The sequence below is a fragment of the Rhamphochromis sp. 'chilingali' genome (genome assembly GCF_963969265.1).
Source record: "Rhamphochromis sp. 'chilingali' genome assembly, chromosome: 1".
Taxonomy (NCBI): domain Eukaryota; kingdom Metazoa; phylum Chordata; class Actinopteri; order Cichliformes; family Cichlidae; genus Rhamphochromis; species Rhamphochromis sp. 'chilingali'.
The window spans coordinates 5711012-5783100 of NC_137929.1; the positions used below are offsets into that span (position 1 = coordinate 5711012).

Below are 72089 nucleotides of genomic sequence, written 5' to 3' on the forward strand. Positions count from 1 at the left end.
TCATCAAAATTCGGGCTCCACAGAAACCCAGACGTCACTAAACAAGCGTAACAAGCAAAGTGAAAACTGGTCGTTCAGCTTTATTGACCAAAGATAAGCTCACATGTCACCTCATGACACAGACACTTATTTCCACAGCATGCACGAGGACTGACAATAAGTGTCTATAAAGCCACTTCTATCTGCCACACCTGTGCTTCTGTCATGGTTGCTCTCCTCTCACTCTGTCATTTATCCACAGTCTGCCTCCCTCTGCTCCGTCAGCTGACGTCCTCTCTACACCACCTGCTGTGTTTTATCCTGCAAAAACACATTTACAGTTTTTTCTGAATGCTTAAACCCTAACTGTGATTCCTGTAGCACAATTTCTAAAACTATTCAGACTTATAGCAAAACCACTCACTGAGTGTGCAAAACTAAAAGCACAAAAACTGCTTTGCACTCAGTTTGCAATTTTGTAACACACACTTTGCAAAACGGTAGGCACAATTCACTGCACAACACTCAATTACCAAATTTCCAACACACTCCTAGCAAAAGTATACACATGTATGGCTATCATTAACACTAATTTGCCAACTGTCTGGCACACTTTCACATGTGAAAACTTTTTTAGATAATTAGTTCACTTTGCAATCAGCCTAAGCACTATAATACAGGTAAGCTGTGTGTGCGGAGTACAATGGAGGGAGCAGGAAGAGTGAGAAGTAGAGGAGGCCGAGGAAGAGGACGTGGAGGTGAAGAAGTAGGACGAAGAGGACGACAAGGACAAGGAGGAGCAAGAGGAGGACGAGGAGGGGGGAGAGGAAGATGAGGAGGGGGGAGAGGAAGGGTAGGAAGAGTAAGAAATAGAATTGCTGATGACATCAGAGCTACAATAGTGGACCATGTAATCAACCGTGGAATGACCCTGAGGGTAGCTGGCCAACGGGTCCAGCCTAACTCGAGCCGCTACACTGTAGCAAGTACCATAAGGACATCTTGAAATGAGAATCGGTTAGTACAGTCACTTCGCACAAAGATTTGTAGCACTGCCATATGCCAATGAGAAACACACCAATACCATTGATGTAAAAATACGGAAATTGTTACTTTACAGAATTGCTAGATGACCAGATGCTGGGGCAGAGGAAGCATGTTCACTGCAGACCAAGTAACCCATATAGTCATTATGGCGATTGCAAATAATCCTATACTTGGAAATAAACACTTGTGTTTGTTTTGATGTGTTTGAATAAACAGCAGTACTTGAAGTTTGGATCCCTCCATGCTTATGGATCTATGACAGAAGTAGCTCAAACTGACATAGCCTACCTTGTGCACAGAGGAAGCAAAAGCCAGATGTGTTTTGTATTCATACCATCAGTGTGCAGTTGGCGCATTGTGTGCTTAGTAGATGATGGCTTGTGTGTACTGTTTGATACGGAAACACCACTTTTACGAAGGTGTGAAGAGTTAATCTAGCTGTGTTTGCTTTTGCAAGAGAACTACAATGTTTTGATGATTGGGTGACAGGTTTTCTTATTTGTGTGAAGAGTTTTGCAAAATTAGCCAATAGTTACAAAAAATGTGCTTAAGCAATCAGAAAAAACTGTAAGAAGCGTTGCACCGAGTAACGGGAGTAACTGCTATAAAATCCATTTAAAGGAGGTGGTGCTGAGTGCTGTGACTGGGGTCCCACCACTGACATCACGGGTGGAGGACATGTTGGAAAACTGCTACAAAGTGCTGTGCAGCCAGCAGAGCTTACAGTCTGTCCTGTGTGTCATACAGGCTCTCACACTTAGTGTTTCTGTGACACATTGAAGAGAAGTTTGTGTTGTTCACAGTTGTGCTTGTACTGAGTGACAGCTGACATGACCTAACAGGAATAATGTGTCTGTGCTGAATGAGAAGTAACACACAATGAAGTCTTGATGCATCTCAATCATCCAGGAAAGTGAGTCTGTTGCTTCTGTTCATCTGGACGCAGCGTTTTGTGGGAGAAACGTGTCGTCATCATCAGGTGACGTCTTCAGTCTCAGCTGCAGGTTTCAGTCTTACAAACAGGACATTTGCATAAAGACTGAAAGCAGCTGCAGGAACGATGGGCTGGGAGCTCCGTTCCTTCATCTTAATTATGCAGATTCTCAGGACCATTGATCAACAACCACTGATCCATGTCCATGAGTCCCATTCACAGAGATGTGGGAATGGCTGCAGTCACAGCATGTAAGATGGAAATAAATGAGAAGTATTTAGCTGAAGTGGATTTGATTTATGTTACTTCTTTTTTAACTTGTAGTTCTACATTGGAAGATTATTGTGATATTGAAATATAAAAATACATTTATATTCTATTATTTTCTCAAAATAAGCGTCACACTCGTGGAAGCCGGTGTAGCCGCCGAAACGCCTGCATTTATGGAGACTTTCAGCCCCAGGTAGGCCAGTTATGGATCTTCGGATCCACATTATGTCAGCAGCTGTTCTCCACCGTGAACTGTGTTCAAACAAACACGCTCACGCCTCACAGACGACAGCTTACAGTCCTGTAGAGATAAAGTGACTTCGTACAGCCCCGTCTTCAGTCTTGTGGAGATGATCTCGACGCTTTGGTGGATGTTACTAGCTCCTGTGCAGTATTTTGTAAAGACATGATTATACCCCGTAAGCGTGTTAAAATTTACGCTAACAATAAGCCATGGGTCACTAAAAGTGTCAAATCCTGTTTAAGGAAAAAGAGACAGGCCTTTAAAGAGGGGCTGTTACCGATTTTCAGACAGCTACCAAGGAAATGAAAATCGAGATCTTGAAAGCAAAACAGACAAAAACCTTCTTGAAAGCAAATTTGCTGCAAAAACTTTTGGGTCTGCCTGGACTTGTATGAAAACCATAGCAGGGTTTCAAAATCCCCAGAGCAGCACTCAGGTCATTTTAGATGTTTTAATTCAGACAGAGATTTTCAAATGCTTTAAACATGTTTTATGCTCGTTTTAGTTCTTCTGATTTCAGCGAGGATATTTGGGAACTGAAACAGAAACTGAGAGATACTCAGCACTTTATCATTGAACTCAGCGATGTTAAAAAGGCCTTTCATACAGTCAATGTGAACAAGAGCCAGGTCCTGATAATATTAGTGGCCGCCTAATTAAACCTTGTGCTGATGAACTCAGGCCTATATTTCAGGTTATTTTTAACAAATCCTTGCAAACACAACATGTGCCCTCTCTTTGCAAAGAAGCAGTCGTGGTTCCTGTCCCTAAATCTAAACGACTTCAGGCCTGTTGCCTCACTTCAGTTGTCATGAAAGTCTTTGAAAAAATCCTCAGAAATGTGATTATGAAGAGACTGAAGGTCAGCTGGATCCTATGCAGTTTGCATACAGGCCCAACAGAGGAGTGGAGGACGCACTTTTGACTTTACTAAATCTGATTCTTAAACATGTAGAGAGTAAAGGGACTTTTGCAAGACTTCTTTTCATTGATTTTTCTTCGGCTTTTAATACAACACAGCCCCATATTTTAATTAAAAGACTTTTAGAACAGTTTGAAATCAGGAAAAACCTGCTGGGCTGGATTTTAGATTTTCTAACTGACAGGTCACAAAGAGTGAGAATAAATGGGGTTCTGTCTGACCCAGTGTTCTCCTCCACAGGTTCTCCTCAAGGGTGCGTCCTATCGCCCTTATTATTCACTCTCTATACAAACATGTGTCAGGGCAGACATGAAAACAGGGTCATTATTAAATATGCAGATGACTCTGTTATTGTCAGCTTACTGAAAGAGGGTGAAACTAACCACGGCCCAGTCATTGATGACTTTGTTCAGTGGTGGGAGGAGTCTTATCTCCAGCTGAACATATCTAAAACAAAAGACATGGTTGTTGATTTTAGGAAACAACAAAATGGGCACGGAGTCACTTTAATTAAAGGTCAGAAAATAGAGCAAGTACAATCATATAAATATCTTGGGACCATAATCAATGAAAAACTGAACTTTGATCAAAATTGCAAATCAGTTTGTAAAAAGGGTCACCAGCACCTTTATTGCCTTAGGAAACTTGTTCATTTCCACATTGACCAAAAAATGTTAACTTTGTTTTATCGTTCTTTTATTGAGTCTGTTTTATCCTTTTGTTTGGTGGCATGGTTTGGTCAGACCTCTGTCACAGAGAAAAACTCTCTGAATCAGATAGTGAGATGGTCCAGTCGTCTGATAGGTGAGCCACAGTCTTGTTTAGCCTCCCTGTACTCTGAGCAGGTACAGAGGATGGCTTTATCAATCCTTAAAAATGGTTCCCATCCTCTAAGGGGTGAATTTCAGCTTCTTCCCTCAGGACGGAGGTTTCTATTTCCGAGATGCAGGACAAAGCGTTATAAAAACAGCTTTGTCCCCGTTGCTGTCACTGAATTAAATAAGAACTGTTTTTGATTCGAAATATTAAAGTATGTGTCACAGTGAGCTTTATATATTTACTAGGTATGTGTGTTTTTAAAGGGATGTCAAATGCTGTCATTTTCCTGTAAAGCAAATTTACCTTGCCTTTGGGTATAAATAAAGTTACCTTACCTGCAGACGCTGTGCGCAGAGGTTCAGGAGCAGAAGTCCCGTTGTAAACATATCACGGCAGACCCGACGATGTTTGCATGAACGCGCTTTTTTTAAAAGTCAGGTCAAGGCTCCAAAAGCCCAAAGGCGATATAACAGTTTGTGTTTGCTACATGGATCATTGGAGTTCAGCTTTCCTTTGTTATATTTCTTTAAGAGCTCAAAATGTGTTCATTACATAAATCAAATGTAATTTTCTCTGTAGCACTTCATGGATTTCATAAGCAACACACTGTAGTTATTCACACAAAGCATAAAGGTAAAAACAATATACACAGTGTTATCTTCATTTTAGATGTCACAAAGTATTTGCGGCTCCCAGTGTTTTCCCGAACCCTGACCCTTTGCGTGGAAACCGGGTCCAAAAGGCTCTTTGGGTGTTAAAGGTTGCTGACCCCTGCACTAGGCCCAACTGACACATATATTTGATTCCAAATACAAAAAATAATGTGTAACCTGCTGGAAGAATGTAGGAGGTTGAGACAGGATCTCAACACTTGGTGTCTGCAACAAAAGACAACAATATGTGGGGCGATCGTGGCTCAAGAGTTGGCAGCTCGTCTTGTAATCGGAAGGTTGCCGGTTCGAGCCCCGGCTTGGACATGTTGTGTCCTTGGGCAAAAAAGCACTTTGGGGTCCTTAGGGACGAGTAAAGCGCTCTACAAATACAGGCCATGTAATGGCAGAAACATTCTCTAGTGTAAATCCTGACTAGTTCATTAACTACAGATCAGTTTCAGTGAACATTATTCACAGAGGGATCTGAGTTCCTTATACCAGACTCTACAGAAACTGTAACACTGTACAGCTCTGCGACTCAACAATATGACAACAATGTAACACACACTAGAATCATCAAATAAAGCCCCACTAACCACTAGAACTAGAACTAACTAGCACTGGACACTTGCATATTAGAGATTTCTACCACCATAGGAGGCGAGATATCATCCTTGAACCAGAGCATCCAGCCCTCAATTTCGGACATAAAAAGCGACGTGGCCAGGCATGATAACACTTTGACTGAACTGCAGGACTGTGCCTCGAACCACTCTGACACCATCGCCACTCTCCAGGCCACTGTGGAGCGTTTGTCTGCGGAGGTAAAGAAGTTAGATGAGAGATGTGGAGCTCTTGAGGCACTCCAGGAGGAATAATTTAAGAACTGCAGGAATACCAGAAGGCACAGAGGGACCCAAGATGACTGAGTTGGTTCACACCTGTTGGCGGAGGCGCTATCTCTCGAGGAGAAGCCACTCATCGATCGAGCACATAGAGTGAATCGCCAGCGTCCCAAACAAAGTCATCTTCCTCGGCCCATCATCTTGAGATTGCACTACTACCACATTGGTGAGGAGATTCTGCTGAAAGCTGCAGAGAACAAGAACCTGATGTATAAGGGTTTTTAAAATAAACATCCTCCCAGATTTCCCTCCCTCTGTTGGAAACGCAGAGCCGCATTTGCAAATATGAGAGGAAGACTACGTGGGATGACCGGCGTCAGGTACAGACTGCTATACCCTGCAAAGCTGTTAGTGACCCATGGTGATGTGAGGAAAAGCTTTAGCGATCCCAAAGAGACCGTAGACTACGCGGAGAAGCACCTCTCCCACCCACCTTCAAATGTATTAAAAGCAAGGATATATCTATATGTCTAACGCTGACACAGCACTGTGTTTCTTCTTTTCCCTTTATATTCCATGTAAAGGTGAATATGGAGCGTTTATGGAGCTCGTTTATTGACCAGCTGTCAGTTAGAAGGTAAGAGTTACTAGGTTAACAGAGGTTAGCAGTAACAGTACGGGGAAGTATATTGTGTTGTTCTTTTGTTGTTTTTTATTTTATCGTACTTTACTTTGTTATTTTGATTTTACCTGTTGTGAGTGCTTCCCGTAATTCTCCTTTTTCTTGCGCCGCTGCGGCCAGAGTTCACAACATTACATATTTTTGTATCTATAAACAGGAAGCTGACACTCTCCAGACTTTATCAAAGGTGTGAGCGTCACAGCAGAGGCCTTTGTGTCAACGTAGCTGAAGACAAAACACAGAAACACATGAAGGAGATTTTCCTGGCCTGGATTTTATACAAATATTCTGCAGTACATCAAAAATGAAAGAAAACCATTAGTCAACATATGAACATCACCTCTGAAGTTACAGAGCTTTGATTGGAGACACAGCTGAGCGTTTTGCATTTTGCATAATTAATTACATAATTAATTATGTAACCATAATTAAATGGTTACATCATCTTTAAAGTCCCCAGAGATCAGGAAAAGGGCCTGAGGGTGCTGTGTTTGGAGTCTGCTGGTTACAGTGTGCAGGACCTCACAGGCTGCTGCAGCGTTAGCAGAGGGCGGGACATACACAGCTATCATAATCACGTGTGTAAACTCTCGTGGTAGATAGTACGGTCTCATGCTAACCGCTAGCAGCTCAATGTCCTTACAGCGTAGCGTCTCTTTGATAGAGAAATGCCCAGAGTTACACCATCTATCGTTCACAAACACAGCCAGACCCCCTCCTCCCTTCTTACCACTCTCCGCTGTTCTGTCATAAGAGGCTCAGCAGCTAAAGCAGCACACCTGGGTCTCCCAGCCTATTAAAAGCAGCCCTTTGCTTCACCTGCTTCACTAAACATTATTATTTTAAGCAGAGTGGTGTGATTTATGTAGGCATTGCTGTGTGACAGGATGACTTTTCTTGCACACCCACCAAATGAGGGCGCACATGCTTCCACGCCCACTGGTGACTGCACACATCCTTTCAAGGAAGCATTTCATTCATCCCTAACAAATGGAACAAAACACTGTGCAGCGTGTTCAGGTTTGAACGTGGCCCTGGCCTCTCTCTGCATCCACCTGGCACATGCAACACACATCCACTCCCTGCTGAACTGCTTGTATTTGATGTGTTGAAGTTTTGGTAAAGTTTGAATAAATTCCACTTTATTTATAGGAACATTTCATCTGTGGACTCCTGCTTCCCCTCTCCTTGAGCCAGTTTGTGACGGGAACATGACATAAGAAAAGTAATTTATCCCTTTTTGATTCTGTGTATCTGGCGCTCATCCAGTGAGTTCACACTTGGCAGAAACAGACTGAATTTGTCTGGAGAACTTTGGCTTCAGCCAAGTTAGATAAACACACTGTGTCTCTGTCAAAACAGCAGTGTAGTTGTGGCACCCCTGTGAGGGAATGACCACATTAATATTATTTTGTGTAAAACACTCATGTAACGGGACATTTTTCATTGCTATATGTATTTATTTTCAGTTTCTTTAAGAGGATAGAAAATCCATGTAACAGGGATTCATTTTATGTTAGAAAGCAGTGAGGGCGGAACTTTGGTGCTTGCTCCGGGGTTTCGGGGTGCAGTAAGTGGAGCCCACCTTCCGCTGCTTCCTCAGACACGTTCTGGAGGAAAGCAGAGACGCATCGTGTCTTCCTTACTCTGCTCTTCACCTGCTTTTACAGGTCGGTACACGGTGCTCGCACCGAAAATGTTGTTTATTGTCACCATGGTTACCCACGTTAATGTGAATGGGAGAGTTAAGGCGGTCCGCCAAAGTTATTTATATGTAAACACGGGAGAAAACCAGAGGAGTGTCCCGCGCGACCGCACCGCGAGCCCGCTCGTTAGGTGGAGCGCTCGTGAAGCAGAGTCAGTGCGCTCCTATGCTCTGTGCAAACGTGTTGTAATGCTCCAATCAAATCAGTTCTGTGAGATGTGAATGTTAATAGTTCTGTTAAAGTGACTGAGTAGCTAGTGTAACACAAGCACTCTGAGCAACTCTGTGTAGCTAACAGAGGCATTCATGGGTTGATTCAACAAGCTGTGTTTCATGATGCACTAAATAGTGATTTTGCCAGTAAATTACTGGAGGGAACAAATGTAATGTATTTACCAATGCTGTTATTGAATAGAACTGTTTAGCCAGTAAGACACTGCAGAAGACAATGTGATGTGTTTATTGATATGATAAAAGGATGTAGCTGTTATGGAAAGAAGTGTGAACTTGAGAAACTGAACCAGTTAAAAAGAGTATATTTCACTGATGTTGTGAAATAAGTAAATGTAATTGATGTGAATGAGGAACCAGCTGAACAGTATATTGAAAGCTCATGTTTAGTGTTTTATAGCATTTATTTGTGTGAAATAAATCAGACTCAGACACGTTCTGGAGGAAAGCAGAGACGCATCGTGTCTTCCTTACTCTGCTCTTCACCTGCTTTTACAGGTAACATATTTGTCATCGAGGTCTTCATCCTTGGGACCCGTAACATAGTAACTTCTTCATTGTTATACTTCTATAGTTTTCCCATTTTGTGAGCTGTGGATGTGGAAAGTGTCTCAGTGACACATCCACATGAAAACGGCGTTACCTTCGTTCATTTGCACGTCAAATGAACGAGCTGTTTGGACTTTAACGTCACAGCTGATGCTTCGATACTCGAACTCAAGAGTTCAGCTTCCACTCAGAGGTACAAGTACACACAGCAAAGATAAACGTGTACACAAGGTGGAACCCACAAGTGCACAGCTCCAACCAGAGATGGGCAGTAATCCGATTACTTTTTTCAAGAAACGAGTAAAGTGAGGGATTACTATTGCAAAAAAGGTAATTAGATTACTGTTACTTTCCCGTAAGCACACTGCGTTACTGCGTTACTAAAACCGCAGCTGTGTGCAGATGAACAATGGATAATCTATCGAGTGTGGAGAGAGTGTGAGCGTGCAGCGTTTAAAGCGTGGAAGCACTGACCTTACTTTGAGTTTGACTCTGTAAAAAGTGACAAAAACATTAGCATCCGCTGTTCACTGCGTGGGAAGACAACATGCTCACTCACTATGTGTTAATGGGCATGCTTATTTATAACTTTGATAAAATGTCATAAAAATAATTCCATGCCAGCTCACCATTGGTGATCAGGTAGTTTCTGTTCCAGTTCCAGTCCCATAAATCATGAAGCTTGCTGCCAGAAAAGCTTCAAATCTCCTTTGAAAGCTGTTTGTGGTCTTGATTGTGGGAGCTTCAGTTGTCTGACTCCAGCTGCCACACAGTGCTCACTGATATCATTTGCAAAAACCCCAGTGTGACAATATTTATCAGTGAAGCAGAAATCAGGAAGTGACGACTTTTCTTTGAACATTTGCTAAGGCTAAGCTGTGCTTTCTACCACAGTTGGGAATTTCCTGGTTTACAACAAATTATTGTGTCAACACCGCATAAGATTTCAAACTACAGGAAAATCACTGGAGTTATAAGAGGCAGACAACGACACACACACCACATGCATGCTGTTGCTATTTATTGTGGATTAACCTGTCAAGGGCAAGAACAAAATAATTCTGCCTCAAATACAGGAAATCATAGCTTTCCTGTATTTCCTCCATTGTTGGCATGCTGGTTAGTGCTGTTGCTCCACAGTAAGAAGGTCCTGGGCTAAATTATCCATGAATGTAAACGGCTGTGTGTTTCTATCTGATAGACTGGTGAGCTGTCCAGGGTGTACCCTGCCTGGTAACCTATCACTTCAGGGTTATTTCCCAGCCCTGCTGCAACCAGGATAGAGATAGGAGGATGGTAGTTGTTGTAGACCCATTCAATTTCAATTGAAGGATTAAAATGTTCCAGGAGCTCAACTTACTCCATCTGAACATGTTTCAATCGTGTTTTATGAACACAACATGCAGGTTTACTGAATATGAAAAGGTTGTGTTGATTTAACTCAGTCGTTTAAGTTTCTGCCAAAGCAAAACCTTTGTGTGCAACCAGTGTCCACTATTGAATCAAGTAAATCCAACATGTTTTTGTCAGTGCAAAAGGAGTTACGGTGCCTGTATTCCTGCACAATATTGTCCCGGGAGGGAGGAAAACTTTCTGGTGAAGTTTTGGTTGATTTTTGGGTTTTGCTTGACACTAGGTTGATTTTATCAGTGAGGTTTGGATTGTTTTCTTTCTCTAAGAGAGAGAAAGATGGTTTTATGCTTGGACATGTTTGCAATGGGCCCCAGTATTTGTTACTTTATTAGTATTTTATTGGTTGCGTTTGTTTGTGCTTTTGTTACAGTGCACTGAGATAAGAACATCTGAGAGGTGTGATCCACCGGTGGTGATATTTTGGTATTTTGTGAGTTCCCGATTTAACAAATCAGCTCTTTAATCCAGACCTGAGAGGTTGAACTTTAAAGCGCTATAAAATATTCTTACTGGAAACAGTGGCAAAGTGTTTTTCTCCATGATTATAATGGGCTTGGGAGAAATTCACTTATATGTGACATTGATCACATGAGAAGTCCTGAGCCTAAAAGGATTGCAGCGAGTCAATCCAGTCCAAAAACAAGGAGCTGTTTTCCTTTAAAATGATGATGTCATCTTGCTGGTGATGGAGGCTCGAATAGGCTGCGCGTGAGACTCCATTATCAGCAATATCTGGTATGAATGTGTGTGGATGTATGCATGTGACTGGACTGTGATGGACTGACGACTAAAAGCTTAACTGACTTGATACTGAGACAAAAACGGTGCCGACTTTAGGATTAGTGAATGTCCACAACAATTCACCCAGCCTGTAGAAGAAGGGTGGAGGTTTTGTCTTGTTTTGTTGTTGCAGGAGTAGAAGGATGACAGAGACTAAAGGGGGAGGCTGTAGCTTCACATGAGTGTGAGCTGCAGACTGAACCCTTTGGTTGCTAATGTTGAGTCACTGATGTTTGCATTAAGAAAATTGTGTTTTATTAGCCATGTTTTAATTAAGGTATCACATTATATTGTTGGGAATGTTAAATGCTAAAGTGAAGAAAAGCTTTGATTTCACTCATGACTGAACATGTTATTATTAACCATAGCAGGCCACTGTAAAGAGTCAATTAACTGTTATAGAGGAAAAAAAAGGCCAAAAACTCTGTGAATACCTATGAATAACAGGCAATGATAGACTTGTCACATTCAAAATAGAGATATGTAATAACAAACACGGGTCCGTGTCATTTAGGTTCTCCATTGAAATAGTCAATCATTTAGAAAAGTAGAATATATATATATATGTCTCAACGCTGTTTCTCAATAATATTAAAAACCTAAAAACTATTGTTGTGGAAGATAGAAGTCACTGTGACAGCCCTCTGACTGTGGAGGACGTTTGTAATCCTATTTCTGCACTTAAGGCCAACAAATCTCCCGGCATAGATGGTTTAACTGCAGAGTTTTATGAATCATTTTCTAATCTCCTGGCTCCGTTCTTACTGCAGCTTTTCATAGGAAGTGTAGAGAATAACATCCTCCCTCCTACTCTTACTCAGGGTCTCATAACACTTATTCCAAAGCCAAACAAAGACTTACTTCTTATTGATAATTGGAGACCCATCTGTCTGCTCAATGATGACTATGAGATTATGGCTTTAGTACTTGCTAACAGAATGAAAGAGTTCTTGGACACAATTATCGATGAGACACAATCAGGCTTTATGAGAAACAGACACCTTTCTAAGAACATGAGACTGGTTTTAGATCTACTTGATTACTCTGATTTGGTATCTGACTATAGCTTCATTCTCTTCCTGGATTTTTAAAAGGCTTTTGATACAATTGAACATCAATTTATTTTCCACTCTTTGGAAAAATTTGGCATTTTTCTGTAAAGCTATCAAAACCTTGTACACGAATGGCAATAGCTCAATTAAAATGATTAAGACTCCACCCCGAGATTTGACCTGTTATACAAGGAATCAGCACAGCTGATAAGGAGCTCATCATCAGCCAGCTAGCTGATGACACCACACTCTTCTTGAAGAATGCAAATCAAATCCGTCCAGCCCTTAGTGTTATTAGTGATTTCTCTGAGGCATCTGCTTTATGTCTAAATCTAAAAAAATGTGAATTACTAGCAATTAAAGGCTGCACTGCAAATGCTCTCTGTAACATTTCTGTTAAACAAGAAGTCACATATCCAGGACTGTTAATATCCAAAGACCAAAAGTCAAGATGCTCGTCAAACTTGTCAAACAGTGTTGGGGAATTCTCAATGGTGCTTGGTGCCATACCCTCAGGGACTTTAATGTTATATAAAAACACTGACAGCTCAATATCTGCCTCAGTCACTCTCCCTGATCCAGCTGAGTCAGCAGTGGGAAAAATCTGCTTTTCACAGGAACTTGGTAACAGCAATAAGAGAATACGTAGTTTATTATGGCGGGGAGTCTCTGGCTGGCTGCAGCGGCATCTAATAACCAACTCGCAAAACAAAATAAAAACAACACAACAAACAGATATTATGATACAGACTTATAATCTGCACCGATGTTTTTTCTAAATTATATAAAGTGAGCGCGAGAGCCCTCGGTGCGCCTGCGCGCTGCTGAAGTCAAAGTAAACTTTATTGTCAAAGGAGCTTGCATAGAAAAGCGTCTGGACTTCTTTAAGTTACTTGAAGACGTTTCACCTCTCATCCGAGAAGCTTCTTCTTTTGTCCCTCTGTGGGGGGTCACTCCCACTAGGTTTATATCTGGGACTCTCCACCATTTGACCTTAGAACTGAAGAAGCTTCTCGGATGAGAGGTGAAACGTCTTCAAGTAACTTAAAGAAGTCCAGACGCTTTTCTATGCAAGCTCCTTTGACTACGATGACCTGGATGACTGAGAACCTTCACAGACATAAACTTTATTGTCATCTCCGCTACAGACAGTCCAGCATATCCGGTTGTTCAGTCTGACGTCACTAGCCGTGTCTGGGCCTAAACTCCGCTGCAGGTCCATATATCAAACAATCACTATGGCATTACTGAGAGTTGAAAAACTGTCTAAAGTCTTTCATCTTTAATAAAATGATCAGCGTTCTGCTCTACCAGGTGTAACAATTGAGTTTAACATCCAGGCATCCATGAAAACGGAATTTATGACATTTAACGGAGTTAGAAGTTAGCAGGGAGTTAGCTCGCTAGCTTCTATCTAAATACAATATAGCATGTCCTGACTGCGGGGTTTTGGAAACAAATTCAAACGTACAGCTCTGCTATCACTTCCAGCATAAATGAAGACAGAAAACTAAACAGCAGTGGCGTTTGTAGGGTTACTGAAGTTGGGCTAGCTGGTATATAATGATGTGCTACGTGACCGTTAGCAACACAGCTATGTTAGCATAATATAAACAAGCTAACTTTTTTTCCACTCGATAAAAGTTAACGTGAGTGTTCTCGGTGGTCAGGAACAAATGTAATCGCATGGCAGGATGCTGTAAAAGGGCCAAACTTCAGCCAGGAGAACAACTGAGATAATCTATCCACAATACGAGGTTAGTCATTCATATACTGCTGCATGGGCTGGGCTGTAGTTACATCCTAAGGTTTTAAAAACTGAGCTTAAATAAATAATTAGCGGTAATAAAAGCCGAGGGAGGTCAATAGTGATCGCTGACTGTTTTAGGAGCTTTTTGAGATCAAATAGAAGAAAATACATAACATTAAACATGTTAACAACACAAAGCTATATTAAACGCAGACTACTTTAGGCCCGGAAGTAGGATTCGTCTTGTCATCACTGAACAACTGGATAGAGAGACGAGACGACGAGGCTGCAGTTACAGCGGTGCAAGTAAACAAACAATAAATATAAGAAGAGTAAGAAAATAAATCTACACTTTAGGACTCGGGGTAAAGGATCAATAACAATTTAATTTATAATTTACAGTTTGATGATTTAAAGTCTCACACAACCCGTCAAAAGGGGCGGGGCCGGCTGCTTCCAAGTAGAGCACATTTCATTTATAATGATGTAAATCCAAGCCCATCATGGATTCACGATCTGAATCCTGGGTTGTGTGAAATCCCAGAAATCAACCTTAGACAAAGTGAATCTGTGAACTAAGGTGTAGGTCTGTTAGGTTAATTGTGCTGATCCTCGGGTTGGGGGATTTGTGTTTGTACTGGAGCGCAAAATTCAAACCAATGGAAGATGGACAACAAAAGTTCAAAGCCATCAGGTGCTCAGTTTATGTATTTATTTTTGGCCTACATCAGTAAGAAATGCCAAATTATATACACAAAGTTACAGGAATCACCACTCCTGTTATTCAGTCTTTTCTCTGCAAATGAACATTTTCAGCCAATATAGGTAATACATCAACAATGCTGCCGTGGCTAAGTTAGGAATATTTATAATGTCATTTCCAAAACTTGCATGTGATCTGCAATTTGTAGCAGATCTACTAACTGTCACAGAGCAGCTGGAGCAGTCTCAGATGCAGGTCAGTCCACTGCTGCCCCCTGTGGCCAAGTGCCATAGCTACTGCTGGATGAACTCCTGACACATCTGCACCTGTTTCTATGAACACATTGAGTCTGAGTGGCTGCACTTACACTGGTGCATTCAAACATATTGAAAGATGCCAGCAATGTGGATTGTCAAGACTCAAACCAATCCACATTGCTGGCGTTGCATCTTTCAATGCCAGCAATGGCAGGTATCAGTGCTCAAACCTTTTGTGTTTGTTTCCAACAAGTTGCCCACCTCGGGAAACAAAAATGTGTTCTTTTACTTGTCAGATGAACATATGAGACACTTTGACTCTTCAGTGCAGTGTGGAGCCTAACAAAGATCTGTTTTGTGTCCCAGCTGATCAGCAGGAGGAGGAGAGTCTGACGGAGCAGCAGAGGAACATTTTCAGCTACTTGGACTCAGCTCAGCCACTACAGAGGAAACAATGAGCTCAACACAGAAGGTGACAGACAGAGCAGGACCATATGACCAAAGATATTTATCACCATATACATTTGAACATTTGCCATAACGATGTAGCTGACGATAGAATTGACACCAGACAAAATACTTTACAGCTGCACAACTTTATTAAAAACCCATCAATGTATTTTCACTGAAACAAGCAGCTGTTGTTTATGTGCATTAAAGTTATATAAAAATGTAACAGTGCAAATGCAAATTCCTCGCTGACAGTTTAACCAAAAGGCGTTTCCAGTGGAAACTGGCCGACACATCCTGAGCATAACCATGTATAATATCCACTAAACTTCAGAAGAGGTTATACAGTCGTGGCCAAAAGGTTTGAGAATTGCATAAATATTGGAACCTGGAGAAGTTGCTGCTTAAGTTTTTATAATAGCATTTTGCCTGCACTCCAGAATGTTATGAGGAGTGATCAGATGAACTGCATCGTCCTTCTTTGCCATGAAAACGAACTTAATCCCCAAAAAGCCTTACCGCTGCATTTCATTGCTGTCATCAAAGGACCTGCTGAGACCATTTCAGTGATCGTCTTCTTAACTCAGGTGAGAATGTTGGCGAGCACGAGGCTGGAGATCATCATGGCTGTATCCCGATTCAGGTTCTGCAGCTTTAAAGTCCTCAAGGGCCGCGTACTCAAAGACCGCTAAGGCCGAAGTGCGAGGCTCGTAGGCTCGTGAAATGGGACGTCTAGCCTCCGTCGCGCTGCCCAGGTTGCCTAGCAACCATGATACTAACAGCTGGAAACGTTTCATACAGCTTTGTTTGACAGAAATGATGGAGAACATATTTAGTTCATTTGTTTCTACATGAGCTCTGTGTGATTTGATGAGTATCTGAGGCTGAGACCACAGGACTGTGAAACATGATTGTTGGGCTTCATTTCTGTGCTGAACAGTCGTTTAAGATTAGCTGTAAATAACAATTAGCTGATGTTGTTCATGAGACTAAAGTCAGTGTAAATATGATATGGCCAATATTATAGTTATTATATTAATCACTTCACTCACAGACAAGTATCTGTGACAGTGTGTATACAGATGTATCATATCTATGTATCATGTCTCAGTTATGTGTGCCTTTACTGTATTTAACACACACATAAGGCGCACTGGATCATAGGGCGCATACAAGTACCGTATGCGTATTTAAAAATAAAGCAGGAGCAAACCTGAGTTCGGTACTCACATTTTTATTACCAGTAATCGTCATCATCAACAACACACAAGCATACAAGTGTGCATATTTAAAAATAAAGCAGGAGCAAAACAAAGTTTGGTACTCACATTTTTATCATCAATCAAACCTATCGAAGTCCTCATCCTCTGTGTCTGAATTGAACAGCTGCGCTAAATCTCCATCAAACATGCCAGGTTCACTTTCTTCACTGTCAGAGTCACTTTCCGTGCCGTGCGGCTCCTCGGAAACGATGCCGGCTTTTGCGAAAGCTCGAACAACAGAGCCAGCAGCCATGTTAGCCCAAGCATCTACAATCCATTGGCAAATTGTGGCGTAACTCGCCCGGCGCTGCCTTCCACTCTTGGTGAAACTGTGGTCCCCATCGGTCATCCATCGCTCCCAGGCCGCTCGCAGCCTTACTTTGAACGGGCGGTTCACACCGATGTCCAGTGGTTGGAGTTCCTTCGTCAGGCCTCCCGGAATGACAGCAAGCTCACAGTTCATTTGTTTCACTAGTTTTTTCACATCGGCTGTGAGATGGGCACGCATAGAGTCACAGATCAACAGCGATGGTGATGCGTGGAAAAAAACCACCTGGTCTCCTTACATACACCTCCCTCAGCCAGTCTTTCATCATTTCCTCATCCATCCAGCCCTTTTCATTTGCCTTAATGATGATTCCTGCTGGAAACTTCTCTTTAGGCAAAGTCTTTCGCTTAAAAATCACCATAGGCGGCAGTTTCTGTCCATTAGCATGGCAGCCAAGCACAACAGTAAAAGAAGACTTTTCATACCCCGTTGTGCGTATCGCTACCGTGCTGGTCCCCTGCTTCTCCACAGTGTGACTCACCGGGATGTCAAAAGTGAGCGGGACCTCGTCCATGTTTGTGATGTGGCTGGGCTGGATGTTTTTGTCGCCGATGTGTTTGCTGCAGTAGGAGCAGAAGATGGCCAGCTTTTCCTTATAATCCGCTGGAAGTTGCTGCGCTACCGTAGTCCTGGTCCGGATGGAAAAATGGCACCGTTTCATCAAACGAAAGCACCAAGACGGGCCTCCTTGGAAATGTTCAATGTTCATCTCTTCAGCTAGTGAAACTGCTTTTAGCCGAATGGTGACCGTCGAAACGCTTCTCCCGCTCGTTCTTTGCTCGATGATCCACCGCTCGAGTCTTTCCTCCAACTCGGGCCTCCTCGCCTTATGTCCGCGGAAACTCAGCTGCGTTTTCTTGACCTGCCGGAGCTTGTTTTCTAGCTTCCTCCATTTGCAAACCATCGATTTGTTAATCTTAAATTCTCTCGCCGCTGCTCGATTTCCATGTTCCTCCGCGTAGCTGATGGCCTTCAGTTTAAACTGTGCTTCGCAAGCGTGTCTCTTTGGCATTTTCAGGGTTGTTAAAACAACGATGTTCTGCATAATGCACATACCTGTTCTTTTATACAGGTATAAAAGAACAGGTATAGGGCGCACTGCGCTATAGTAGGGCGCACTGCGCTATAGGGCGCGCCGTACTTTTTGAAGAAAATCTAAGACTTTTAAGTGCGCCTTATGGTCGTGAAAATACGTGTTAAGGTTCGTTCGAGTTAGGGAAGAGAAGAAAGCAAGCCCAAGTCGAAGTAGGTGTCAAAAATAGTGATCTTTATTACACACTTTGTGCACTTAGTGTGGGAAAAGACAATTTGCAATCGAATCCTCTCGTCAACTGAAGCATCAGTCTCCTTATATTGCCTTTATGACATCACAGTTGGATCTTTACTGGAAATGATCTCAAATGATAACAATTCCCCGCCTATCCCAAAGTTTTCCCTTATATAGACATCAACTGCTACTCTTAAGAGAAAAACAAGTGTGTATTACATTGTGCATTTTGTGAAAGTGTATTTATCAGAAAAACTGTCCTCAGATGACCCTCCTATTATTACTAAGTGTGTAGGTGAACGTGCGTGTGTTACATAAGTGCGTGCATGTAAGTAGAGGCCGGCGTACGTGCAGAACTCCACGCAGGCCTGCCAGGGCCCAACAGGACTAGTGGGTCTGTATGGTGTGACTGCTCTGCTCTAACGTGCAACAACTTTATATAAACAGTCAGTGTGCATTAATATTTGCTCAAAGTAACACAGATGTAATTAAAAGATTATACTGTCAACAGATTCAAAAATGGTAAATGATTAATCAATGATAACTGATTGTGAGAATACAAAATAAAATATCTCCTGATCACACTCCTCCTCTTTGGCCTTTTGAAAAAAGGCCAACCTTTAGAGATATTGTGTCACTCCTCCGTCCAGGCGGCTTCTCGCAACGGCATCATATGTTCCGGACCAGCTGAACCAGAAGCTATGGCCCTGCTCACCAGATTACCCAACACCTGCCTCACCAGAGGAATGAGACAACACCCGATCAGCAACAAACCTAGAAAAACTAGAAGAGAAAACATGGCAGACATAAACAATCCCTTATATTGCCCAAAAACAGATGTGAACCAATCTCCCAGCCTTGAGTTCACGCCTGATTGCTCATGCATGGTTCTAGATAACGTTTTCAAATTTTCCAGCGCCCGCGTGACTGTTCCGTCCGGAGCTGTATTGTTGGGAATAAAGGTGCAACATAAATCTCCGAACATCGCGCACACGCCTCCCTTCTCGGCCAATAACATGTCCAGCGCCATGCGATTTTGGATTCCCATTAACGACGTCGGACCTAATTGTTCTGCAAGACCTTCCACCGCGTCCCTAGTGAGATTAGAGAGTCTCAACACATTATAATGAACATAATTAATGCGATCAACATTTTTATTTGGAGTCACCCACAGAAACACACTTTCAAACCCGGCCGCTATCTGATCAACTAACTTATACTCATCTGGAACTCCTCGGGGAACTCCTATTGAGTCTATCCAGGTTGGCGAGTCCCGTCTTGGATCATACTTGTGGATAGCTCCTGTGGCTCTCCTCCGTCTGGCTGTAGACACATCCGCACCTTGCTGTGGAATTGTCTCTAGCCTACTGCCTATGAGCATCAAAGGTGCAGCTAGGCGCACCAGAGCACACGTTCCCACACTCCCCAAGGGAACCTGCACCAAAAGGGTGTACTCCCCACAATAATAATATAGCCCACCTCTCGCCCAGGTGCCTATAATTGTGCTTGGGTCACTTACATCATTGGTAGTCCTACCTGTGATTGTCCTCTGGCACCAGCTTGGATTAATCCTTCCTAGCCTAAATCTCACTCTGTCTGTAGAAAACTCAAAACATGTATAATTATCTCGTTTTGGTGTGAATGAACCTGGTTGTGTGCGTTTATCAATTGGCGGATATAAACCTGACAAAGTGGTGCAGTTACCTGTGTCCACCGCCTCTCTAGTTAATCTCAACATGCAATTATATCCCCACTCATCCTCTGGATACAGAGGAGCGGGTTCAGTAAACAAATGTGGTCGAGCGGTAGCACAAGCAACACAATCAACCACTTTCTGCTCCTTAGCATTTTGAGCCACCCAATCTAACCAAAGATTCCTATCTCCAAAACCTGTGGCACGCTCTATCAACTCCTGAGGTTTTAACCTAGTATAATCAGTGGCAACAAACCATTTTTCTTCTGGATCCTTGTAAGTAACTGTCTCTACGGGATCTGTTTGCACCGTAAGATTCAGTGCCGAGTCATTTCCCAGCGGTTTAGACCTGGGATTAAATAAATTCACCCGAATTAACCCGAATGGATCTGTCCCTACTTTATCTACCCCTACTACTAAATAAAACGCACCTCCATCAAACCCAGGTTCAGGGAGTTCACTCCATGGTCCTAGGGAAAGAGTAATAGGGTTATTTGTAACAGAATAATCTCTCTGAATAGCTATTCCTTCAAGGGCCGGTGGCACCGTTGGCTGCCATCCTACTCCTGTCCACGCGACCACATCCTGCCAAGAACACCACTGATCCGTTACATAGGTGTAGATGTCACTATCCCATGATGGGCCCCACACCGACTTAGGGTAACACATCATTGGATGATAACAAACCCACACATTATATGTTCTCCAACTATTCCCGTCACCCGAGCATTTAATTACCTCACACAAATCGAATGTGAACGCTGTTGTGGATCCATTAACATACCCAAACTCGACTCCGCCACTGGCTTTGAGACACCCATCATCCCCACCTGAACCAACCGCACGCTTGACTTTTTTCGACGATTTGATCGGTTCGGGCTCAGGAGCGGATAGACCTCTGTGTCTGGGCAATTCACCTGTCTGCCAAAAAACAAAGAAACACGTTATAACACTTATTAACCCCAACACCCCCGTTATTTTCCAATTTTCCCACAATTTCATGATGACTGTTCCCAGGCTCGTTTACTTTTACTCTATGCTAAAAAGATAAGGTTACAAAAAGAGTATAAGGTTATGAGTATAAAAATATGCAAGTAACCTACAAAACTATTACGATTCCTTCAAACTATCAAATACTTTAGACTAGAGCCCTAGCCTATTTAAGAGCCTGTAATGGATTCCTCCTTGGCGCGTGACGCTCCTCTTCTTTCTTCGCCTCATTCAGGTTAGACTACTGAGGAGGACCGTAGCACAGGTGGAACGAGTATTATTCTGGCTCTATGTTCCCCCCTGCGTCGATTGGGTGGAGGCTAGCTCCAGCAAACTCTCGTCCGCGACTGCACACTGAGACCAATGGAACCAGGTCTCCCCTTTCCCCTTTAGACGGACAGCACTGGTGGTTCGGGCAGTTACTTCGAAAGGTCCGGTCCACCTCGGGTCTCTCCACTTTCGCTTAATGACCTTCAGCCACACCGCCTTGGCATCGGGGATGGACCTGTCCTCCGCTTTCACCCCTTCTCCAACCTGTTGTGTGAAACTAGACACAAGAGCTTTTAATTCTTTCCAACATTCAATATGTTTTCTATTACTTTTTACACTTTCTTCCGCCGGAACTGTTGTCCAAGGACCTGGAAACTGTCGTCCTGTCAACAGCTCATATGGTGTGAAACCTGTGGATTGATTAACACAACATCTTATTATCATCAATGCAACTGGCAGGGCTGCTACCCAATTTAGCCCCGTGTGAGCTGAAATCTTAGCAATTTTATTCTTCAGATTTAGATTCATTCTTTCTACCTTTCCCTGCGACTGGGGGTGATATACTGTGCCAAATCTATGTTGTAACCCCAGCTTCTGTTCTACCTCTGCCAAATCTTTGTTTTTGAAATGAGTCCCATTGTCGGACCTAATCCGCTTAGGGAAACCATGCCGGGGGATGTAATGATTGATTAAACACTTAATCACACTTTTTGCATCCTCCCTCTTGGTAGGCCATGCCTCAGGCCAACCCGTCAAAGCATCTACACTTACCAGTAGATATCGAACTCCTCCTGGACCTGGATCAATCATGTCAGTGAAGTCAATGACAATCTCTTCACCTGGTCTTTCTGGAATGGGGAACTTACCTGCCTCTGGTTTAATCACTGGCTTCGGATTGTGCCTCCCACAGATCAGACAGGTCCTAGCCTTTTCCTTGATCATATCCTTCAAAAAGGGATGCCACCAATGGCACAGATGTCTCCCCATCTGGGCGACACCTACATGTCCAAGGCCGTGCGCTTCGGCAATCTTCTGTTTTGCCAAGTTGGCTGTCAACACTGGTCGACCGTCAGGTCCTCGCCAGAGACCTCCTTCTTCCCAGGCTCCTCGATTCTTCCAGATCCCCTTCTCTTCTGGGGCAGCCTCCCCTTGGGCCTTCCTGGCCTCCTCTAGCATGTTAACTCCTGATTCTTCTTCCACCGTTATTTGTACCATCTGTCGTGATGCTTTATAACCCGCTGCCTCCTTTGCAGCTCGATCGGCTTCCTGATTTCCTCTGGCCATCAGGCCGGTCCCTGAGGAGTGGCCTTTGCATTTTATGATGCTCACCTCCTCTGGATCTCCCAAGGCCTGCTCAAGTTCCTCCATTTCCTTTTTGTGGCAGATTGGTGCGTTATCTGCTGTCCTGAATCCTGCTCTTCTCCATTGGGCCAGCTCCACATGAGCCGCTCCAAAAGCATAAGCTGAGTCCGTGTAAATGTTGACTCTTTTTCCTTTTGCAAGTCTCAAAGCTCGACTTAGAGCAATTACTTCTGCTCTTTGGGCTGACTGCTGCCCTTCAAGTCTTCCAGCCTCCTTCACTTCAAATGCAGCCCCTTTTCTGCAAACTACCGCGTAGCCTGCTTTTAATCCTTCATCATCCCTGTAGCAGCATCCATCAGTGAACCAATCTTCAGCTCCTGTCAGAGGTTCTGCTTTCAAGTCTTCTCTTATCTTCTCGTCCACTTCAGCTCTCTTTGCGCAGTCATGAGGTTCTCCTCCTGACTCCATTAAATCTGCCATGTTAATTCCTTCATGTGTGAAGGTCAAGTTAGGAGCGTCTAAAACTCTACACACTCTCTGTTGTGTAAGAGGTGTCATGGTGAAGGCTTGTGAGTTAACATATGCCACCACACTGTGGGTGGTCAGCACCTTCAACGGATGATCCCTCACTTAATGTGCTGTCTTTTGTATAATTTTTGACACCCCAATGGCATGCTGAGTGCATCTCGGGTGCCTTGTCTCTAATGAATTCAGCCTAATGCTGACGTACATAAGTACATCTCTTCCTCCCCCTTTTTTCTGAAACAACACCCCATTAGCTATCCCGTGTGTTTCAGAAACATCAAGATAGAAGGGTTGTTCATAATTAGGAATAGCAAGATCAGCCGATCTAGATAAGTCCTGTTTTAATGCAATAAATGCCGACTCAGTTGCCGATGTCCATGGCAGTTCAGCCTTAAGATTTCTGACACCTGCCGTTTTTACCAAATCCCTCAACAGGGCTGTTTTGCCTGCATAATTTGGAATGAAGTGCCGGCTGTATCCTGTTAACCCCAAGAATGAGAGCAACTCCTTAACCGTACGCGGTCTTGGATGTGTCAAAATCTGATCACGATGAGTGTTTAGCAGACCCACTGATTTGTGAGCAATGACACGGCCCAGAAATGTTACTTCTGGTCGGACCAACTGCAACTTTTCTTTACTGACCTTGAAACCGCACTCAGCGAGTCTCTTCAGTATGGTAAGTGAAGCTGCCGTACATGCCGAAGCAGACGGAGCTGCAATGAGCAAATCATCAACATATTGCACTAGTGAACACCCCTCTGGGAGATGGCATGGCGATAAAGCTTCTTTCAACACTTGGTTGAAAATGCCAGGGGAAAGTGCAAACCCTTGTGGCAACCTTGTGTATCTGTACTGTTGTCCCCCATATGTGAATGAAAACATGTCCCTCAGAGACTCATGCAATGGGAGACAGAAAAATGCATTCGCTAAATCAATACATGTAACCACTTCTGGTCTGTTGTTAATGCCGTCAAGGCTGTGTATGGGTTTGGGACTGGCACCGTGTCAGTACGTAGAATGGCATTGATGGCTCTTAAGTCATGTGCCATTCTGTACTTTCCTGTCCCATGCTTCTCTACTGGCAAAATAGGAGTATTCCAGTAGGATTGAGAGGGCTCAAGCACCCCTACTTTCAATAGCCCCTCAATGGTTTCTGCAATTCCCTCCTCAGCTTCTCTCTTTTGCCTATACTGTGGTTTCCAAATTGGCGTTTCAGACTTCAGCTGGAACAAAACGGGCGAACACGTGGCCTGGCCCACATCCGTAGGCCCTGCTGACCACAAAGTGTCAGGAAGAGTCGCAAGTGCGGCAACTGCATCCGCATGGTCTGTTCTTTCTCTCCCATGAATTCTTGAGATTTGTTGATGCTCCAACATCACTGTGTCCTCTGATTGACAAGTGATACGATAAATTTTGCATTTTGGCGAGTACCAAACGTCTGGAATCTGAGTAGCTTGCCAGCCAGGTTCCTCGAGGGCTCTTTTGACCATCGTCCCCAGCTCCTTCGCCTGATGACTCTCATGGACCGCCAATGTTATATGGGGCACTGAATCAGGTCCCATTTTGAACCAAGGCCGTTGTTCGTCGGTTAATTTTACTGCTGCCGCGACACCCTCCGGACCGACATAGATGTTTTGAGAACACACATTCCAAGTCTGGCCTTCAAGGTCAGACTGGAACAGGTCCCTGTAAATTTCATCATCATTTCTCTCATAATAGAGGGTGACATGGAACGGATCCCTGGGGGGAGAGAAGACTGCCAAGGCCATAATCCAAGGTTTCCACAACTGATATTGTCTTAGTATGCCTTCTTCCACCACACGACCCCAATAGATGTCAGCGGTCGTTTGTTCACAGTCTTTCAGCAAGTACTGGTTCTTTGAAAATGTCCCCAGGCACGGAAACTCTTTTCCTCCTGGAAGTGTAACTGTTAGTCCATCAGCTGAACACATGATGGTGGCCCCCAGTTTAATGAGCAGATCCCTGCCCATCAAGTTCACAGGCACATGGGGAGACACCACATAGCTGTGCTTCAATGTCTGTTTTCCCAGCACCGTCAGGGCTGGATTGGTTGTTGGCAGCGTCATTGGTACCCCAGAAAACCCAACAACACTGACCACATGGTTGGAAAGTGTGGCACTGTTTGGTTTTTGTTTCAGTGTTGAATAGGTAGCCCCAGTGTCCACAAGGAAGGTCATTTCATCTCCTTCCACACTCATTGACAACATAGGATCTGCCACTCCCATGTTGTCTGGTCTCTGTGGGTCCCGTCAGTACAGCTCCTCCTCTCCGCCCCAGTAGCCCAGGGGATACTGAGCCGCTGGCGCCATGCCTGGGTTTGGAGCTTGATGTCCCCTTGTCTGGCCCACTCTGCCTCGAAAAGTTCCCTGTGCCTGGGGTGATGATGGATAACCTGCTTCTTGCTGTCGTGGTGTAGGACAATCACGAATCCAATGTCCTCGTCCTCCACACCTCAGGCATACATTCGGGTCCAGCATAGGTCCCCCCAGACCACGGCCCCTTGGTCCACCTCCCCTTTGGGATCCACCACGTCCCCTCAGCGACCTAGTAGTCCCCCAATTCCCCGCGGGTCTTCCTTGCCTTGGGAATTCATTGGCGGGCCATCGGTCATCAGGGTACAGAACCGGATTCAAATCTGGCCAATCAGGCCCCGGATCGCCCCGTGGCTGCGCCACCAGCATCTTCTTAGGTCCATCTTTGGTTTCCTTTTTCTTTTCGTTTAGTTTTTCTCTCGCCTCTGCCAATTTCAATTTCACTAACTGCGCTTGCGCCTCCTCCAGCTCCTGTTTTTTCTTGTTCACCTCGTCTTTCTCCAGCTCAAGTCGATGTATAATGTGCCTCTCCCATTTTGCTGAATCCGCCACCGCAAAATCAGGATTCTTTTGTAAATCTGTTCTTACTCGTTCTGGGAGACCTGCTAATACTGCAGATCGGAACCACGCCCTTGGTTCACCATTCTGCCCAGGATGTTCACCAGTTTGAAGAATCCACTGTTCTTTTGCATGCTCCATAAACTCTCTAGGGGAATGTTCTGGGGTCCAAACAATCCTAGGTGTAGTGCCCATGTTATGAGTCGGATACTTCTCACGCACTGCGTCAGAGAGAGCATTTCGCACCCTTGCATAGGGGACGTCGTTTGGTTGGCATACAGTTCTTGCTATCTCTTCTACATCTGCGAGGCCTCCTCCTCTGAAGGTCCTCCCACCGATAGCTCGGAAATCTCCCAGAGCCAATTCCTCTCCTTCTGTAAGACTTCCTAGTCTCCTCAACCAAGCGGCTCCTCCCTCCGTGATTGGGGGCAGCTGCTTCACCAGAGCCTCAAGATCTCTGATATTGTAGGGGTGGTAGACTGGTTCACCCCTTCCACCCTTCAATAAAGGCATTGTGAGGGATAATTCCTCTTCTGTGTCACCCTGCCCTTCTTCAGTTGGCAATGCAACAGTCTTCCTCTGGTTCTTCTCAAAGATGGACGGTCTTTTATCTCTTGGTTCCTCCAGAACCCTCCCAGAGCGAAGGGTCGTCCTTCCTGTGGGAGTCTGAAACTTTGGGGCAAATCCTCCCCTTTGCAGGTTTGACACTTCTCTGGATTTTCGTGTGTTGCTTTCTACTGAGGCCGCCAAGTCCTTTTCCAAGGCATAAAGTGTTTGTGCTACGCTACGTGGTGTTGCTACGCCTTCCTCCTCCATTTTTCTCAAGAGGCGTTCCAGCTGTATCACGGCCTCCCGATTGTCAGATTCTTTTCCGAAAACGTGGCCTTGCCACTGTTCCTTCTCAGAATCATCAACCGTTGACCTCTGATTAGTTTTTCGGGTCGCCTTTGATGGCGCCTTCTGATACTGCATTGAAGGTGAGTCTTCCTCTGAAGTCCAGGCCTCCTGGGATGGATTTTCCTGGCTGGGCTGTTGCAATGTCACCTGTCCGGTACTTGTAGACGCCACAGGTTGAGCCTCTTCTGTAGCTCTATCTGGGCTAAAAAGAGAGGGAGGAATCAAGATCAACCCCCGTGTAGTAATTCCTTGTGATGTCCCAGCAACTGGGTGAGGCTGACTTACCTCTGATGCAGCTGCCGCTGATTGAGACTGCATCGCTTTCTGTGCAGGTACCCCTGATTGTGGCTGCACTACTCCTGTGTCTGCCTCCACTGTGGCTGGAGCAGATGTCGATGATGGAGAATTCTCCTGTATGTTGACAATTCCACCTGTCACTTTTCCTGTTTTTCCTTCCGGCCCCCACATAGTACCACCCTCCAGGGCCACCACTGGACAAATATAAGGTGGGGGTGGGCCACTCAGGAAGTCCTTCAGGCTGGGATATAGCTTTCCCTCAGCCTCAGCTTCCTTTTTTAAGGCTGGCTGGATGTCGTTCACTTCCTCTTGCATCCAGTGGGAAACACCTTGGGAGATAATCATAAGCTTACAATACTTACTTTGTTTTTCCATCATAAGTTTCTTTTCAGCCTTTATTTTTCTCCCCTGGAAATGTCCTAAAGATTCCTCTTCAAGCTCCTTGATTCTCTCTTCACATTTCTCCCCTTGTCGTTGAAAGAGGGAGTGCAGAGGGATTCTGTCCTCCAATGTCTTCTGTTGATTTTCACATAATTCCTTCACTTCTTTTTCTAAAACCTGACACTGACGAGCAATCTCTTTTGAAGACGTCCCTTCAGTCATTTTAATGGCTTTCTTCAATTCCTGTATTTGCTCCTTCAGTGGCTTGTATCTCTTTCCCCCACCAGGGGTCGCCTTTTCCTCTTCAGCCATTTTGCTTTTTGACCTCACTTACCTTACCAAAATGGCCGGTCTTAGGCTCCTCCCCTAGGGGTTGCCTCGTTGTATTTTCCTTTCGGCAGTCAGAATCTCACAAGCTGGTCAAGCCGAACTTCCGCTAGGCTCCAGCCTGAGAGAGAGACCGCCCACAGACACACACACACACACACACCCTCTAATCCTCCTTTCAAGCTCAAAGCTTGACAAACGTCTAATCTAACAGTTTTAAGCACGCAAAGCCAGCGAAAATTCACTCTCACATTCACTTCCCTAACAACTACAAAGTTTTCACATACAAGAATAATCCAAACAATCTACCATGCACCGTTTTCCCTCCTTATACGAGAGACTCAACCAACTTTTAAAAGCTTTATTTACACAACATCAAATAGAGCACAGATCTCTGCCTTCTCCAGGTAGAGAAAGAAATACGACCCAACTAAAAATCTCCCAACAAGCACCCAAAGTTCTCAAATTTTGTCAAGATATTTATCCCCGCACTCCTACCTTACTGGAGTTTTACACAAGGGATCATTACTCATGGAATTCTATTAAACCATAATCACATTAGGAAATCACCAACACAAGACTACAAGGTTTAGTTTATTTAATATACTGAAATCTTTCAACCATACTTCTGAGACCCCCCTTCACCTAACGAAAAGAAGCTCAGAAGGACAGAAAGGGAGAAATAGGGCCGCAGCTGTACACACACACACACTCCGCTCGTACTCGCGCGCGTGTGCCCGCTACTGCGCAGCACCACACAACCCCTCCCTTCTCCTTAAGGAGAGATACACACACACTCTCTGTTCTCTGGGAGCGAGAGAAGAGAAAGGCGTTTTCGTTTTTTCACACTCTGAATCCACACAGAAAAAATTCAACAACACAAGACAGTTTATACAATTTACACTTTTAAATGCACAGACACACGAGTAATTTATATACAGTATACACGGGCCCACATAGACGTCATATACCAGAAGAGGTTACCCCTAACTTTTTTTGACTAATTTAAAAGCACCTATAGCCCAGGCCTAGCCTTGCTGGTCAATACACACCTCGGGAACGCCCTCCCGATAGCGCTCAAATTCCTAAGAAAACACCATATGCCAGAACAACTTTATCTCACTTCTCTATTTCTCTGCTGGTGTTGCTAAATTTTTGACTAATTTAAAAGCATCTTTCAGCCCAGAGCCTAGCTCTTGCTGATCAATTACCCGTCTCAAGTACGCCGCCTTGAAAAACGGTCAAATTACTAAGTTCTAGTACTTTAAAACTGCTTCCCCGCCCGGACACCCGGATCTCCACCAGCGGCGTGAAATATCCCAGATCACGCTTTTGGCTTTACTTAAAGTTCACAAGCTCCTGACGTTTAGATAGGATGCAGCCAGGTCTAACCTTCTTAATCAATCAATGCAGTAGAAGGCAATCACTCATAGATTACCTGGCCATTAAGGGCGTCCCAAGATTCCCCCGGTAGGCCAACCGAGCTTAACCATAACAACGCGTCCGTTGCATGTGGCGTCTGCCAAAACGCTGAACAACTGCATTCCTAGAGAGCCTAGCTTCTCCGTCCTAAACGAATTTACTTGTTTAAAAAGCCTCACGGTGAGCTCTCAGCCCCCCCGTTTAATTATCAGAAGCCCGAGACCGTCTCTGCTACCCAATTAATACCAAATTATCCCTACACTACCGATTGACTGGCTGGCATTCCCAGTCAACCCACATTTAACCTCTTAAACCGTATTTATTTGTTTCCACACACCTTAAACCGTATTAACTTAAACACATAACTTCTTAACTCAAAATTCACTCCCAAAATGAACAACAATGAATTTAGTCAGACTACTATGCCCTATTTTAAAACTAATTAGTCAAGATCACTATGGACCAACGCCAGAAGCCCAGACTGAGTGAATATTATTTAATTAAATTTAGTTTTAACTTCCAATATAGCGCCTTTGGATAAAAATCAACAGGTTGCACTCACCTTTTCTTATGTCGCCTGGCGTCACTCAGATAGGCTGCTGGCCTTCGCCCCCTTTGTCACCTTCCACGACGAGCTGCAGGTTGCAACCCCTCCCCACCCGGCGATTTCGGCACCAGGAATTGTTAAGGTTCGTTCGAGTTAGGGAAGAGAAGAAAGCAAGCCCAAGTCGAAGTAGGTGTCAAAAATAGTGATCTTTATTACACACTTTGTGCACTTAGTGTGGGAAAAGACAATTTGCAATCGAATCCTCTCGTCAACTGAAGCATCAGTCTCCTTATATTGCCTTTATGACATCACAGTTGGATCTTTACTGGAAATGATCTCAAATGATAACAATTCCCCGCCTATCCCAAAGTTTTCCCTTATATAGACATCAACTGCTACTCTTAAGAGAAAAACAAGTGTGTATTACATTGTGCATTTTGTGAAAGTGTATTTATCAGAAAAACTGTCCTCAGATGACCCTCCTATTATTACTAAGTGTGTAGGTGAACGTGCGTGTGTTACATAAGTGCGTGCATGTAAGTAGAGGCCGGCGTACGTGCAGAACTCCACGCAGGCCTGCCAGGGCCCAACAGGACTAGTGGGTCTGTATGGTGTGACTGCTCTGCTCTAACGTGCAACAACTTTATATAAACAGTCAGTGTGCATTAATATTTGCTCAAAGTAACACAGATGTAATTAAAAGATTATACTGTCAACAGATTCAAAAATGGTAAATGATTAATCAATGATAACTGATTGTGAGAATACAAAATAAAATATCTCCTGATCACATACGGTATGTGTAAAAAGCAAACGTAGGAGCTGTGATAACTGTCTTCTTTTTTTTTTTTTTTTTTGTCCCGTTTGGATCTATAGCCATCAGAATTGTTGTCTTGAGGCCAAGAAAGATGCCAAGCGGATTTATTTTACCAAGTGGATCATCATTGAATTAAGATGGCGCCGGTGAGGTCGGCTGCCGTCACGACTGCTCCGACCACTTTTTCTTTGTCTTTGTTTTTTTAAGTTAGTTTTCAGTGTTTCTAAATCGGCAAAATCATCACCATTGGGTACATTAGGTATGACAGTGACACTCTTGTTTCTATTGGTTTACAATGTACTCACAATTCGAAGGTTTTAACTCCGGATCCGAGCTGGCCGAGTGAGATCTCGAGGGAGAACAAAGGGAAGCGGCGGCGGCCTAGAGGGAAGCGAGCCGGCGTCAGGAACAGGCTGAGAGCTCGTGCACACCGCACACCTCTGCCTAGCATCCTGCTCGCCAACGTCCAGTCACTGGAGAACAAGCTTGACGACCTCAGGGCCAGGATAAAGTTCCAGAGAGACATTCGGGACTGCAATCTCCTCTGCTTCACCGAGACATGGCTGAACCCAGAGGTGCCGGACCACGCCATCCAGCCGGCCGAGTTCTTCTCGGTTCACCGCATGGACAGGACACGGGACTCGGGGAAGTCAAGGGGAGGCGGCGTGTGTTTAATGGTGAACAACAACTGGTGCAACAGTGCGAACGTTGTTCCTCTCACACGCTCCTGCACACCAAATCTGGAACTACTGTCCATCATGTGTCGTCCTTTTTATCTACCTCGGGAATTTACATCGGTCATCGTAAGTGCCGTTTATATTCCACCACAAGCGGACACGGTCACCGCCTTATGCGAGCTGCATGAGGCACTCACACAGCACCAGACACAACACCGGGACGCTGCGCTTATTGTGACGGGGGACTTTAATAGCGCCAACCTCAAACGCGCAGCGCCGAACTTTTATCAACACATCACCTGCCCCACCAGGGGTGAAAGGACACTGGACCACTGCTACACTACGGTCAAGGACGGCTACAAGGCACAATCCCGCCCCCCGTTTGGCAAATCTGATCACACCGCCATCTTCCTCATGCCAAAATACAAACAAAGGCTGAAACAGGAAGTTCCGGTTCAGAGGAAGGTCGCGCGCTGGACGGATCAATCGGTGGCCGCGTTACAGGACGCACTCGATGACGCAGACTGGGGCATGTTCAGAAACAACTCCGACGATGACGTCAACGTGTTTACGGAAGCGGTTGTGGGATTCATCGGGAAACTAGCGGATGATACCGTGGAGACAAAGACTATCACAACGTTTCCCAACCAGAAGCCGTTGGTGGATAAAACCATCCGCGACGCTCTGAGATCCCGCACCGCTGCCTACAACACGGGACTCATGACGGGGGACATGGACCCGTACAAAGCCGCGTCATATAACGTGCGGAGGGCGGTGAAAGAGGCGAAGCAGCGCTACGGGAGGAAACTAGAGTCACAACTCCAACAGAGTGACTCTAGGAGCCTGTGGCGGGGACTAAGGACAATAACGGACTATAAAGCACCAACAACCGGTATGACGAACGCGGCCGTGACTCTGGCAGACGAGCTGAACACTTTCTATGCTCGCTTCGAGGCTGCAGCTAAGGTCTCCAACAATGCTTGTGTTAGCGGCGCTAACGGCTGCAGACAGGAAGATACTGCCAGCACCGGAAACGTGCTCGTCATCTCCGAGCATGAAGTAAGGAGAGCCTTCAAGAGAGTGAACACCAGGAAAGCAGCAGGACCAGACGGCATCCCAGGTCGTATCCTCAGAGACTGCGCATACCAGCTAGCTCCTGTGTTCACTGAGATATTCAACATCTCTTTATCTCAGTCGGTGATCCCCACATGCTTCAAAGAGTCCATCATTGTTCCTGTCCCGAAGAAACCCCACCCTGCTTCTCTCAATGACTATCGCCCTGTAGCCCTCACCTCAGTAGTGATGAAGTGCTTTGAACGCCTGGTCAGAGACTTCATCATTTCTTCACTACCAGACACACTGGACCCACTACAGTTCGCTTACCGTCCAAATCGTTCCACAGACGATGCCATCTCTCATCTCCTCCACACATCACTCACTCACTTGGACACTAGAAGGGGGAATTATGTTAAAATGCTCTTCATAGACTACAGCTCTGCATTTAACACCATAATTCCCTCCACACTCACCACCAAGCTGGAGCATCTGGGACTCAGCTCATCTATGTGTCAGTGGATCTCCAACTTCCTAACTGGCAGACCACAGGCAGTAAGGATGGGCGGACATGTCTCAGCCTCCACCACTCTCAGCACTGGAGCCCCCCAGGGGTGTGTTCTGAGCCCCCTGCTGTACTCTTTGTACACATATGACTGTGTGGCCACTACCAGCTCCACCACCATCATCAAGTTTGCTGACGACACCGTCGTGGTGGGCCTGATCTCTGATAACAACGAAACGGCCTACCTGAAGGAGATTAGGAATCTGGAGAACTGGTGCCAGAGGAACAACCTCCTTCTAAACGTCAGTAAGACAAAGGAGCTGATAGTGGACTTCAGCACTAAGCAGGAGAGGAACTACCAGACCCCCGTCATCAACGAGTGCCCAGTGGAGAGAGTGGACAGCTTCAAATACCTCGGAGTTCACATCACGCAGGACCTGTCATGGTCCTGTCACATCAACACCGTGGTGAAAAAGGCCCGACAGCGTCTCTACCACCTCAGACGCTTGAGAGACTTCCAACTGCCCTCCAAGGTGCTCAGGAACTTTTACTCGTGCACCATAGAGAGCATCCTGGCGGGAAACATCTTAACCTGGTTCGGGAACAGCACCATGCAGGACAGACGAGCTCTACAGAGGGTTGTGCGGTCAGCTGAGCGCACCATCCGCTCCGAGCTCCCTGACCTGCACTCAATCTACAGCAGGCGGTGCTGGACTAAGGCCAGGAAGATCGTGAAGGACCTCAGCCATCCCAACAACAGACTGTTCTCTCTGTTGAGGTCAGGAAAGCGATTCCGCTCCCTGAAGACCAACACAGAGAGACTGAGGAGGAGCTTCTTCCCGCAGGCGATACGGTCTCTCAATCACACCACCACACAGTACTGACCCACACATACAGTTCTTACACACACTGGACTTTCTGGACTTTGGTTTTGCACAACACTGGTCACTATATTCTTCATTTCCGGTTAATACTTGTACAGCTGCTGTTATTGTGTATATATTTATTTATATTTAGATTTCTTCATACATTCTTATATAGTTCTATATTGTGTATTGTGTATTTTGTTGTACAGTTATTTTATTTTCAACTTTAATTTATATATTTTATCTTATTCTTCCCAGTTAAATTTACCCTTCATTCTAATTTGTGTTGTACAGTTATTTCATTTTTAACCTTAATTTATATTTTATTCCTTCCTAGTTAAATTTACCCTTTTTAATTTTTCATATTTATTTCCTATCTTATTCATAGCCTTTTCCTTTTTTGTTTTCTTTAGGTCACGAGCAGTTGTCCAAGCATTTCACTACATATCGTACTGTGTATGACTGTGTACGTGACAAATAAAATTTGAATTTGAATTTCATGGCCTTGCCATATTGGTCCATTTGATTGATCTTTATTATAATTATGAATTTATTTTATTTTCAGTTGCAAACGGGACAGACATAACTGTGGGATAGGACAGGGGGAAAGAATGAAAGAAAGAGGGGGAGAGAAAGAAAGAAAACCAAAGGGGAGAAGAGACGGTGAGAAGGGGGGGAAGAGAGAAAAAAAACAAACAAAAAACAAACAAAAAAACTCCTGGGTCACCTGTATGGAGAAAAAAAAAAACAGGGGAGACAGCAAACAACAAAGAGCAACATAATAATAGAAAAAAAAAGCACCATCACAATAAACTAGCTAGCAGTAGATATCAGTAGATACTAAATAATAAACGATATTGTGCAACACTCAAGATAGACAGCGCACAGTGTGCTTTGAGGCAGCAGCCAAGAAAGCTGTAGTCCGCGTCTGTGAATACCCATGTGTACACCTGTGTGCATACCTGTGTGGATCAGCATGCTTGCATTCCAAAGGTTTCTCCATGTAATGATCTGCTAGAGGGTGTGGGGGGGCCACAGCCCTGTCCTTTATGGTATCAAGCAGGTATGGAGGAGATCAAAACTCCAGACATCCAGAGGCCCCCAGAACACAAGAGACCAAGGAAGACCCACAGAGGGGCAGCCGCGCCACTGTCCCAGAAAGAGCTGAGGAGAGTCCCAGATGAGGGCTCACTCAGCAGCCGCGGAGCAGAAGCCAGGGGGAGTTGCAGTGACGCGCCCGTGAGCTCCGCCGGCAGCCAGCTGTGCCTGAGTGACCGAGCCCCAGGCCGAGAGGCCGGGGGCACCCCACCTCTGAAATGGCCCGAGCGAGCTCCAATAAGCGGCCGCCAAGGAGTGAGCCGGTGTGTACCCGGACGCCCACCCCCAGATACAAAGAACCACCAACACACCGACACCCGAGGGAGTCTGCCACCGGCAGGGGAAGTGGGGTGATAACTGTGGTGTGATAACTGTGTCTGATAGAATGAAGAGTAGACTGATATATGAAATATTCCTTTATTGGGTGAGAAAATCAGACCATGTCATAACTGCTTTAAGTCACACAGAATAGATATCAGAGCCTTAAACAGGCTGACTTCTGCTAAATGGGTCAAACTGGGCAGAAAGTCTACAAACACATAACATCCTTATAGAATATGATGTAACACTATAGATCAACTTAGCTCAGAAAATATAAAGCATATAAACAGTTACAGCAATATGATGCAACAAACACAGCAGCTACTGATCCAAAATACTCAAAGCTTCATAGAACTGAAACCAACATTTATTTTTAGCTCCATCCTGCTGCTGATACAGACTTTAGGTTTCTGAACATTAAACTTGTTGCTGCCTTTCATAGTGTGTAACTTGAAGGCCCTGAGTACTTTCTCCCACACTGAAAACACTGGGATGATCACATTATTTGAACATTACCTAATAAGACTGATTCATCAGGGCTGCAATGCCTCACAGATGATGTGCAGCAGTGGCTCCCTCAGTCTGTCCTCACTCTGGACACTTGCAGTCGTCACACATGGAAATCAAATGTGTGATAAGCTGCAGGATTCAAACACAAGTGTAACTTATAAACACATGTTCATACTTTTATTCCACAATCAGAGAGAAAGAAACAGAGAGAGAGTGCAGGACAGACAGACAGGTGACAGTCTCAGGTGTACACACTGCTACACAACAGCAGCAGAGAAGCAGGATTTAGTGTTTGTGTTATTACGAGTGTAAACAAGAAGAGTTCCAGATGGTGCAGTGGACACATGTGTGACTGCTGTGATTGAAGCATCTTTCTTTCAGCTTAACGAGTGAACCGTCAGCTCGTTCAAACACACGTTAAAGTGCGTTTGGCTCGACACCACCGAACAGAGGCAGCAATATAACACAGCTAACATTAACAGTGCAGTGAATCCTGCTTGTGCCGTGATGTTCAGGACTGCAAACCGAGCAGCATCACTGACTTTCAGCTTGTTGTGTTTGTGGATATATGACTGACTTTAATTATCCACAAAATCATCACATTCTCTGTCAGATTAAGGTCGACTATTGAACGGCGTATATTTTAAAGGCTTTAAAACCAAGTTAACGCTGAAAGTACAAACATCACTAATGTCACATAACTCTGCCGACAAGGCATAGCTATGGCTATGAAATGCTCTTTGTGTATCACTTCTTCATTATGAAAGATGTCATTAATGCACTAGTAATGTCTCATCTGGAGTATTGTTCAATCATTTGGTCAGCAGCTAATAAGACAGATCTTAACAGACTTCAGTTAGTCCAGAATAAGGCGTCCAGATTAGTGTGAAGATGTTCATACTATACTAATATTGATAAAATGCATAATAACCTTTCTTGGCTTCCTGTACAGGCTAAAATATTCTATGGCTTACTTGTAGTTCTAAAGAAAGCAATTCTGTTAAACACACCACATTTATTCTGCTCAGCTGCAGTATCCAGATGAAATACATCATCATATTACACAGTTTTCAACAAGCTGCAATTTAGTAAATGCTCGAGTTAAAAGTAACGTTTTGTAAAACTGTTACATTTAGAGCAACTTTTAAGTGGAATAAGTTGCCTTAAAAAATTAGAGAATTATTCAAAACTTCAATGAACACTTAAAAGCCGATTTACAGAGCTTTTAGTTGTTGTAAATATTGTAAGACATGATTTGTTTTTGAAATTTGTGTAATGTGCCTCAATGTTATTGATATTATTATTTTTATTATTGATTGCTTATATTTGAACAATTGTGAAACCTCACTGTGGATGTAAGAGTGAAATTATGTGGATATCTTGAATCCACTTTATTGTGTAATATTTTATGTGAGTATTTGACGGAAGACGAGTAACATCTGTTGTGGAAGCTAACGGGGTTCCTTTAGAATAAACAAACATAGGATTTATTATCACTGAATAATTCTGTATAAATCTATACAAATTATAGAAATATGTAATAGGAAACAACAAAATAATCTAAATTATAAAATAGTGTGTGTGTGTGTGTGTGTGTGTGTGTGTATGATTTTAGTGTTTGAACAGTCATGAATTATCTTTAACAGCAGGTTGGATGTAATGTGTTAGAACTACCAGCAGGTGGGGATAAGAGACCTTTAAGGTGTTTGGTGCCACGCTCCACCTTCAGGTTTAAAACTAGTGTTAATGGAGTTTGAAGGTTGAGTTTGTTCCACGACTGCATTTCACTCACTGCCTCTGTTTGTATCTCTGTCACTGCAGGACCAACATGGAGCCAGAAGTCAGCGCTCTCAGGAGGCCGACAAACCTCACAGAAGAAAGGGAGAGAAAAAACACACCTGTGACGAGTGTGGGAAGGGTTTTACTGTGAGGGCTAAACTAAAACAGCATCAGGTCATCCACACTGGAGAGAGACCGTTCAGCTGTGACTTGTGTGGAAAGTCTTTTTCCTGGAAGGGTTCCCTAAAAAAACACCAACTCATCCACAGTGGAGTTAAAGCGTACAGCTGTGATCAGTGTGGCAGAGCTTTTACTCACAGTAGCCACTTACAGAGGCATCTAGTTACCCACTCTGGAATTAAGGCATACAGCTGTGATCAGTGTGGCAGAGCTTTTACTCACAGTAGCAGCTTACAGAGTCATCTAGTTACCCACTCTGGAATTAAGCCATACAGCTGTGACATCTGTGGAAAAACTTTCAGCCAGAGAGGGTACCGAAATACACACCTACGCATTCACACCAGACATGATGTGTACTGCTGTGAACAGTGTGGCAAAGAGTTTACAACAGACGCACACTTACAACAACACATGTTTACCCACACTGAGGAGAGACCTTATCAATGTGACCTGTGTGAGAAGACTTTTAAATCTCCACATTACCTGAGACAACACCAACAGATCCACACCAGAAAGAGACTCTACAAGTGCAGCTACTGTGAGGTATGTATTTATATTGTTATCTTGTCATTTTAGCCTGACTGTTTGGAACAACTCTGCTCATTAAACTGTGTTAGCATGTTAGCAATTCTACTGCATGGAAAAGCAGCTCTGAGTGATTATTCAGATTTTCCTTTCAGTTATGATTTTAGTATTACTGTAGTATTATGGTGGTAGTATTGTAGTTATTGCAGCCCAGTAAACTGAGTGTGTTAACTGAAACAGTCAAATGTAGTTGGACGTCTGCAGAGATGCTCTTTATTTCAGGCGACGTTCAGGATACAAATGTTGAAGGACTGACTTACACTGTCTTTGTGTCTTTGTTTAGAAGCAGAGCGACACAGATGGATCCAGTTCTCAACCCTGTCATCACTGTGGTGGTGGGAAAGACTTTCATTGTGACCTCTGTGGAAAAACTTTCAGTCAGCAAAAGACCCTAAAAGTACATCAACGTAGACACACTGGAGACAAACTGAAATACTGCAAAGAATGTGGGAGAAGCTTCACCACACCAAGAGATTTAAAACGACATGAACTGATTCACAGTGGGGTTAAAAAGCACCTCTGTGATCAGTGTGGGTCATCCTTCACCACTGCAGGTCAGCTTAAAACACACAAAGGAGTCCACACAGGAGAGAAACCACACAAGTGCAGACACTGTGAGAGAAGCTTCTCACAGTCAGGTAATCGTAACATTCATGAACGTGCACACATGGAAGGAAACTACAGCTGTGACCAGTGTGACAAGAGCTTCAGGAATCTCAGTTCATACTCTGCACACAAACGATCCCACGTTACTAATAAACTGTTTCACTGTTACCAATGTGCCCAAACATTCACCTCATTGTCTGCTCTGTGCAAACATCAGCACGATCACTCAGGGCTGAAATCACTCCCATCACTGGATCACAGTGAATCTGAAGACACAGAAAGATCCTCTGGTTTCTGTGTCAGACTCAAAAAGCTTGAGATCAGGCTCCACAGAGTTCAGATAGAATCATTTAAACTTGTGTTGAACTGAACTGGTTGCTGGGCTGAACTTCTACATAATACAGATCTACATGGGATCTTCTTTTCTGTTTTACTGAGTCAGTTTTGTCCTTTTTTCTCTGTCCTGGTTTTGCTCGTCTGTAAATGATTGAAACTCAGTCAAACAGTTCATTGTTCTCCAGCAAAACGTTTTGGAAACTCATGTTTAACCTTTAAAACTCTGACATGTTTTAGCACACAAGGCTTCATCGGGGAGTTCACTCATGATTGGACCATGAGAACAAAGGTTTTTAGTTCTTTCAAAGAGAGTCTTGGAGATGTTTGATGTTTCTGTTTTTCTGAAACCACCTGAAAGAAAAACTATTTTTCTTGCTTTATGTAGTGTGGAAGTTTTTAATGTTTCTTCATCTGTGATGTTCTTGAATGTGTTCACGTGAAGATGGTACAAATAAACTGTCCTTTCAGCTTTAGCTCCTAATTTATTCATTATTTATGGATGTAGCACAGCAGCCGTCTCTTGATTAACACATGGAGGGCTCGGGATCTGATGGTGTCGTCTCCCTAATTTGCCCACTCAGTAAATCTCACTCATGGCCAAGAAATTGAAATAAACCTTGTTTCCCTGCTGGATAGTGATCCACTGTAACTCTGCTCCTCCTTCCTGTTTAGGATTTCTGTGGCTGAAGTAAAATTCCCTCCATCCATCACTTATCCCAGCTAACCCAAAGTGAAATAAAGTTTTGCTGGTCTTAAAAAAGCATTACAATAATGGGCATTACCAATGCAAACTGAATGATACAGAAGATGAAAGAAGAGACTTTGATCAGTTAATAAAGCTCATGATCTTGATTCATTGTGGCTGCTACACAGATACTTCTGGGTCACTTCTCTCAGTTAGGAACCTTCCTCACCAAACTGACTGTTGGACCACACCCCTGGTTTCATGAGAAATTGTTTCAGCCATGATTTCTCTTCCTGTATTTCAGAGTAAAGACTGAAGTGACAAATGGAAGCATGTTTAAAAAACACAATGTGAGAGAGACGTTGAGGTCCTTAGAAGTTACCCTGGGTTTTTCTGTCACCCTGCTAGATGTTAGACACCTTGTTATTGGACTGATTTCTACTGCTGGACTACTCCTGCGGAGAGTAACAATACTCTTACTAATTAGCTCCCTTTCACACCTTTGGGGATATTTATTTCTGTGTTTGCAGCGCTGTGAGCCAGAACAGCGAGAGAAAAATCTGCAACAGCGACGAGCCGAATGCTTACGTGAATCGCAGCAGCTGCACATGTGCTACGCTGAATTAGAGGATATCTTTGCTCTGGATTTCTATTTCTACTTTTTCATTTCTATATGATTCTTCTTGCATCTAAACAAAGATGATTCAATTTGCTAAATGTTGATGGCTCTTCGTGCTCAGGTGTAAATGAGACGTAATATTTGCTCTTGGTTTGGTTCTCCTGTACAGAACCTTGCAGTACAACAGAAACCTAAAAACATTATTTGTAGTTGTTATTCTTAGTTGTTCTGCTGCCTAAATACCACAGGGTCTGATTATGAAGTTATTGAGCTGCACATACTTTACGACCTGCTTAACTTCGAGGTCACAGCGTCTGTAGAGCAGCTGGAACATAATGAAGTCTACAAGGTTAAAGTTTTCTCTTCAGTTATTGTTCTTTCTGCTGCTTGGTTTGATGGATCTGAGAGCTTTTGTTTTTATTATTGTTATTATAATTATCATTAATATTTTACTCTCTAGAAGCTTTAAAATAGTGTTTGTGTTTGAAAAAATTGATTTAAGAATTGAACAGAAACATCTGTCCTTCTGAAAATCGCCCAAAGGCACGGAGACAAAGTCAAAGGATGCAACCTGTAACTTTCTCTTCCTTCATGTCAGGACCATCATCCATGATTTATATAAAGTGCATATAGCAACAGTAGCACTTTAGTTTGGACTTTATGATTTCTGTAACTGGAAAATATTATTTTGTTTAAAGACAGAAGTGACCACATAGTTGCAACATCAAAGGGAAATATTAATTAATTAGCATCAAGTATATTTGTTGCTTAAGCGTTTGCACTATAACTTAAGTAGTATTATAACTTTTAAGGAAGGAAAGATTTCAGATATTTAGTTCACTGTTTCAGTTATTTTATATGAAATTAAAACATTTACGTTGGTCAAATATGATGCTCTAAATCAAATAAAAGTTTGAAAATAAATGATGTTTTTTTAAATGCTGCAACAAATGTTCACAAAAAGTAACTATAATTAAAACCAGTTAAACAAAATCAAATGTTTGAATCATGCTTAACCAAATGCCAGGCTGGAGAGCTGAACCTAAAGTATACGTAGAAAGATTTCAACATGTGAGCAGTTTTTAATGTTTTTATCACATATAAATGTCACAGCAGTGGGTCCTGGTGAGGGTGATGGAGCTCATGACTCTCCCCTTTATAGTGACGGAGGAGACTGGCGTGGGGGAAGCGTGTAGTGGAGGAAGCCGAGGAGAGAGCTGGTTTCTGGCTACAAAGACGGCGTCAAACCAGAAAAGATTGCTCGTGGTCAAATGTCAAAGGAGCTTGCAAAGAAAAGCGTCTGGACTTCTTTAAGTAACTTGAAGACGTTTCACCTCTCATCCGAGAAGCTTCTTCAGTTCTAAGGTCAAATGGTGGAGAGTCCCAGATTTAAACCTAGTGGGAGCTTCCCCCCACAGAGGGACAAAAGGACCCCCTGATGATCCTCTAATCGCCTGAGCCAAGGTGTGAAACTGGGTGTGGGTCACAATCAGCCAGAGTTTCGGGTGGGTTCATTGTGAAACCTGGCCCCACCTTATCATGCGAATTCCTGAGATCAGATGGCCCAGGATGTGAGTGGACGTTAAGGCGTCTGGGAAGGGATCTCAAAACTGGATTATAGATGGCAGAGAGTTGGTGTCGTAAACCCCCGCCTCTGTTCAAAGATGGTCGCTCACAGTGGACATAGATGGCTTCTTTCACTCCTCTTTCAAACCATCTGTCCTCTCTGTCCAAAATGTGAACATTGGCATCCTCGAAAGAGTGTCCTTTATCCTTAAGATGCAGATGGACTGCTGAGTCTTGTCCTGTGGAGGTGGCTCTTCTGTGTTGTGCCATGCGCTTGTGAAGTGGCTGTTTGGTCTCTCCAATGTAGAGGTCTGGGCATTCTTCGCTGCACTGTACAGCATACACCACATTGTTAAGTCTGTGTTTTGGCGTTTTATCTTTCGGGTGAACCAGTTTCTGTCTGAGCGTGTTGCTGGGTCTGAAATGCACCAGGATGTCATGCTTGGAGAAAACTCTCCTGAGTTTTTCTGATACTCCGGCTACATAGGGGATGGCAATGTTGTTGCGTCTGTCCTTCTTATCCTCCCTCGCTGGTGTCTGATCTTCTTTTCTGTGCCTCTTTGCTGACTTTAAAGTCAGCAAAGAGGCTCCTTTGACTACGATGACCTGGATGACTGAGAACCTTCACAAACACTTGTGGTCAAATAATGTGTCAATCACCTGTGAATCAAACTGTGTGTGGCTCAGTTCATGTCACAGTGTTGTTTAGTATATCTTCACTTGTCTCACTCTCCTTCTGTTCTGTCCATCAGGACGATCCTCAGCGCTTACACAGATCATCCATCGCTGTTGTAACTGTTGGCATGATGACATTGTATATAATTTCGATTATTTCTTTATCTTGTCAAGATCTATGTCATGATTGTAAATTGTTTAAGCTGTACATTACTGTTTGTTTTTTGTAGTCAACGTTTTGGTGCTTTGTGCTTTTATTTTGAAAGTCAAGTTCGCTTACAAGTTGCGCTAGAATAAAGGTTTTTAGTGGTTTTATTATGAAGGTTTTGTTATTATATAATAATGATAATAATAATATCAATAACATTGAGGCACATTGTGTGGAGGAGGTTCAGTCATATCCTGATCATCCAGACAGATTTGATGGTTTTTATCCTCAGCTGCTGTGTAGAAATGGTCTGACTGGTCGCTGTTACTGGGAGGTCGAGTGGAGAGGAAGCGTTTATATATCAGTGAGTTACAGAAGCATCAGAAGGAAAGGACACAGTGATGACTGTGTGTTTGGAAACAATGATCAGTCCTGGAGTCTGAGCTGCTCTGATGATGGTCCTCGTTATGTCTGGCACAATAACAGACAAACATCCATCTCCTCCTCCTCCTCCTCCTCCTCTGTCTCTAACAGAGCAGCAGTGTATGTGGACTGTCCTGCTGGCACTCTGTCCTTCTACAGAGTCTCCTCTGACACTCTGATCCACCTCCACACCTTCAACACCACATTCACTCAAACTCTTTATCCTGGGTTTTATGTCTGGTCTGGTTCCTCAGTGTCCCTGTGCTGAGTGGAGTGTAAAGAGTGTCTCCTGTTACAGAAACACTCTGACTGTTGAACAGATAGTTCAGTCTGTACATGTCTGTCTCTTTCACTCACAAACACGTTTTCAGATTCATGGATTCAATCAGTTGATGTTTGAAACTCTTCTAAATGATTCCTTGTAAACTTCTTCCTCTTCAGTCACAAACAAACAGGAAGTGATGTCACATGTGTTCCTGTCCACACAGCAGAATGAGTCTATTGCTGACAGTGATGTACAAACAGAGTGAGCATTTCTGAGGCCCAAAATAAACTGAGTAGTTCACTGAATGAACAATGGACTGTGAGCTCAGTTCCTTCATCATTAGTATGGATTATATATGTATATGTATTATATTAGTATCATATATATCAGGTGCTGCTGCTTTCAGTCATTGTGCAAATGTGCTGTTTGTAAGCTTGTAAAGCTGCAGTCAGCTGAGACTGAAGAAGTCACCTGATCAGTGAGCAAACGTTTCTGAAAACGTCCAGATGAACAGAATCAACCTTTTGGGATCAGCCAGCAATGCAGCATCATTGTTGTTCAGCTTCAGAGGTTTGCAGGAATGAACTGATGACCAGAAACAGCTGCAAAGTCCAAGAAAATACCAGCTGGAGTTCAGCTGCATTTGAAGAAGTCAAAGAAAAGTAAGGATGGCAAAGGGCGACGTTTTCTTCCAAAGAGCTGCAAACATGGTCGACGCCTCATTAGAAGAATCATCTGGACATTTGTGAGGAACTCTAACCAAGAAAGCAACGTCACACAGATCCAACAGACAGTTTCCATGACTGCAAGTGTTGAGTGGAAAAATGCTACATTGCATTATTGCATCCTCTCACCACAGGAGGCGCTGTTGGCACCACTGATTGCTGATCAGCTGTTCTCTGATGATCTGATTGATACTGTGAATAACGGGACTCACTGAACTCTGTGACACAGTGAAGATTACAGAGTTTAACTTCACCCTTTAAGACTGACCACAGAACCAAGTCCGCCAGAGCTTTTGTTATATTTTTACATGCTGTGGAGCCATTTGTGGGAGCATTTCAAGTTGCTATACATCAATACAACTGTTATAGCCCTAATTTTAATAATATGTATGCATTAAGTCCATAGTAACTACATAAACTGCAAAAAAAACCTCTGCTCATCCATCTCTGTGTGTATCAGGATACATTTGGTTCATAATACACAGAAAAATCAGAGTTATTACCTGTAATAAATGTGAAAGATTCCTGCAGTGATAACCAGGCAGGACTGAAACACATCCAAGCTGTCACCACGGTAACAGCACCGTCCATCCACAGGTGAGGGGAGGAGCAAAAAGAGGGACTTTGACCATTTTATACTAAAAACACTCAACTAATGTTTCTAATATGAAACAAATAAGCCCACATTAATGTGAGCGTTTATTAAATAATAATAATGATGATTTCCTCCTGATCTCATTTCCACAGCAGAGAAAACTGTGGTGTATATTGAGGTGGAGGGTGTGGTCTGTGGCTCAGGTGTAGAGTGAGGGTGGGGTGCACCACAGCAGCATGCTGGGACTGCTGAGGGTGGAGGAGGGAGTGATGATGACATCAGAGCTGCAGCACAGAGACCAGTGAACACACAGTCTGTTCATCTTTGCATAGATACAATATACAGCACAATATTGAATGACAGACACGCTGTGGGAGCTTCCACAGATACACTGACGTCAGCATCCAGAGTCCTCCTGCTGCTCCCCCCTCAGAGCCCCGTGATCAGCACCAACACATTCAGTTAGATGACAGAGTCCAGCTGCAGCTAGAATCAGCTCCCCTCTGTGAACAACAGCACAGCGTCAGTGTTTCACACTCAGTGAAAGGAGGAAACAGCAGAAGAACACCATGTGTGCTACGTTTCCCAGGACACACTACAAACTGCACAAATACAGAGCAGCACGTGGAAGGACCTGGAGCTGCATTTACAGAGCTGCAGACAGCGTGATGTCCTGTATGGACAGGTGGAAGGAACCAAGTCCTCAGCTGGAACACTCGTGTTTGTCCACAGACAGGAAACACAGCAGGAAACTTCCTCACAGAAGTGCAGCTCATGGATAACACACTTCCTGTCAGTCAGAATGAGGCTGCAGCCAAACACAGAAAGGTGTTTTTGTCCAGATGAGCCCAGAGAAGAAACACGAGTGTTCACAGACATCAGAAGCTCAGAGAGGTGAAACATGAGGTTGGAGTCCTCGTCAGCATCCAGAAGAGCTGCTGTGAAACCCTGAGTACTCATGACAGACTCTGATGGCACAAACACATCATGATTCAAACAGAAAGACAAACATGGAGCTCCTGATCCTCCTGCATGAGAACAAGCTGACATGAGCGCTGTGTCTGAGAGTGTCTCCCTGTCACAGTGACAATAACACAGCTGCTGCTCACAGTCATTAAACTGACCTGAGGTCAGCTGTGCTCCTTACATATGAACCATGTGACCTCACATCAGTGCTGTGGATGACTGTAGTCATAGAAGAGTAGAGCTGTAGCAGGTGGTGTGAGGAGGAGGTGGTGTATTGTAGTTAACGCAGTACTGAAACACTCCAGCAGAGGGCGCTGTTAAGTCCTTATTGTAACACAGTTACTGTGTGCAGTTAGACTTCATACATAATCTGCACTTATTTCCATCAGACATGCTGTCAGTAAATGATTGGTTTCTATTGATTCTACTTCCTGTTGACTCGTTTGATGACAGTGAAACAATCACAGCTGATTGTGTGATGATGTAAACTGTCACTGTTACATTCAGTGTGTGTGACATAATGTTAGTGCAGGCTGATAACAGCCTGGTTCTGTTAGAAACACATGAACGTGTCCATAGATCAGTGTGTGTTTAACATGAGAGCTTCAGCCCTGCTGATGTGTTAAATAAAGACATGCAGGAAAACTGATGAGACTCTGAAATAACTCTTTATATTTATAATGTAACTCTGCATCAAAAGAACAACAAAGGATCCCAGACAGGTTTCTGTGAACAAAGACCATTCTGATGTTTCTGTGTTTCTAACACTTTGACATTATTAGTAAACAGACTGCAGTGAGCAGCATTTATAAAGAGCTTCTATATAAAGATATGACAGCTGTTTGACAAGTTTATCACTCTGTGTTTGGACCTGATCAGTCCAGCTGTTTACTTGAAACATGTTCATTTACCTGTTCTGTTATATTCATGTTCTTGTCTCTGTTGAAAACACATTTTAATGTCCCTCAGATTTTTCTCCCAGATGAATAAATATAAAAATGACACAAACTGACTGCAGCTACTTTTTGTCCTTTCTGTCAAAAACCTTCATGTGACTCATGAGAGACACGTTTCAGCTGTTTGTGACAGATCAGAGGCCAACAAGTCATTTATAACACTTTCCATCATTGTTTAGCACAAACACATGTTGACACAGCAGCGGGGCCGCAGTGAGAGTCAGAGCGAGGAGATAAAAACTCCTGTTTGACCACAGCCTCAGTTTGTTCCTGCACTTCAAACACTTCCTGTTGTTGACTGGGTGGAGTCAGGAAGCCAGCGAGGCCCTGCAGGACTGAGCCTGCAGACTGGGACGTGCTCTGTGATGGAGATCAACAGCATCACTGACTGTTTCTGTGAGGACACCATCATCTCAGCAGGGCTGTTTCCCAACAACAAGCCCTGGACCATCAGAGACCTGAAGCTGCTGCTGAATGAAAGAAGAGGATCTTCAGGTCTGGAACAAGGACCAGCTGAGAGTGTTAATAACGTTACTAATGTTCAGCTACACTTTACTAGGTCACATCTGTGACACACGTCACTTAAATAATTTAATTATAATTTAAATAATGTCATTTTTAGGGAGCGTCGCAGAGAAGTGAGGCTGTTTCTTTGTTTTTGTCGAGTTTTGATTGAAGACATGTTTCCAGTCCGTTTTTTACTCGTTTGTTTTTTCATTAATAACTTTACATTATCACAGAGAACAAGAAGGCGCTTTGTTTGTCACATTCACCTTAGTTTCATTTTTAAACTCAACACTATCATATAGTGTTTAGGCTTAGAATAAATATACTAAGTGTAAAAAGCTTGTTCCAGGAGAAACAAACTTTAGTGAGTTCTGCAAAATGATTCCCACCATTGCACACTCTGTCAGCCTCCAGTGTGCCCTTTTTTTGTCCTTTAACTGAAGAAAGTCGGTAGTCAGAACATATGAGATAAGTGAGATCCTCATTTTGCCTGCTTATTTCAAGATACAACATTTTCACAAACTGCTGTAGGATAACCTTGCTATTTGTCTTTTCCAACACTTCTACATTCATCCATATTTCCTTGTCTGCTTCTTTCCAGGTGAAAAGTACCTGAAATGGGTGAAAGATTTTGTTTCCAAAAACAAAAGCATGTGCGTTCACCTGAAGAAGCCAAGTGGTGCTGACCTGTGGATAGAAGAGCTTGAGAACACCAAATACAACGGGGATGATGATGAAGTTAACGCCTGGGGAAAATTCTACCTTCCCGAGATTGTAAAAATGCAGGTTATTGGTGTGGTAAAGGGCACCTCATGTCCATGTGACGAGCTTGTGCTGATGACGCGTGAGGACAAAAAGCTGTACGGCTATGACGGAGAGGAGCTGCATCTGGTGGCTTCCAGTTTCCTGGAACTATGTGACAAAACGATAGAGTATCCAGCATCCAAGCGCTACTACAATGGAGAGGCCTTCAAAGATATGGTGAGAAGTTAGACTGCTAAGAATAAGACTGGGGATGCCTAGTGTTAGAGATCAATCACCTGAGCTTTTCTTTGTATTGTTGTGTGTTCTGTTTAGACTGAGGAGGACTGGAAAAAAGTTAAGATGAGTGATGTGGGGAGGAAACTGCAGGAAGAACATAAAAAGCTGGTAAATGAAACCCAGTCAGCGTTCGTCAGCCTAATATCATAGGTGGGTATTGGAGCTGAGTATCATCACTGATTTCTAGAACCTGTTCAATTCCAATTCACAAGGTCCCAATTAGATTCCATTTAATTCTTACTCAGAGAGTCAGAAACATTATAATTCTGATCATTTATCAGTACTGACACTTGTGAAACTTCATCAGAGGTGTGAGCATCACAGCAGATGCTTTTGTGTCAAAGTAACTGAGGATAAAACACAAAACCATGAAGCAGATTTTCCTGGCCTAGCTTTTTACAGTAGATAACCTTAAAAATATTATTCTGCAGTAGAACAAAAGCAGACGAGAACCACGACTCAACAAATGTACATTGGCTGATGCTGCTGAAGTGATTCAGAGGTTTTAATAAGAGGTTTTAATAGAGACACAGCAGAGCATTTTGCAGTTTCACTTAATTTGAAAAAATAAATAAAATTTGGTATTGAACAGCAGAAATGAGGCTGTCTTGTCGGAAGTCATTAAAAAAAAAATGGCTGTAAGCAACGGTAGACTGCTTCATAACAAGCAAGCGAATAATGCCAAAAACAGAGATTTGAGATGGGAAACGGTGTTCTTAAAGTACACTGAGAGAGGCAGAGAGCTGTGCTGTGTTGTTTTTCTGTGTGTGTTTTAATGGTGGTGGAAGCAAACCAGCAAAAGTAAGAGGGAATTCATGACAATGTTTATGTCAAGCGAAATGTGTCTTCTTTTGCTGCTGGTTTGGTTAGAGAGAGACAAAACGTGCAGCTTCAGGATCTGAGCAGCTTTCAGCACCAACGGCATCACAGCTCAGACTTGGATTCAGGATTAAGCCCTTTATGTTTGACTGTAGTGATTGTAGCTCTGTCCTTGTTATTAATCGCTTTAGTCAAACACAGCTATTGTTTGCTGGGATGTGTATATCCTTGACAGTTTGTATCTCAGAGTTATCAAAGACACTGTGGATAATCATCAAGAGATTGTTGTCCTCTTAATAATGACCTATTTGATTGTTTGTTTTTTCTTCTTCTTACAGATTCTGGTATTTGGCCAAAAGAGAGCTTCACAATTCTTGGCTTCACCTGTGGTAGAAAAATGACTAAAGTTATGCAACACTCTCTAAAATTAAAGCTATGCAACGCTTTAACATGAATGGCGAAGGAGTGCATCTCTTTCACTGTCTCTTCCTGTCCTCTTCTCAGTCTTTGTTGTGGCACCTCTGCTATGTGTTATAGAAAGCACTTGGAATCATGTTCAATACAAAAACACCAAACTCGTGGGATTGCCCTAGCAAGCAGTTGGTAAAAACTAATTAAAACTGATATATATCAGCTTCACTTTCTAGCTGCAAAAGCATGTTTCTGCAAAAGCATGCAGTTTCCTGTCAGCACTTTTTGGCACAGAGTGTACTCAGAGTTAGGCCTTTCTTATATAAAGCAATATAATCAGCATATAAACATTTAAGATGATAAATTTAAAGCTCAACAGTAACTGCTATAAATATTATAACTACACATGTAGTGCTTTTGCTTAAGTAAATTATAGTTGGGATCATAATAAGAAAACATGTGTTCTTGTTGTTTTTATTTTCTGTGTACCCTGGGTACAGACCAGTATAAACATGGGATTCTTCCCAATAAATGCTGTCTGATAATGCTTCATATTGCATTAAACACTAGATATGTAAGCAAACAAACAAAAACCCATAGAAGCCAGTTTTAATTATTAAATGTGACAATTACATGGAGATGGAAAGTAAACATGCTTATACACGTCTCTGTGATTACAGAAAATCCACACAGATGCTGTCAGAGCAGAGAATCTTTGATTTATCAGAATGATGAATGCAAATGATTTCATGAAATCTCACTCTTGTTCTGGGTTGTAAAATTCACCTGTCCAGTTAAACCGAATCCTTTGCAACACGGTTCTAAGAACCCTACCAACCTCATCCTCAGCTCTCTGCCTGTTGTCCTTTTCAGCTGAGTATTCATCCACATGTGTTTCAACTTCTCTCTCATTTTCAAGCAAATTGCTCAGGCTCTCAGCTTCAGCACAGTTACCATATGGCCACTCTCTGAGGTCTTCTGTGTTCAAGCCAAACAAATTCTTACATGATCTGCAAGGCTTCATTCTGGCACCATCACGGAGACAAAAAGCCTCACACCTGATATTTCCAGGTACTTCAATTGTTCCATCAAAGTAATCTTTCTGGACTGTGTTTGGATAATAGGTCATCACCGCACCAGATACATATTTATGCCATTTGCTAAGACAGGAGGCAGCAATCATAATTTTCCCAGCGTTAGGACCTTTGGTGGACATGGAGACTCCGCAGTACCTTTCTGATTTGTTGGTTTGGGATTTTTGAGAAATGCAGATGGTGGACGAGACGAAAGCTGTTTTTTTATTATTCTCTTCTAAGTCCAAGTCTGTGAGGAGATCTTGCAGACTCTGCTTTATTTGCTCTTCATTCTCTGAGTTATTTTGCAGGACGATCTGAAAACAGTTACAGATCTGGTCAAAGTGTTGCACCTGATTATATAGTTGTTTTTCATAGAAAGTTGATCAACATGTTTGTTTCGCTGCTTGACTTGTTTAACTATGCAGGACCATTGGATGCTTTTGGTTTAGACATTTTAAGATAGGGGGTGAAACAAGTCACAAAAATCTATTTAATTTTAAATCAATAAGCAAAAATCCATCTTTGTTCTCACTAATTTATAATTAAATTTGCTAATTGACCTTTTTTTTTTCTATTTTGCTATGCCGGGCTGTCAAAACACGCTGAATTTAGAGTCTTTGAGCTTAACAGATCCAGCAGCTACACAGTGACAGCATCATATACGCCTTGAAGACTGTAAGCATCTCCAATAATGAGTCTGTTAGACATTATTTAGAACTAACAAATTCTGAAGCAAGTCTCCAGCTCTCCTGCAGTCTCTGTGTTTGGTGGAGAAGTATAGCTAGAAGCATATGTTGAAGTATAAGGTACAGTATGGATTTTCTTTGGATTTCTCAGTAAAAAAGCACTTTGCATTATACTTTCCTAAAAACTGGAAGTTTGTCAGATTGACTGAAAATGTGAGAAGAGTTATCTTACCATGTCGAGCACACAGGAGAAGGGACTTCGCCTGGGAAGCTGAGTCGAATACAACTTTAAAGGCCTGGGATATCTTCTCATTAAAGAACCCAAAACAAAAGGATTAGGGAAGATTTCTTCTGGAGAAAAGGGGATGTTGTTGATTTTGCCCAGAAACAACATGCTGTGAAGGATCTGTTGAGTGAAAACATATTTGCTTATTGTTAGTAGTGATAAACAGGACTGTCTTAAAAGTGTCAAAGGTAACACACCTCATCCACCAAGTGTTGACTTCCCGGAGTCATGTAAGAGCCCCGAACCATCCTCTTGGTAATCTTGTAGGCATTAGTTTTGAACCTCCTTTGAGAAATTGTTGTCTTCTAAAATGATAATGATCGAGCAGTTAGGGATTTAAAGACACAGGAGATCTGATAACTTTGGCTACAGCAGAGTCTGCAGACATACCTATTTTGCTCTTGGTCGGCCTATTTTAAACATGAGAGAAAACATAGTTAGTGAAATGTTGATAACATACAATGACTATCATTGGTGGCTGAAAAGATGCCAGGTAACAAGTGAAAAGCTGCTACTTACCATCGCCACAGTCTAAGAATGAAACAGGAAACACTGAGCGAGTTGCCTCCATCTTAAAGCTGTTGATCATGTGATTTAAAGGAAAGCCACACCCAGCTCTTTCCTGGAATTTTACTCGACTGTAGAAAACTGCTCCATTTGCCCCGCCCACCCATGATCTTTAATATCTACCAAAAACAACCTTTTGGTTGTCAGTAACCAGTCGATCGTTTTCGCGATTAAAAAATGACTTTGTGCGGCGGCGTTCCCACCGCGAGCAGAACTCCGGCTCAAAAACCGCTGTTTTTGAACACTTTTATTTACTTAAGCATTTTAATGGGCTTACTTTGAAACAAAGTGCGATTGAATGATTATTGTTATGTGTTGCCTTGAATTCGGCTATGCTGTCTGTTAGACAGCTGTTTTCCTTTATTGTCGTTTTTGTATTGTTTGTAGCGAACGCTACTGGAATGTATAGATTAAGCTACGTAGCCAAGATAATTAATAATTTAACTGTTGTACATTGGTTGATGATGATTTGCATTGTTACATAGGCTTGCAGAAAAATATATTTGTTTACCGGTAAACTGAATCGAACTTGATGTGCTAATGGACGTTTTTCTGACCTACAGGTCAGGTTTTGTTCCCTCCCTTTGAATTAATCTTCTTCATATTGAAGTGGCGAGCCGGTAGGACCATTCTTTGTTTCCCCTCTTTCCCCCACTTAGCCGTCTTTGGATTACGGACATATTTCCCCATTTGTATGAAGCTGGACTCTAAGGAGGAATACCTTAAAAGTGAACTTTAAAAAGAAAAGGACCAAAAAGGACTTTTGCACAGAAAGATCACAGCATTGATTTATTATTTAATTGTGGGCATTTATGTTGTGTGTTGTGTTAATTATTTTGTTCCATTTCCCCTTTCCTCCATTTATTCAATATATTTTTGGTACAAGATATTGCAGTCTTTGGTCTCATCATTCACACCATCTAGGCTCCATAAAGAACTATTTCTTCTGCGCGTCAGTCAGTAAACTCATCCATTGAAATAAACTAGTCCTTAAATAACTTTGAGTTACACAGTGGCAAATGTAATAGAGAAAGACACAGGGCCACCTGAAATCTGTCGTCCTATCTGATTCAAAACCAACATGTAGGAGAATCTGGAATCTTTGATTTTGAGTTAAAAATAAAATATGGGTAAAATGCAGAAATGTTTTTACTAACATGTACTAACAGAGACTTGGAGGAGAGAGACCTAATGTTTAATAATCCACATTTCACTGTTTTACTCTTTGGTTCAGATGTGGATACTGTATTGTTCTTTCTTTGTGATTGTTTATGTTTAAGTTGTTTGTTGCTGGTTTTTAGTTTGTTTTTTGTCTGTTTGGGAGCTGACACAGTCTCTATGGAGATGGGTTTTTGGGGGGTAGCAGGAGGAGAGAAGCTGCAGAGAGGCGTGTAAGACTGCAACTCTGCTTCCTGGTCCCAACTCTGGATAGTCATATTTTGGGGGGTTTAATAAACTACTACTGCATGATGTAAAGCTGAAGTATTACACAGCTTTATGAACCTCCTGTTATCCTGGTAGACGAGTACAGCAACAAATCTTTTACTTGAACATCTTCTGGCTCCAATAAGCTTTGAAATGTGACCATGAAGTTAGAGACACACTGACTGAAACCCACAGCTGTGACTGTGGATCACATCCACACACAGTGTAGCTGCTGTCTCTGTGTGAGGTCTGTGTATATATGTACATATTTATGCTTATATTCATATTCTCTTATTCCCCTTTATTTGATATCCTAATTCTGTGCTGTGTAAAGATTTGTCGGTGTTCTGCTGCTACAAACTGGATTTCCTGGAGGATAAACATGAGGGATTCATAAAGTTCTATCTCTCTGTTAAAATCCCCCAAAATAAATGAAATGTGAATTTCAGGCAGACGTGTTTTTAAAAGAGTCTCTTTAATGGAAAAATGTGTTTTTAAAACCAGCCAATAGGAGCGTCTGTGGATATCAGCTGAGGCTGAACGCAGGAACACCATCACATATAAATACACAGAATTAAATCACTAGATAAAAGACGTCATTAAATAAGGATCGAATCAACATGTCAGAGGTCAAAGGTCAGTCAGAAGAGGTGTGGTTAAACACTGGCAGTGCAGTGACCTAATGCAGTTTGGTTACCGCCACGGGAAAAGCCCCGCCCCCTCTGAGCCTCCGCTGTGTCCTCAGCACATCCAGGAGCAGCAGGTCAGAGGGGGCGGGGCCATGTCAGGACTTATTTTAAGTAAAATTTAAAGTGGAGCGACGGCAGGAGTCACACAGCAGTAACCAGCTCTGTCTGCCAGGGTCAAAGGTCAAACAAGTCCTGCAGCTGACCCACACACAGACTTACACTGATCCACAGAGAGTGATGAATCCACACATCACTCGGCTGGAGGAAGCTGGGTTTTGTTAGATTATAATATTATTTTATGCCATGTTATACCCCTGATTAAAGATTGTGAATTATTATGTAGTTTTAGTTTGCATTATTCTCCTGAATTAGAAGAAGCTGATAACTATTGCATTAGTTAAACTGATGTGCATTATATTAAACTGTTGACTTATTGTGAATGAATGATATTGTTTTATGATGCATTATACTGCTGAGTTATAAGAAATACTGTTTGCAGAAAGTCATCGCCTTATTTGTCTGATTAGAAGAGAACATGCTGGAGTTTAAATGAAAGCAGTCAGAGCAGAGGACGGTGATGTAAGGAATGGGATTTTAATCAGCCAGTCTCCTTTAACTCTCAGCATCACAAAGTAATGTGGTAACATCTGGACTGATGTGTTTACTGTCAGCTAGTTTAAATGCTGTAGGCTGCAGCCGTTGCTCTAACACTATAACTGTAACAGGGCTCAGTGCTGCTTCTAACAGTCTGAGCTGCTTCAGGCTTTATTTGTGAGGAGCACAGCAGCTTACAAACACGTGGCTGGGCCTGGACCCAAAGGAGTGTTTGTTAAAGCCTGCAGTGAATCCAGCAGCAGAATGATGGAAATGCAACACAGCAATGATGAAGAGGAGCAGCATTACAGCCAAAGTCCAGTTCATACAGTTAGGTCCATAAATCAAATAAGGGAAAATAAAATGTTGTTGGATGCACCTGTCTGCACCCTTAATGCTCTCTGGTCGCTATGGTAACGCGTAAACATTTCTTTCAAAATAAGACACACGACTACAACACGGGAAAGACCCAGGGAAACGAAGTTAACGATAAAAACCCTGAAAACCATTGTTGGATTTATATTTTATCATTGTCATTGTTATTGGGGAATATCTAACCATATATGCTCAGAGGTGTAGAACCAATTGTGTAATGATAGTAGTCTTTAAAGACTTTGTGTGACTCCAGAGTGCTCTGGCATTCACACCCACGTCCTGGGATCATGGGAGAGGTGCTACCTTCTTATTGTTTTGTGGTAGGATGTCTGTTTTAGTCTAAGTGCCTTTTGTTTAGATGAACTGCTGGACTTCCAGACCAGCAGGTTTAGGGAAGTCGTTTATGGGGTCACACTCTGACTCCACACACACACACACACACACACACACACACACACACACACACACACACACACACACACACACACACACCTACATAACATACAGACTGGTACCTTTGTTCACGTGTATGTTAATGAACCTATGTATGTTCATGTAACCTCAATAAAAGAACAGTGTTACGAGGGAACGGACGAGAGCGACTGTGGTCAAGCGAAGGAACGGCATTGGTCCAGGTCTCTCCCGTGCACGAGAAACATAAAGAACTACTCGTGTCTTGCTTTGCTGTGTAGCTGGATTGAACGATCCAGCGAACAGGTTTATGCTACAAACCTATCAACCATCAATTTCACACCGAGCCTCGACTCTCACGGCCCGGTACCAAACGACTCACGGACCGGTCCGTGACCCGGGGGTTGGGAACCGCTGAGTTAACGCATGAGTAGTTCAGGGCTGCACGTCATTTTCATTGTTAATATCTTTGTGAAAAGCACATTGATGTGAAAATCTTCATGAGAGTCAGAGGCCCTACAACACGATTAAAGATTCATTCAAAAGAAAATCACAAGTTATTATCATCTTCAGAACATTTCATTAAACATTAGAGACAGACTGCTGAGTACATCTCATCTCTATCCAAACAACCTACAGTCCACAAACACATCATGAACCAGTGCTCTGGGCTGTGGTCTGTCCCCAGTTACATGGATCAGCTGGTTCCCTGGAGGTGACTGCTGCTGTGGTTTGGAGCAGATGAATAAACCTGAACTGAATCAGGTGTCCAGTTACTTTTGGTCCCTTTAAACCAGGCTGTCACATGTTCAGGATGTGAAACTCCTCCTCCTCCGTGAAAACGGGTGTGGGTCTCAATCAGCCAAGGTTTTGGGTGAACCCATTGTGAGATCTAGCCCCACGCTATCATGTGATTTCCTGTGATCAAATGTCCCAGGATGTGAGTGGCAATACTCACATCCTGGGACACTGTCAAGGCAATACACCAGACAATTACATCCACGCTCTTTGGTTCTGTCCACCAGTGCAAAAGTTTTGGCGCGAGATATGTGAAGACTTATCAAAATGTCTGAAATGTAACATTCCAACCTCCCCCTTAGTGTGTTTGTTGGGCAGCTTAGATAATGTCACTTCAGAAAAGAATATAGCCCATATGATCTTCACTGCCCTATGCATAGCCAAGAAAACAGTCCTCATGAACTGGAAAAATAAAAATAATCTTAATTCTAACCAATATAGAAATTATCTATTAGATTACATTAGTCTTGACACAGCCTCTGCCACCACATTAGATCAATTGCTCTGGGCCCCTTTTATCAGCTCCATCACCTAGTGGGGGTGGGGAGTCATAGTTTGGTCCCGCCTTCACTGTTGTGATTGGTGAGGGGGTAGGGACAGGCTTAGGGCGTCGGGGGGTTCCCCGGAGGCATCTTCCTTGGGGGGCTCAACCCGGGGTAGCGGTCACGTCCGGTTGAGGGCTCTGTTGGCTCTCAGGTGACTGTTTCCTCGCGGCTGCGTGCAGCGGGGCTAGGGGAGGGTCTGTGCTGACGGACGTGGGTTACTGACCTGGCAACCTGGCTGCCCCTGGGTGGGTCCGGGATGGGCGTGAGGTTTTGGGGGCGCTCCGTCTCTGGGCTGGGGCCCGGGCCGGGCCTCGGGGGCTCGGGTCCTGGTTGGTGTGTTGCCGGGGTTGTGGGCGGGTGGGTGCATGGGGGCCCGGCCCCGGAGCAGGGTGCCGCCGGTGCATCGAGCCGCCTGGGGGGCTCTTCAACTGGTGGGGGGGATGGTCACATCTTGCAGGAGCTTTCTTCTCCCAGGAACTCTCTGCAGGAGGGGGAGATACAGGAGAGGTGGAGGAAGATCTCAGCCTGGGCGTTTACCGTCTTATGTAGTCTGGAAGATGTGTGGTTGGTGGGGTGGGTGCAGTTTTCTCTGTGGTGGGGTTGGGTGGACTGTCCAGGGCTCTGTGGAGCCGGGGGGCGCTACTGCACTGGGCCCCGGTCTGATGGGCCTGGGCCCCCCTTCCCTGGCGGGTCGCGGAGGGTGGGAGTGCCTACTGGGGTCAGCGGGGGAGCTGGCCCCAGGGAGGGGTTACCTGCCCCTCCCTTCCTTCCCTCCCCATCTCCAGCTGCCTCCCTCTTCCCGCTCCTCCACAACCACCCACACATGCAGGGCCTTGGAGTGGGGGTATGTCACCAGGGTGCAGAGGAGGCTACCCCCCCCCCCCCCCCCCCCTGTCCCCTTCTGGCTGCCTCTGCCTCAATTTTATCCCACAACTTAGACATTCACATTATTCACACTCTCATTACACATACATATAGGATCTTGGGGGTGGGCACAATCACGGAGTCCAAATCACCATCAGGGTGTATACCTCACCCCTGACGTCGTTGCCCACCTCTCAATTTTAAATACACTTAGTCATTGAGGGTTAGCAGGAGGGACTATGCGCTTACCTGCTGCTCCTTGGCAGGTAGCTCCATGCCCTCCTGGGTTTTAATTGCACCTTAGAACACATATGCATCAACACTACAATGAGCGGGTGGAGGGAGGTTTGGAGTCTTCTCCCACCCCCATTCTCTGCGGCCTGCTGGAGCGGGAGGGCTAGTAGGAGGAGTTGGCCGTCCGACTGCGGTCTGGGGTGTGGGGCCTCCCTGCTGCTGCGGAGTCGGGGTGGTCTGCCTCTCCCCACCGCAGGGAAAAGGGTAACACCACCTGGGTCTGGGTGCAATTCCCCCCTCCAGGGGCAAGGGTACCTAGACCCGGTTTGTAGAGTACGCTTGGGGAGTGTGATTGTGTGTACAGCGTCTCTTTATGTCTGTCTCCAAGTTGGTTGAGTGTGGAGTGAGTGCATATGAGAGCATGAGGGTGGGAATGGATGTTTGTGTCTGTGTGTGCCTGTATGTCTGTGTCTATATGTCAGGTTGGGTATCAGACGCCACCTCTCTGGGGACACCTCAGGCCCTCCAAGGTTTGGAGGCCTATCTCCACCCACCACCACTTCCCCTGCCGGTGGCAGACTCCCTCAGGTGTCGGTGTGTTGGTGGTTCTTTGTGTCTGGGGGTGGGCGTCCGGGTGCACACCGGCTCACTCCTTGGCGGCCGCTTGTCGGGGCCTGGGGCCTGGGGCTCGCTCGGGCCCCTTTGGAGGTGGGGTGCCCCCGGCCTCTCGGCCTAGGGCTCGGTCACTCAGGCGCAGCTGGGGGCCGGCGGAGCTCACGGGCGCGTCACTGCAACTCCCCCTGACTTCTGCTCCGCGGCTGCTGGGCGAGCCCTCATCTGGGACTCTCCTCAGCTCTTACTGGGACAGTGGCGCGGCTGCCCCTCTGTTGGTCTTCCATGGTCTCTTGTGTTCTGGGGGCCTCTGGATGTCTGGAGTTTTGATCTCCTCCATACCCGCTTCACACCCTGGAGGACGGGGCTGTAGCCCCCCCACACTCCCTAGCAGATCATTACATGGAGAAACCTTTGGAATGCAAGCATGCTGATCCACACAGGTATGCACACATGGGTATTCACAGACGCGGACTAAAGCTTTCTTGGCTGCTACCTCAAAGCACACTGTGCGCTGTCTATCTTGCGTGCTGCACAATATCGTTTATTACTTAGTAAATACTGATATCTATGACTAGCTAGTTTATTGTGATGGTGCTTTGTTTTCTCTATTATTATGTTGCTCTTTGTTGTTTGCTGTCTCCTCTGTTTGTTTTTGTTTGTTTTTTTTTTTTTCTCCATACAGGTGACCCAGGAGTTTTTTTTTTCTCTCTCTCTTCCCCCCCCTTCTCACCGTCTCTTCTCCCCTTTGGTTTTCTTTCTTTCTCTCCCCCTCTCTCTCTCATTCATTCCCCCTGTCCTATTTATTTTAAAAAAATAAAAATAAAAAAATAAAAAAAAATGACAAAGGATGAACTGAAGCTCTGCCATCACGTAATGTCGCATACTGCTGTTTCTGATGTCATTTAGAAAAAAAAAAAAAAAAAAAAAAAAAAAAAAAACACAGCAATGATGAAGAGGAGCAGCATTACAGCCAAAGTCCAGTTCATACAGTTAGGTCCATAAATCAAATAAGGGAAAATAAAATGTTGTTGGATGCACCTGTCTGCACCCTTAATGCTCTCTGGTCGCTATGGTAACGCGTAAACATTTCTTTCAAAATAAGACACACGACTACAACACGGGAAAAGACCCAGGGAAACGAAGTTAATGATAAAAACCCTGAAAACCATTGTTGGATTTATATTTTATCATTGTCATTGTTATTGGGGAATATCTAACCATATATGCTTAGAGGTGTAGAACCAATTGTGTAATGATAGTAGTCTTTAAAGACTTTGTGTGACTCCAGAGTGTTCTGGCATTCACACCCACGTCCTGGGATCATGGGAGAGGTGCTACCTTCTTATTGTTTTGTGGTAGGATGTCTGTTTTAGTCTAAGTGCCTTTTGTTTAGATGAACTGCTGGACTTCCAGACCAGCAGGTTTAGGGAAGTCGTTTATGGGGTCACACTCTGACTCCACACACACACACACACACACACACACACACACACACACACCTACATAACATACAGACTGGTACCTTTGTTCACGTGTATGTTAATGAACCTATGTATGTTCATGTAACCTCAATAAAAGAACAGTGTTACGAGGGAACGGACGAGAGCGACTGTGGTCAAGCGAAGGAACGGCATTGGTCCAGGTCTCTCCCGTGCACGAGAAACATAAAGAACTACTCGTGTCTTGCTTTGCTGTGTAGCTGGATTGAACGATCCAGCGAACAGGTTTATGCTACAAACCTATCAACCATCAATTTCACACCGAGCCTCGACTCTCACGGCCCGGTACCCAACGACTCACGGACCGGTCCGTGACCCGGGGGTTGGGAACCGCTGAGTTAACGCATGAGTAGTTCAGGGCTGCACGTCATTTTCATTGTTAATATCTTTGTGAAAAGCACATTGATGTGAAAATCTTCATGAGAGTCAGAGGCCCTACAACACGATTAAAGATTCATTCAAAAGAAAATCACAAGTTATTATCATCTTCAGAACATTTCATTAAACATTAGAGACAGACTGCTGAGTACATCTCATCTCTATCCAAACAACCTACAGTCCACAAACACATCATGAACCAGTGCTCTGGGCTGTGGTCTGTCCCCAGTTACATGGATCAGCTGGTTCCCTGCAGGTGACTGCTGCTGTGGTTTGGAGCGGATGAATAAACCTGAACTGAATCAGGTGTCCAGTTACTTTTGGTCCCTTTAAACCAGGCTGTCACATGTTCAGGATGTGAAACTCCTCCTCCTCCGTGAAAACGGGTGTGGGTCTCAATCAGCCAAGGTTTTGGGTGAACCCATTGTGAGATCTAGCCCCACGCTATCATGTGATTTCCTGTGATCAAATGTCCCAGGATGTGAGTGGGCGTTAAGACGTCCATGTCCCTCTTCAAGCAACTTAAAGAAGTCCAGACGCTTTTCTTTCCAAGCTCCTTCGACAACATCATTCATAGAACAACTTCCAGCTTCTTTTGCTCGGCTACAGTTTGGATGGATTTGCATTTAAAGATGCAACAAGACTAAAATGGTTAGGGTCAGGAGGTCAAAGGTCAGAGCTCCTGTGGGTCTGAGGGCGGCCTCACGCTGGAGAAGGATGAAGGAGTCTGACCTGAGCCAGTGTTTGACATGAACACATCAGCACTGCTGTCAGTGAGCCTAACGACAGCCGTTAGCATCATTTCAGTGTTTCAGTCATAAAAACACTTCCTGTCACTGTGGTGGTTACAGTGACATCATGCAGTTTGTGCTTTGACCTCCAGAGGGCGACAAATCAGCACAGACAGAGAGCTCCATTCAAACTTTGCTGCCATCAGGAATAATTCTTCAAATATAATCATCAGTGTTTGAGCAGTTATGATATCAGGGACAATCTAGACATGTGTGACAATACTGAACATGTCACATGACACACCTCAAACATCATGTGATCCACTCTCAGTCTGCACTTTCATTCATGACTTCAACAGGTTGAAATGAGCTTTGAAGAAACATTCAGTGAAATAAATCTTTCATGGATTCATGTGAGCAGCAGATGAACTTTGTACCAACAACATCTTCAATAACAGAGTCTGAATGAAGCTCAGGTGTTGATGCTGCTCACTGATTGGACGCTTGGTTTCAGCTCTGCTCTCAGTCTTTACTGCACAGGTGAAGGTAGAAAGTGTGACTGGATCTATAGACTGGAAACAGAGAAACATGCTGAACATTTGAAGCTTTGCAGCAGAAATGTTCATGTTACAAATACAGCAGAGCTGATCTGGGATCAGTGTGTTCACACCTGCAGCTACAACAAGGTTTCATGTCTCCACACGTCAGCATGTGAACTTTACTCTGACTCAGTCTGAGCAGTCAGACGGCATATTTTTAAAGTTAACACATCAGCACACACAGAGCTGAGCCCCTCCCACCTGTGCTGAGTTTCAGGTGGAGCCCCGCCTCCTTCCAGGAAGCAGCTCACCTGTGTGTCCGTGTTTAGTGTCCAGGTGTGGAGTGGAGCTTGTTGTTGGTGTGAAGAAACTGTAAGTTTGCTTTGTTTCCTCCTTTAACAGTTTGTCTTTAGGAACTTTACTGTTTGTTCAGCTCGTGTTTGATTTCTTCACACAACAAACTGTGTGTGTTTGTATTTCCGGTCTCTCCATTAAAGTCAGTGTGTAATGTTTCCTGGCTAACATCAGCTGTGTGCAGCTTAGTTCAGCACAAATCTGCCGCTCCATAGTTCACGGTAACGGACTCACAGCTGGACCAACGAGGCCGAGTGTGTCCGCCACTCTGAGCTACGTTCGTGTTTGTGTACTTGTAGTTTGTACTTTGAGTTCACTCAGAGCCCACAGAGGACGCAGCGTACGTGATGACGTCACAGCCCTTTACCTCCTTTACTGTCACTGTGATTAATATTTACACACGAGACACCTGACAGCATGTTAATGCTAAGCTAACGCTAAGCTAACACTAAGCTAGCCAAGAACCCAGAGTGAGGTTAAAGCTGAGTAAACACTGACCCCAGACCAGCACCGTGATAAAGTGAGCTGCTGCTGCTGAACTTGAACAGGTAACAAAGTGATGAGCAGTCAGGCTGCAGGTTTCTACCTGTTCATGTTTCTACAGTAGAATCACTTTGAAGTGTCTTTGTGCTGTTTCATCTTTGATTTGTGTTCATAAACACTCAGAGAAACATCACGTGACCTCATCAGGATCTGTGTTGGTGTGTGGGGCTGTACCTCAGCTTTATGTTGTTACATGCTCATTTGTTCATTTTACACAGTAACATCAAAGTAATGTTATGAGGAGTAATGAAGTAACGTACTCCATTACTTTTAATTAAAGTGTTCTGTGTAATATGTGTAATAATGACTGTTTTGAGTAATGACCAACACTGATCACAACAAAGAGGAAATGCCTCCAACATGCACAAACATTTGAGCCACAACATGCAGTTAATGTGCACAAATGTCTTTGATATGCTGCTCAGTGATGGTGGTGACTGTCAGAGCAGAGCTACTGAGAATCAATAAGTAATATCAATGATGGGATCAGAATCACTAAATTCTTCTCATCCCTGTCAGTATCATACATGTGCTGTATAATGTGATAAATGTAGAGGTGCTGGCTGTTCTCTCACTCTGCTGTTTAGCTGTAAAGGACGCCTCCCTGCCTTTGTCTCATTCATGACCTTTAATAGTCTCTTCTAACATGCAGAGATCTGTATGATCTGTTTCATAGAGTCTAACCAGCCTGTACAGGTAACAACAACAGTCACTGCATCACTGACACACAAACGTCATCTCTGTCAATAACAACATTCATACATGGAATAAAAACACATCAGTGGATCATTGCTGGAGCTGATGTTTGTGCTCCTGGTGCAAAGGCTCTCAGTTTCCTCCTTGAAATAACATCAGTGGTGGGTCAGCGACATGCTTTCTTTCCCTCTCAGGTTTAAATATCTGGGACTCTCCACCGTTTGGTTTTAGAGCTGAAGAAGCTTCTCAGATGAAACGTCTTCCAGAAACTTAAAGACGTCTCTTTTCTCTCCAAGCTCCTTAGATCACATGACCTGGATGACTGAACCTACAGACATATTGACCTGGTTTCATGGTCACATGACAGGTCAGAGGTCAGCGACTGTAACTCAGTTCCTCCTGTTAATGTGAACTCACTGAGTGTTTGTGGTTTACCTCTCAGACTGACTGAAGATGATGATGGAGGAAGAGGAGGACAGAGCAGAGTCTGCAGGGTCCAGCTGTCCGTCTGCGAGGAGTGACCGGTCCAAACCTCTAAATCCAGACTTCAGTGGTGAACCTGGAGCAACGAGGTCAGAGAGCTGAACTCACTGAGTAACAGAAATAATTCTGCACTGACATTATAATCAGTGTTGACTCTGGTTGATTGTCTGACTGTGTTTGTGAGCTGAGAGGAAATGAAAATGAGTTTGTAACAAAAATCTGTTTTGTCCAGTTTTCCTGTAAAAAGCTGAACTCTAATCTAAGAGGATGTTACTGACAGGAAACAGCTGCATTATCTGCAGTCTGTGTGATCACAGCTGCTTCAATCATGTTTGTGTCTGCAGAGGTCAGAGGTCACAGTCTGCAGGGTCCAGCTGTCCGTCTGTGAGGAGTGACCGGTCCAAAGATCACCCTCCACTCTTCAGTGCTGAACCTGGACCAACAAGGTCAGAGAGCTGTGATGACTCCTTTACATGTTTGTGTTTCCTGGATAAATATGACCTGAAACATCCTCAGATTGTTACAAAGATTCATTAAAAAGAAAACAATGAAAGAGAAAAGATCCAAATGTTCGACTTGGTCATTTGCTGTTTGAGGACAGTGATGCTCATATCTGTGGGGAAAGTGTGACCTGAGTGGGTTCATGTTTGTCTTTAAAGAACAGAGCTGCTCTGATTCTCTTTGTGTCTGATCTGTTAAACAGTCTGAGAGGTCACACAGAGACCCAGCAGCTAAAGCCTGGATCATACTGGCTGCTGTTACTCCATCAGGACAACACTGAACCACAGTGGTGTGGATGTAGTGGATAAATCCCACCATACTGATGCTCAGAGTTAACCACAGGGAACAAAACCAGATGTTACCTTCAGATTGTGACCTTTGGAGTGGACGATGCAGATTTCAATAGAGAATAAATGTTGTTGTTTTTCAGCTGTGAAGAAAGAATCTAATTTTCTGAACTTAAGAATTTATGATGCTGGAAACAACATGGAGACTATAACACAACATTTCCACTGTGTTCATAGAATGAATGTAAAACTGTCAGACATTCATTAAATATGCAAAATCTCTACAGAAGCTGTTGGGTTTAGAGTTTATTATTGTCATTTGTATTAGGAAACATTTAATCATATATGCTTAGAGGTGTATAATCAATTGTGTAGTGATAAGTTGTGTGATCTTTAACAGGCTACAGAGGCTTGGTGTGTATTCCACACTGGAATGCACACCTGCATCTTGGGGGCATGGGAAGAGGTCGCATCTTGTTTTATTGTTTTATGGTAGGATTAACGTAGCTACATTTGTTTTAGTCTAAGTGCTTTTCTGTTTAGATGAACTGCTGGACTTCCTTACCGGGGGGGGTCTAGTCTACCCTCTTCCTGACCAAGGATGATTGCCTTCGTGCTTTCATGTTGTTATATGACCCTTTTGACTGACACACACACACACACACACACACACACACACACACACACACACACACACACACACACACACACACACAGTATTCTTTGTTCACATGTATACCTATGTAAGATGTTATATGTTAATGACCCTATGCATATTCATGTAACCACAATAAAAGGAGTGCTGTGGGGAAACCTGGCTGAGAGTCTGATGGTGGTCAAGTGGTGGAACGACACTTGGCTCCAGCCAGGTCTCCCTCATGCATGAGTAAACCAGAGAACTTTGGTGCCTTGAGTCTTGCTTTTTGCTGTGTAGCAGATTGTCCTTAACGTTCCAGCGAATAGGTTTATGCTACAAACCTATCAGAAGCATCAGAGGGTCAGACGTGAAGCACTCAGTGATTTTGATCAAATGACTCATCAGTTATTGATCTGTACTACACTGATCTACCACGTTAGTAAAGCTGGTGTTCTGGTGGTGGAGGGAGACTCGGATCATGTTCTGGTTTTGGAGCAGTGATCTGCTGATGGTTCAGTTTGATGAGCTTCTTCAAAATCATCCCTGACATCACCACTGAAAGGACGTCCATGAAAACAGACTGAAAATTACTGATATGTTCACAATCTGAGAGTTTAAAACTTGACAGACTTGATTCAGATGAAGTTATTTGAGCAGAAACTCCTGGATCTTTATCCTGTGTTGATCTAATCCTTCATGGTTCCTCCACAGAGTGGAGCAGCAGAGCTCAGAGGTTCCCAGTGGTCAGTCTGCCCAGCAGCATCAAACACAGCTGGACTCCATATTTATGGTCTGTACATGTACAACAACTACTGTTACATCTGTTCTGTTCACAGTCATCTCCATGCTGCTCTTTGTAGACCAGTGGATCGTCAGTGTGTCCAACATGGATCTGATGTTTGGCTCCATGATTTCACTCTGGCTCATTCATAAATATTCTGTTCCAGCTGCTGGAGGACAACATCATCACTTTTGTGAAGAACGAGCTGAAGAAGATCCAGAAGGTTCTGAGTCCAGATTACCCAGAATGCTTAGAGAGTCAGAGGAGCAGCAGCAGAGAGGCGTTTGTGAAGATCACAGTGGACTTCCTGAGGAGAATGAAGCAGGAGGAGCTGGCTGACCGTCTGCAGAGCAGTAAGAGGATTTATCTAAAGATTTAAGCTGCTGGATAAATGAACATTTTCCAGAGATGGAAGATGGAGCAACATGTTTTAAAGATTAGTTCTTTTTGGAATTGAGTGTTTATTTTTCTTCTCATTCAGAGCTTCAAGCTCCAGTTTGTCATCGTAACCTTAAATCCACCCTGAAGAAGAAGTTCCAGTGTGTCTTTGAGGGCATCGCTAAAGCAGGAAACCCAACCCTCCTGAATCAGATCTACACAGAGCTCTACATCACAGAGGGAGGGACTGCAGAGGTCAATGATGAACATGAGGTCAGACAGATTGAAACAGCATCCAGGAAACCAGACAGACCAGAAACAACCATCAGACAAGAAGACATCTTTAAAGCCTCACCTGGAAGAGATGAACCAATCAGAACAGTGCTGACAAAGGGAGTGGCTGGCATTGGGAAAACAGTCTTAACACAGAAATACAGCCTGGACTGGGCTGAAGACAAAGCCAACCAGGACATCCAGTTCATATTTCCATTCACTTTCAGAGAGCTGAATGTGCTGAAAGAGGAAAAGTTCAGCTTGGTGGGACTTGTTCATCACTTCTTTACTGAAACCAAAGAAGCAGGAATCTGCAGCTTTGAAGACTTCCAGGTTGTGTTCATCTTTGATGGTCTGGATGAGTGTCGACTTCCTCTGGACTTCCACAAAACTACAATCCTAACTGACCCTAGAAAGTCCACCTCAGTGGATGTGCTGCTGATAAACCTCATCAGGGGGAAACTGCTTCCCTCTGCTCGCCTCTGGATAACCACACGACCTGCAGCAGCCAATCAGATCCCTCCTGACTGTGTTGGCATGGTGACAGAGGTCAGAGGGTTCACTGACCCACAGAAGGAGGAGTACTTCAGGAAGAGATTCAGAGATGAGGAGCAGGCCAGCAGGATCATCTCCCACATCAAGACATCACGAAGCCTCCACATCATGTGCCACATCCCAGTCTTCTGCTGGATCACTGCTACAGTTCTGGAGGATGTGCTGGAAACCAGAGAGGGAGGACAGCTGCCCAAGACCCTGACTGAGATGTACATCCACTTCCTGGTGGTTCAGGCCAAAGTGAAGAAGGTCAAGTATGATGGAGGAGCTGAGACAGATCCACACTGGAGTCCAGAGAGCAGGAAGATGATGGAGTCTCTGGGAAAACTGGCTTTTGATCAGCTGCAGAAAGGAAACCTGATCTTCTATGAATCAGACCTGACAGAGTGTGGCATCGATATCAGAGCAGCCTCAGTGTACTCAGGAGTGTTCACACAGATCTTTAAAGAGGAGAGAGGACTGTACCAGGACAAGGTGTTCTGCTTCATCCATCTGAGTGTTCAGGAGTTTCTGGCTGCTCTTCATGTCCATCTGACCTTCATCAACTCTGGACTCAATCTGCTGGAAGACAAACAAACAACCTCCAAGAAATCTAAATTATTTAACAAACCAAAACTTCAATCTCTCCACCAGAGTGCTGTGAACAAGGCCTTACAGAGTCCAAATGGACACCTGGACTTGTTCCTCCGCTTCCTCCTGGGTCTTTCACTGCAGACCAATCAGACTCTCCTACGAGGTCTGCTGACACAGACAGGAAGTAGCTCACAGACCAATAAGAAAACAGTTCAGCACATCAAGAAGAAGCTCAGTGAGAATCTGTCTGCAGAGAAAAGCATCAATCTGTTCCACTGTCTGAATGAACTGAATGATCGTTCTCTAGTGGAGGAGATCCAACAGTCCCTGAGATCAGGACGTCTCTCCACAGATAAACTGTCTCCTGCTCAGTGGTCAGCTCTGGTCTTCATCTTACTGTCATCAGAAGAAGATCTGGATGTGTTTGACCTGCAGAAATACTCTGCTTCAGAGGAGGCTCTTCTGAGAATGCTGCCAGTGGTCAAAGCCTCCAACAAAGCTCTGTGAGTAAATATGTGATCATGTTTATTTTTAAAATGTTGATTAAAAGTGGTCATAGATTTCTTCCATGACAGATCCATGTCCTAAAACCATGAGACAGCGTAGTTGTATAGTATAAAAGAAAAAAGGAGAACTTTTGACCACAATATTGTAACTTGAATGAACTTTTGATACAGCCTTTAAACATAAAATTTATGAACAGAATCAGTGACAAAGGGCAGCCCTGGTGGAGCCCATCACCCACCGGACTTATTACTATCCAACGTATTGCCGGCTATGCCAACCAAGCTCTTGCAATGGTTGTAAAAGGATCGAATGGCCATGAAATGTTTCTCAGTTTTATTATTTTCAGTCACATCTGTTTTTGATTATTAACTGAATATTTTAAAATTCAGGCTTTTTATGTTATACAAAACATCATATTTTCTTATGTCTTGTATTGATTCTGAAGGAATAGTTTTCATCAGTATCGCAGATACCAGCCTGAATTTTACTTTGTATTGGATCAGGAAGGAAATCAGTGGCATCACACATCACTTACAGCAACTTCAGCACCTCTTCATTTTAATAAACTGGGGGAGGTGCACCAAGATTCAGTATGAGATAAAGAATTATTTTTAACTGTAAGGTTGGAGAAATCTGTTGTTGGAAATTGGAAGAACGGGTCATCTTAAAAATCCCTGCATTGTAGTTTTATTCAGGCCCCTTCAATCTGTGATCGCTGTTGCTTTGCATTGTAAATGCTACTATTACAAAAGTCACAAATATTAGTGTATGTGTGTGTTGTTGGGTAATAAACCAAAAGAACAGAATCTACCAGCACCTCACTGATTTCTGCTTAAAAACAACAAAAAAGCAATAAAGCTCTGATTTGTTTGGTTGATCTTGTCTCCCTTCCACCTTGATTTCAGACTGAGTGGCTGTAACCTGTCAGACAGAAGCTGTGAAGCTCTGTCCTCAGCCCTGAGCTCCCAGTCCTCCCATCTGACAGAGCTGGACCTGGGTAACAACAACCTGCAGGATTCAGGAGTGAAGCTTCTGTCTGCTGGGATGAAGAGTCAATACTGCAAACTGGAAACGCTGAGGTCAGATCAAGCGATATCGATTTTTTTTTTCATCAATTAACATCATTTAATCAATTTCATTTGGAAAAAATTTACATTGTGTGTATGTTTTGTTTTTTTAATGAATCCATGCAAGTCACAGTAAACTGCCACATTTGACTTTTGTAACATGAGGCAATAAGGATTCCAGCATGTCCTGAAAACATACATGCCAACCCTCCCGATTTTTCCGGGAGAATCCTGAATTTCAGTGCCCCTCCCGAAAATCTCCCGGAGCCACCATTCTCCTGGAATTCTCCTGATTTTCCACCAGGAAAACAAAATAGAAAAACCATATCCCAGAATTCATAGCGTGGCCCAGCCAATTCCAGTTTCCAACAATGGCTGCAGCTACTTAGTTTTAATATTGCTCTTATTACTGTTTCTGGGTCACAAAATAAACTTTTAACATATTTTCAGGCGAGAATGTCGTATGTTTTGTTTTTTTAATGAATCCATGCAAGTCACAGTAAACTGCCACATTTGTCTTTTGTAACATGAGGCAATAAGGATTCCAGCATGTCCTGAAACAGTGTTGAAATATTGTAAATGTAGTAGCTCCTCATGGCACCATGAATACTTTAACACAAGTGTTTCATGTCTTCTTGTCATCCTTTCTTCAGACTGAGTGGCTGTAACCTGTCAGACAGAAGCTGTGAAGCTCTGTCCTCAGTCCTGAGCTCCCAGTCCTCCCGTCTGACAGAGCTGGATCTGGGTAACAACAACCTGCAGGATTCAGGACTGAAGCTTCTGTTTTCTGCAGTGGAGAGTCCAAAGTGTACACTTGGGATTCTCAGGTCAGGATTCAGTCTTTTCTGATGATAATTTTAAAACCTGAGTCAGGTCGATAAATGGCTTACTCATTTACAACAGACATGATTTGTTAAATCACCTTATATATGTGTGCTTAAGTTCTGTGCTGCTCTGATTTATTGCCCGTGCTGTCTTTCAGTTCAGCTTTGTCGAGTCTCTGGTAGGATTTCTTTCACATGACCTGTGTAAAAACAAAACAGGAAACATATTAAGCTGAAGTAAGATGCACAATTTGAAAAATGGGGCACAAAAAATGTTGCTGCTTTCTGGAAAGTGCGTCTAAGAAGACCCAATGGAGAAAGTGAAGAGAAAAATCAAAGATTAATAAGAAGAAAATGGCAGAGGCAGTTTCTTTTGGACTGCCTGCAGATGGGGCGAGACTCTAGAAACAGGGATGATTGGAGAAAATGTAAAGAGGCCAGGAGATGAATATTCTGGTGTTCTGGGGATAGTTCAAGGTTCAAGGCTCTTTATTTGTCACATGCATAGTTATACAAGTATAACACACAGTGAAATGTAGCCTGACACGCTCCTCGACATGTGCAAAAATTGGGGGGGGGGGGGGGGGGTGTAGAAGAAGAACATTATATATATATATATATATATATATATATATATATATATATATATATATATATATATATATAAACACCCAGCACGCCCCTGCGGGCGGTTTATCCTTCAAGCTCGGGTCCTCTACCAGAGGCCTGGGAGCTTGAGGGTCCTGCGCAGTATCTTAGCTGTTCCCAGGACTGCGCTCTTCTGGACAGAGATCTCCGATGTTATTCCCGGGATCTGCTGGAGCCACTCGCCTAGCTTGGGAGTCACCGCACCTAGTGCTCCGATTACCACGGGGACCACCATTACCTTCACCCTCCACATCCTCTCGAGCTCTTCTCTGAGCCCTTGGTATTTCTCCAGCTTCTCGTGTTCCTTCTTCCTGATATTGCTGTCATTCGGAACCACTACATCGATCACTACGGCCGTCTTCTTCTGTTTGTCTACCACCACTATGTCCGGTTGGTTAGCCACCACCATTTTGTCCGTCTGTATCTGGAAGTCCCACAGGATCTTAGCTCGGTCATTCTCCACCACCCTTGGGGGCATCTCCCATTTTGACCTCGGGACTTCCAGGTTATACTCGGCACAGATGTTCTAGTCCGGCATCTCCTGGTGTAGGTGTCCTGAAGCGGGGGGAGAGCAATCCTGCAGCAGCGTTCTGCTGTACGGATCACTCTCTGGAGAGCTTTTTGGTCCTTCACACAGCTGTTCCCGAACCACGATGTCATGTTCTCTGTGAGGATGCTCTCCACAGCGCCTGTATAGAAAATCCTGAGGATCTTTGGAGAGACCCTGAACTTCCTCAGTTGTCGTAGGTGATACAGGCGCTGCCTAGCCTTTTTGGTCTGGACCTGAATGTGGGCAGCCCATGTCAGGTCTGAGGAGATGTGGACACCAAGATACTTGAAGGACTGCACCCTCTCCACTGGAGCTCCATTGATGATAATGGGCTTGTAGTCTCTGTGCTGACCCCTTCTGAAGTCCACCACCAGCTCCTTTGTCTTGCTGACGTTCAGCTGGAGGTGGTTGTCCTGGCACCACGATGCCAGATTCTTCACTTCATCCATGTAGGCCGCCTCATCGTTGTTGGAGATGGCACCCAACACCACTGTGTCGTCAGCAAACTTCACAATGGTGTTGGAGCCATGGGTGGCCACACAGTCTGAAGTGTAGAGGGAGTAGAGCAGTGGCGAGAGGACACATCCCTGAGGTGCTCCTGTGTTGATGGTGATGCTGTTGGAGAAGCACCTGCCCACCCTCACCACCTGAGTTCTGCCAGTGAGGAAGTCCAACACCCATGCACACAGACGGCTGTTAAGT

General features: G+C 43.8%; 3 protein-coding genes and 1 long non-coding RNA gene across 4 annotated transcripts in view; 3 read left to right on the forward strand and 1 right to left on the reverse strand.

Moving 5' to 3' along the window:
• The first annotated feature begins 8759 nt into the window (after positions 1-8759).
• On the forward strand, positions 8760-39490 carry LOC308397249 (uncharacterized protein). The gene is made up of 5 exons (XM_080883068.1): positions 8760-8829; positions 15202-15307; positions 30816-34963; positions 37353-38033; positions 38359-39490. The coding sequence occupies exons 2-3, from the start codon at positions 15290-15292 to the stop codon at positions 33618-33620; spliced, it is 2823 nt and encodes a 940-aa protein (XP_080739194.1). The 5' UTR covers positions 8760-8829; positions 15202-15289; the 3' UTR covers positions 33621-34963; positions 37353-38033; positions 38359-39490.
• An 8261-nt stretch (positions 39491-47751) lies between these two features.
• LOC308399005 (uncharacterized protein) lies at positions 47752-49634 on the forward strand. The gene is made up of 3 exons (XM_080885924.1): positions 47752-48128; positions 48225-48338; positions 49346-49634. Exons 1-2 carry the CDS (start codon positions 47799-47801, stop codon positions 48336-48338), a joined length of 444 nt encoding a protein of 147 aa, XP_080742050.1. The 5' UTR covers positions 47752-47798; the 3' UTR covers positions 49346-49634.
• Positions 49635-49723: 89 nt separating this feature from the next.
• Positions 49724-53482, reverse strand: LOC308399330. Its single transcript, XR_013972127.1, has 4 exons — positions 51857-53482; positions 51664-51771; positions 51413-51586; positions 49724-50808 (listed from the first exon to the last, which is right to left on the reverse strand). It is a non-coding gene; the product is annotated as an uncharacterized lncRNA (long non-coding RNA).
• Positions 53483-65959: 12477 nt separating this feature from the next.
• Positions 65960-72089, forward strand: part of LOC308399214 (protein NLRC3-like) — an 18237-nt gene continuing 12107 nt past the window's right edge. The window contains exons 1-5 of the mRNA XM_080886319.1: positions 65960-66021; positions 66179-66365; positions 66494-68294; positions 69204-69377; positions 70019-70192. Of these exons, the coding sequence (XP_080742445.1) occupies positions 66019-66021; positions 66179-66365; positions 66494-68294; positions 69204-69377; positions 70019-70192 (2339 nt within the window). The 5' untranslated portion in view covers positions 65960-66018. The remainder of the gene's footprint in view (positions 66022-66178; positions 66366-66493; positions 68295-69203; positions 69378-70018; positions 70193-72089) is intronic.

Coding starts and splice junctions, on each gene's coding strand:
- LOC308399005 (XM_080885924.1), top strand. CDS start 47,799: ATGTGCGTTCACCTGAAGAAGCCAAGTGGTGCTGACCTGTGGATAGAA. Junction 48,129..48,224: donor GAGAGGCCTTCAAAGATATG/GTGAGAAGTTAG, acceptor TGTTCTGTTTAG/ACTGAGGAGGACTGGAAAAA.